This window comes from Tyto alba, unplaced genomic scaffold, assembly GCF_018691265.1.
Source record: "Tyto alba isolate M040663 unplaced genomic scaffold, T.alba_DEE_v4.0 Super-Scaffold_18, whole genome shotgun sequence".
NCBI classification, from domain to species: Eukaryota; Metazoa; Chordata; class Aves; order Strigiformes; family Tytonidae; genus Tyto; species Tyto alba.
This window is the reverse complement of record NW_024881280.1, coordinates 13,253,925-13,325,431: the sequence shown is the minus strand read 5'-3', so window position 1 is coordinate 13,325,431 and position 71,507 is coordinate 13,253,925. Positions and strand designations below refer to the sequence as shown.

The window sequence follows — 71,507 nt, the reverse complement described above, 5'->3', positions numbered from 1 at the left end:
GGGGGAAGGGGGCAGGAGCCCTGGGGACACCTCCTGGGAACTGGGCTGAGATGTCGGCCTAAGCAGCGTGGGGAGAGGACAGTGCTCCCGCTCCATACCGGCAGGGATTATTTTAGCTGACTTTCAGCAACAGGCACCTGGTGCACCTTGAGAAGATGGAGATCTCCACCCGCAACGCCACGGCCCCTGTGGCACCCTCCGGCCCTCAGCTCAGGCATCCCCCGCGCCGAGGGCAGGGCCAGCCCCTGCGTTTCCTCGCAGATCTCGCTCCCACCTCACGCCTCCCCACTGCTGGGATAATAAATACCTCACGCCTGAGCGCAGCGCGCGGCCAGGCTGCTCTCCCGCTCCCCGACGGCACGTCCAGGGGCGGCAGATTGGCAGGTTGCTGGAGGAGGCGAACCTCACGGGCTGGCAGAGGGCCAGGCCGCCATGGCCTCCTGCCACAGCCCCTGCATCTCGCAGGGCCAGCCTGCCAGACACGTCCCCCCATCGCGTGACAGGCCACTGGGTTGTCTCACACACTAGAAAAGATTTGAGAGGTCTGCCTCATCACTGAGGGGCCCGTGCAGGGTCCCCTTTGCTGTCCTCACCCAGCCCAGGGTTTAGAGAGGCTGGCAGAGGAGCTTCCTCCTGGTTTTGGTCCAGAATCGGTGCCCAGAGTACTGCAGATGACTTCAGCTCTTCATGTCCCCTTCTTTCTGTTGGGGATACTCTGTGTTTACTCTCGTTTGTGTTTTGCAACCTGCTGCCAACATCACCGGGGCAGAGACATTCCCACCCCATTCCCTATCGGTGCAGAAAGACATGCAGCGCAGGAGAGCCCAGGACCCACACCGACCCACCCAAGGGGGCATCGGTACAGCCAAGCTCCTCTTAAATTTGGATGCAGAAAGCCAGTGGTTCTACATGCCTGAGGTATGTCCATAGTCTCTGGCTGGTCCAAAAGTCTTTTACCCGAAAGCCAGGTTGTGCATGAGTCCCCACATGTCAAACTGCTACTTCCAGCCCCACTGTCCTGGCACATCTCCAGTCCCAGCTTCCGCAGTGGGAATAAGCACAGAGCCTCTCCTGCCAAGCGGCTCCTGTGCCCAGTCCCGCTCGCAGCCCCACAAACCCAAAAGTTGGCTCTGATGGCCTTGGTGAAGAAGAGAGTGCAGTTTTTTCCTCAAGTGTGGGCTATCTGCCATGAACCACAGATTCAAATTGTGGTGAAGACTAGGACTGCCCATACATCTACATTTTCAGATATGTCCTCTTTTTCCACGCATAAATATCTCCAGTTGGATCTTTGTGGAATTTTTTTTTTTTTTTTTGCTTAAGCTTTATAGAGTTCTCATGGATTTCTGAATATCTGGTTGGCCTTTCAGGTCAAAAACCCCACTGCTATGCTGCAGCACAGCTCAAATTCTCAGACAGGTGCCCAGGAGTCACCGTGGGGTGTCTGGGACAGGCAGCACCCCACCTCAGGCTGTTGTGCACATGCACTGTGCTAAACCAGCCACATGAAGTAAGTCCGATGCATAGACCTACTGCGTATGTACTGGCTGATATATCTAACTATCCATCTAAAATGCAAAGAATAACTCTATGGGGTGCATGTAGCACATCTGATGATACTTTCCTGGAAGCACCAGTTACGTCCAGCATCCACTTACTGTGCATCTCTCTGCAAAATCTTGAACAGAAATATGGGAGCCCTAGAGGAGAATTTGCTGCAAATGTGTTACTCAGGCCCACTCAATCTATTTTTAGTGTCTTCCCATCTGTAGTGACAGGTCACATTACCAGCCTGGTACTTGCATGATCTCTTTGATTCCTCACGATTATCTCCCAGCTGTGTCAAGAGCAGAAGATTCTGACATTGCTCACTGCTGTTGTGGCCACTTCTGCTCATGTGATACACACCATACTAAGGCTACTCATCTAATTTCCCCATGACACCATGGCACAGAACTTGCACCCCACAGATCCAATGGCTTAGATGAAATTATTCCACACATTGCTGCATATCATTTTCATCAGAATCTGGCCTTTATTTTAACTGCATTTAGCACTTGACTATGTTTCATATCTGTTTCATCTTCTACAGACCTTTAAAATATCCTTGTATTTGCACACTGTTGTAATGAGTGCAGCCCAGGAGCTGATCTGATCAGCCGAGCAGAATGTGTGGATGCAAGACGAGGTGTTTGTGACGGCTGAACTGAAGCTGAGACGTGTGCCTCTACTGGATAGCCATCAGAGTCTGAAATTTGCCCTTTTTAGCAAGCTTCATTTGAGCATGTAAAAAATTGCTTGCAAAAACATCTGAAAAAAATCCTTCCAATTTTAAGGGTAACCATGCAGAATGTTAATTTATTAAAGTAAGTCCCACCAGACCATGCACAGGCTCTGAAGAAAAGGCCCAGAGGAACACAGTGGACAGAGAGGAAAGACTGAGAGTTTGTCAGAGCTCTTGTAAGAGTCACTTTCTTGCTCTTTCCTCACCAAGACCCGGTGTGCTCTGTGGTATTTGAAAGACCTTGAGGAAGATTTTGTGGCCTGCCTCTGAGAAATGAAAGCACTAGTGTTAGTGCAGCACCCTTGTCAAGCACGTGAGGCTTTCCCCAGGGCCTTGAGAAGCCCCTTCCCTGGCTCTTTGTTTTGTTTCACTAAAGCTCTGCCTGTACTGAAGGGGTTACTGTCTCGTACAATATAACAGTGGGGCTGACTTGGCTGGAACAGACATTAACTTCCACAGTAAATCTGGCAGGAGCTGGTAATTACAGAAAAAGCAGCCAGGGGTCATGGCCAGCCAATGCTCTGGAGTAACAGAGCAGAAAATCAAAACAGAGGGGGAAGGGAAATCATATTCATCATAGTCTTAGGGCTGAGGTCGGTCTCCTCCAAACTATCAGGAGCCTGTCGTCAATTGTTATGTTTAGAAGGAGCCTCTGGAAGATGAGGTAATAATAATGTTAAACATTAACTTGTTAGTGCTCCCGCTGCACTGGAAATTCACCTCCACCCCAGCACAGCTGGGAAGGGGGAATGAACGTTCCCTGGAAACAGCCAGGAATATGGTTTGCTAATTGCACTCCCGCATTTGTCCCATTTCTGGCAGGTTTCTAGCACTAACACGCGACCCAAAGGTTCCCGCGTCGAGGGTCCTGCGCTCTCCCTCCGAGTCCTACGTTGCTTCAGAGTCCTCCAGCACACGTGTCTCCCCTTGCTGCTGCTCAGGGGTGAGGGAGGGCTGCCTGCCTGCCGCGCTGCCTCCGGGCTGGCAGGGAGAGCACGCCTGCAGCTCCTTGGCAGGGTGGCAACGGCCCACGTATGGGGCAGGAGCAAGCGTCAAATGCGTGCATGGCGTCCCGATAAAGCCTGGGAGTAAAAAAGACTGGGCGGCGCGACTCCTGTCCTATAGCTCCTCACAGCTCTGCACTCCAACATCTCTCCTTACAGCCAGAGATAAATTATGTGGCTGCCCTGTTGCTGTGCCTGTAAGCATGATAACACTACTTGAGAGCCCATCTGTGAAGGAGTGAGGTCATGGCAGGATGGGAAGGGCTGATAAATGCAGGGCAACTAACAGGTAAAATCGTTACTTCGCCACTGGAGAAGCCAGCAGTGCTTCAGTGTTCATTTGGGCTTCAGCCTGGGCTCTCACATGAGCACAAACCACCACACTGTCCTGGTGGGGAACCCCATCCCTTGACACGGTAGCCTGGATTAAACAGACAACATCCCATTGCAGAACCAAAGAGAGGAAAATGGGGCTTTATCCCTGGCCATGATGCAGCTTGGCATGTACCCTCTGATGGCTGCCTGGACTCACCCAGCCCTTCTGTAAAATGAGGGATATAAAAACGGCCTTAAAGATGTGCTGAGGCTTAAATAATCCTCAATTACAGAGCGCTGCTGACATCTCCAGAAGATGAGAGCCACTAAAATAGAAAATTCTACTATCAATGGTAATATAAAAGAACTTGGGGTCTAATGCACAGAAAGCATGGATTAATTGCTGCAGGTTGAGCTGGCCTCTGGAAAAAGTCATTGGCACGTGTTCTCCCACCTGCTCTGTACACAGTGGGCTCACTTGCGTGGCAGCCCCCTTCTGCTTCAAGGGACAAGCCCCTCGCCAGCTGCTGCAGAGGGGGGCCAGAACAAGAGCCCCTTTTCTGCCAGGCTGGCCTCCCAGCTCAGGCTGAGCGATCCTGAATAACGCTGGAGAAATGGTTTGTTTACTCATTAAATGACTAACGAGGTGGCCCCTATCCACCTCTCTGCCTGTCGGGTGCTGCTCAGTGGAGCAGAGACGCAGCAGCGAGCGGCCACTGCTGTTGGAGGCAGTGGGCTACTGACTGGCTCCGAGAAGAGGGCAGGAGCTGTGCGTGAGGGCCCGAGGCCAGCTGCTGCTCAGAGCTGAAATTCGTCTGCTGGCACCAATGCCCGAGTTGTATCCCCATACAATTTTCTCTTGAAGTAGCGCTGGTGTTGCCGTAATCCCATAGGCAGTGCGCAAGGTGGTAAAACAGACACCTGTAAGCAGATAGAACACAGCAAAGTGTAACTTATGGCTTTTTCACATGCACACTGTCTTCTACCTGCCCTGCTGCGTCTCATCTCTGCATTCATAAATAAAAAATGGGAAGAAAAAGGGATGCTGGCCTCAGAGTGGTTTTTATCTGCCGGAAGCCGCTCACTGCCGCACGGCGCACACCGCCTTGGAGGTCACCCTATCTCAGCTTTCGCATTCGCTTTAGCCATCTGACACAAAAGTTATCAGTTTAATTCCTGACTGCATATGGAGGGAGCCCTGGTAGCTGCCTGTCAGTAGATGATGGGTAACCAGTGCATGTCTTCACTTACTGCAGATGTGATTCAGCCGGTGGGGTATAGCTTCTGGTGAGGAACATGGGCGAGAAGTAGCCCTTGCACTGGTGTGCCAGGGTTGGAGCTGGGTGATAACCAGGCTGAGGCCCCAGACCATGATGTATTTCCAGGCTGATCAGCAGGCTGTGATGCACACCTGGGGCTGGGGCTCTGCCTCCTTTCCCTTGTGTTTCTAGCCAAATAAGAACTGGGGACTACAAATATCTTTTTTTTTTCAGGAGATTTCTAGCACAATTTTTGCAAGCCCAAGGTGTTAACATAAGCCTCAGGTTTTCACAAAAACTCTGGAGCACTTCTCTGAATTGCAGCCTGGTTCTGCACAGGTGCATGCCACACCATTCATGGACAACGTGAGCCCATGCAGCTGCAGCCTGGGACCCACGGGTGCTCTGCCACCAGGGCTTCGAGGAGGCCAGTGGCATGGGCAGCCACGCTCTGGGGCAGCCTGAGGGAAGCCAGCACTGTGACTGCCCACACGGCTCTCCAATGTCTAGGCACAGTTCCTCCCACACAGCGTTAGCAGGCATCATTTGCTAGAATTAAATATCTCCAGGGTAAAAGGTCCAGGTTTGGACCTCTCTGAAGTGGGCCAACCCAAGTGCCACTTGAACTTTTGTAAACCATAAAACGTAAGGACACACAAAAATAATAGTCCAGCTATCTTCAGAAGATGTGGGAACAATTCTTACTTTAAATACAAGTGCAATTTTCTCTAACCTCAGTGTCATGATTCAGCATTTCTAAAGTAAATAATTTACAATAACAAAAGCAAGAAACCAAGAGGTTTGTGTGGGATCAAGGTAAAAACGAATTTTGCAACGTGAGAGAGATGAAAGGTAGATTGTCATGAAAACAGGACATCTTGATCCTACCACTAAGGAAAAGCTGAATCCTCCACCACAAAACCTAGTCTGAGTCATTGTTTAATGAACCGAGCATTGCTCGCAAAAACTCAGATCTGAGCTCTTTTTTTCAGATAATAAAAACAGTGCTGATATTTTTATATTGAGTTAATGGTCTTGAAGAAGAGCCACAAAATTGTACTTTGCTGTACAAACTCCTACTGAAGAGGAGAAGTGAATCTGGAGGGTAACAAAAAGATTCTGGATGCACTGTTTACTTAACCCCTCCAAACTTCTTCTTCCCTCCCACACGAGCACCTAAACCCACTTGTGTGCTTGTGGGGAATTACAAGGTCTGTTCTCAGGGTTGCAGGGTTTTACAGTATGATTCAAAGAAAAGCAGAAACCGTCCTGCTCTCTCTTCGTGTTTGCCAGCTCTACCGACACTGAGGAGGAGGATGCCAACATAGCTTAAATCTCAGCAGACCTTTACAGAGCTGGCTCGGCGTTTCTATCCACATTTTACAGCTGGAGAAACACGTTCAAAGGCAGGATCCTGACAGTACCAGTGTGCTTTTACAAAACTGATGCAGCTGCCCCAGAGTTAGCAAGATGAGCCCTGGCATGGGCAGGTCTCCTTTTCTGGCAGCAGAGTCCCAAAGACAGCTGAAAGCCCCTCTGTCTACAGCCACCCCCCAGTAGTGCTAATGCTGCTGCTCCAGTATTAACAAAAAGAATTTTCTATGGAAATTTTGTCTGGGTGGGGCAAAGCCTAAGCGATTTGCCCAGGACCAGCATACAGGTTAGTGTCAGGACCAGGAAAGGTAGCTAAATCTCTAGCTCCCTGCAGTTAAGGATGTGTGTAGACAATTGGGCTGGGAGCTTGTCAACAGCTCTTATGAGGAAAGTGAAACGAGGAGGCCTCTTGGAGAGCATTAGTGCTTTTATTGCAGAGAGATATTACAAAAGATAGTGGAGCATGTTCCAGAATCAGGAGGGAACTCAACCCTAAATCTTTTGATTCTTTTTGCAGCTGGAAACATGTCACAGCAGGATCCATTGCAGGTCCTAGTGCTGGAAAACAATGGAGATAAACGGTACAAGGTTTTTCTCATATAAAAACAGCACTTTTTTTTCCTAACATAAAATTGTTTTCACACCAGGCCTCTCTGTGATACTAGGAGAAGGACCAGGACAGGCTGAGGGATAAGTAGATGTGGCATGTGACATGAAGGTGGAATTCAGCAGTCAATTGAAGAGATGTTGGTCTAAACTATACTTCACTTTACCACTGTATGACCCTTTTTCTTACCCTTTGACTGGGCTTTCTCCTGAATGCTTCCGGCACAGATTTCCATACTTGGACTGCAATATTTGAGATACCTGCAACTGCAAAACTCGGTGAGGAACAGCCTGAGAGCTTGACTCCCTCACCTTGAACCTCCTTGGATGTGGTCAGGGCGTAGCCAGCCACTGATGTGTGAAAGCCAGCATTTGCTTGCTCACTCATTTGCTTTCAACCTCCACCCCCCATAGCCATTGAAATGTTGCTTTTGGCAAGAACTGGGGCACAGGGGAGGGACAATTACCACGAGCACTCATTGTTTGCAGAATGTTTTTTTAATGCCTTAGAAAAAAAAAGAAAAGGGTCAGGTTGAAAGGTCAGCCGACCTCTTTGTTTTCTTTGGAATGAGAGATTCAAACCCTTCAGAAAATGTTTTATTAGCTCTTCTGAATTTCACTTTCCGCAGAGGTTTTCTCTCCAGGCAACGTTTAGAGGCACCAGCAAGGAGTGCCCACGCTCATCAAGCTGAAGGTGATTTAAGGAGAACAAAATCTGCACCTTGGCTAATGGAAAGCAATTCTTTGCTTCAAATTTTGTTATGAAAGAAAAAACTCGCTCGATTGTTGAGGAAGAAGGAGTCTGGGGAGTGAGCAAAGGGCTGTGGAGTCAGTTTTACCTTAATCCTGGTCAGCGTTAACTGGAAGACTCCTTCATTTGACCCAACCATCGGCTACTCACAGCAGGACCGTTTGCAGTCTCATGCATAGACAACAAATGTTTATAGGACAAGTCGGCCCAAGTGGCATTTCAGCATTTTGGGCTGGCTGGTGAGGGCACAGTGGTGTCCTGGAAAGGCAGCGTGGCAGCAGGCTGGCACGGAGCAGAGCAGGGCTCGGACTATGCCTGTGTGACCCCCTTTCTCCCGGTGGAAAAACACAGAAAATGAGATTCCTCTCCTTTGTGAAGGGCTTTCAAACCTGATGACAAAAGGCAGTATTCAGAGCTGGAAACTATTATTGTTTTTCTCTGGGGCATTCAGCCCAGGACAGGTTGGGGATTCAGCAGTAAATGAGGACAAGAAATGCCATTTACTATAGCATATATGTGAAATAAAAGACTTCATTCTGGAAACTTTGCTGACCACCATATACTTGGTACAGTGTGTTTTTGAAGCAATCCAGGTACTTCCATTCATGGTAATGGCACTAAGAAAGACTGATTTCTTCCTCTTGTTCATTTTCAGGGTTGCAGTCATTGAGATGTAAAAGACACAGGCTCCAGAGATGTTCCTGCAGTTAGGGCCATCAAAATGGTGCAGGGGCCCTCAGGGACAGAGTTCAGACCACAGTCTTCTCATCATGTATGAATGAGAAGAGAGTATTTTAGCATACAGCCTCCCGTCTTCAGCAGAAACTGATAAAGCTTGAGTTTTTCATTCATATTTCTCAAAGTGCTTCACAGCAGGAGTAGGTATCACTTCCCCCTCCACCTATGCTCTAGCACACAGGTGCCAAGCTCACCTGATGTTGCTAACATGTTTATAGCTTATTGTGGGGATGTGAATTGCAAACACAGGCATGTCTGTGCATGGCAATGAGCAGACCCATGTCAGAGATCCAAGAAGCAGGTCTAAAGAAACCAGTACTGCACTGGTGAAGTAGCTCGGCTCTTGGAAGCAGGACAGCTGTGTCAGCAGGGTATCCACATTGGAGGTAGCTCAGCTGATAAACCTGCTACCTGAAATTGCTGCAGCACTCACCCAGAGCAGCCACTGGGCTTCCAAGCTCCAAGGTGATGGCTCTTCTGGTTTGAGAGCGAGCTCAGGGGCTTCTGCACCAGAGTCCACAAAGCAATGTAGACACCATTCCTTTGGATGTGAGAACTGGGGGGATAACTTTTACCATCCGTCTGCAGCCCCTTCCTATTATTTACACCTCCTTCATTAATGCATCTGAGAGACAACTATCCAGCTCAGGAAGAGGCTGGCTTGGCCGTGGCTCCCCACGGGTGTCAGCCAACCCCAGTGCAAGCCATTAGGAGGGCTTTCCTTCCTCAGCAGACCTCCTGCCTCTGGATTCAACCCCCAGCTCAGAAGACAAGCCCAGATAAAGCTTTCCTTTACAGAAGCAAATCTTGCTCCCTCACCCAAAAGGGCACTGTCCCGTTGCATGGCCTGCCTGTCCCCTTTGCAGTACCACCAAACCCCATTTCATCCACGGACACCAGAGCCTCTGGGTGGTAGAGAGGACAGGGATGGTGCAGGCTCACCCTCCGTAGTTTCACCAGAAAGGCGTTCTGGTCGACTGCCCTGTTTTGGGCCGGCAATTTGATCCTGCAGAATAAATCTGTGGATTACAAACTGGAGCAGTGTGGGTTTCGGAGATAGGCACCCTACGTGAATACGAGCTACAAAAACAGAGTCCTGACCCTCTCCTCAGGCAGGGTAACCAACGCCCTGGCAGCTCGGCCAGCGCACTGACTCTGTTACCTAATCTCCAGCTGTGGGCTCCGCGCCGTGCCAAGGCTCCTTTGGCTCTGTCTAGTAATAATCGTTTCTGGAGTCCCGCCAGGGCCTCCTGCCAGTTCCAGTCACACTCTGCTAATGCGAGAGGCAGAGTTTATTAATTCATCGCCAAGGCCCATTGTCTGGGACACTGCCTGGCTGTTTATTTACTCCAATATGGTCTGTATTTACTCAGACAGAGCAAGCGAGGGGACTTTGTTTAACTTTGCAAGACCTTCTGCTGGAGGAGACATGTGACCTTATGCAGAACTTCAGATAAATGTTCAGAGCTCGGGAAGGACCTTTTTTTTTTTTTTTTTTTTAAGTGTGGCCTCAAATAACACCGGTAGCCAGTATTGACAAACTGTAGCAAAGTGTAATAAAGGAAAGGAAAACATAATAGAGTTCTCATTTGAAATACATTTGTGAGTGTTTTGAAGATAAAAGGAGAAAAACAAGCGTGCACCCTAGGACTGAGGCCACAAGATAGGGATTTGCAGCAAAGGGAAAGGGCTTTGCTTAAAGAAAGGGACAAGTCAAGACATGTTAACCTGAGGCCACCCTCCCCTTTCCACTGACCTCCAGCAGCATGCAGCTGCAGTTGGAGGTGGGGAGAGGCTTCTGCAGAGGACACGTAATGTCACCTGTGCCAACATGCTGGCTGTGGTATGAAAGGGCACACAGGGTGACCAGCTGTAAAGCCCAGCAAAGCTTTGTCCATCAGGGGAGTATTTTTTTTCCAGGTAATGCTGCAATACTGGCATAGCCCTCAGTGTGCATTTCTGTCGGAGTACAGGTGTCTTCTGCTAATGCACCTGAAGCTGAAGATTAAATATTATGTTTTCATCAGCAATAAATCCTACTTAAGGAACTCCTACCTTCTCGTCCTTGCTGTCACCTTTGCACTGTTCTCAGTTGCACTTTGTTTGTTGTGAAATTGTGCAGTAGACTGAATCTTTGTAAGGATCTCAGTTTAGGAAAGAATTAAAAAAACCCCAAACAAACAAAAAACTTTTTCCCCCCATAACATATGATATTGGCAGTACTTGCTAAAGCACCTTTATGTACGTGCATACTGGGTAAACTCAATCCAGGCTACTGAGCTACTGTATTATTTTAATTCTACTGGTTTATTTAATGTGGTAGAAATTGTGCATGCATGTACATGTGTATACAAACATACGCTACTTACATGCATGTGTGTATTTATAGAAACAATCCCCCTGGGAGTGGGGGTAGGGAAAAATACAGCAATCTGAACAGTGCATGCTCTTGTCTGGCTTGTTTTAAGTCAAATCCTCAATGCTATTGTAACATGGTTTTGTATTTAATTTCCTGTGTTTGTAACTCAAGCCACCTTCCAGTGTTGCTTGTGTGAGTGTTTGTTTGGGTTTCTCTGAGGGCCTTTCTTTTGTTGGAAAGTGTGAGGATTTTAACATAGCTGTTAACACTGCACTAAAAAGCCTGATCTTGTTTTCATTGGGGCAACTGCTAAAACACTTCTGTTGGCAGCAGCAGTGGCTCTGGTTCCTGCGTCCGTCTGGCATCGGCATCTCCGCACACCGGCCCTACCTCTGTCTGGGGACACCGCACAGCCAACCCCGCGGGGGGTTTTGCCCCCACTTTGCACCAATATGAAAGACCAGTGTGCCTTCAGGGCGGCAGCAAGCCCAGGCCGTGGCCGACGGAGCAGGTGGATTTAGTGCCTGCAGCTCCAGAGGTTTTCTGACCTTTGCTGGACATGCCCCCCACCTCTGCAGGGAGGTGAGCCGGACATGCTGCACTGGCCACCCCGTGCCACTGCTTCATGTGGCCAACAAAATGTGCCCATATGTCACGCTAGAGCCTCAAAGCCCGCGGTCTGTGTGCTTTTCTCTTTGGCCCTGGCCAGCGAGGCTCCTCTGAGCATGAACCAGGGTACTGCCGCCTCGCCGCTGCCTCAGGCCGCTCCCCAGCCTGCGCCCGCTCTTCAGGCAGGGACAACCGGCCTCATAGCATCGATGGCGCCGGGGGGGGTGTGTGTGCACGGGGGTGGTGTCTGTGGCTGCCGGCCGACCACCGTGCTGGCTTCGCTTTGGGCGGTGCGCTGGCCCGGTCCCCGTGCCCTGCCACACCACAGGCGGCCGGCCCGGGCTGCGGCATGGCCGCCCCTTCGGCCTGCTGCCAGCCGGCCTGTTTATACTCCGCGCTCCCGCCCAAGGTCTGCTGCTCCTGCCACAGGCCAAAGCTGCCTCTCCAAATATGCAGGGTGGCTGATACCACTTGTTTGTTTAGTGGAGAAGTTTTGCAATGGAGTGTGAAGAGAGGGATATAACTGTCAGGGTACCACGCGTGGGGTAGTGCCAAAAGAGTGGAGGGGAGGTGGTGAGTGGGTCCGTGGCTCTGCGCAGAGCAGCATGTGCTGCTTCCCACCATTTTTCCTTTTCAACAGGAGCCGGCAGCCTCTATGGTGGAAGGGGGAAGGTGCAGCAGAAGTTTGGGACTCTCTGGTCTCCTGACCTGTGCTGTGTGGAGCATGTTACGTTTATTATCCTTTGAGCTGCGCTCTCCCAAAGCACCTAGCAGTGAGAGGAGCAGTTCTTGGAGGGTGGACACCTGGGCTGGGCAGAGCCCAGCGTTTCCCTGCCGTACCCCATCAGCACCGTCGCTCCTCCCGAGGGCTCATACTAACACCTGCTGGCTCAATCAGAAGAACGGCCCAGTGCTATCAGTGAAAGATCCCCTTATATATTTTCTATACCAGCCCATTTCACTCCTGAATAGTGAATTCTCCATGCTTTCAGGGCCTGGGGCTGGTATTCCCCAGCGGTTTATTTGGAGTAGCATACAAATCCTAGAGGATGTGTAATCTTATGTTGACCATTGGGCCTCATTTGTGTATTTTATTAGTTAATTTTTAAACACTGACCTAGAGCTCTGGATCCATTTTAAAATAATCCAAATTATAAATAAACAGGCTGCCTAACATGGGCTTGGAACAATAAATCAGGAGAAAAACAATTAAACACAACAGAAAAAAATTGGTCTTGAGAGAAAACAGACACTGAAAGAAGAAAAGGCACACCAACATATATTCTAGAGGGAGAAGCAGAACTACAAGACTGAAAGAAAAAGAAAGAAAGGTAAGGTAACTTCACATGCTTTAAAAAAATAAAAAGGCTTGCATTCAGGCAATAAATAACACAGCATTAGCATGAACATCTCTGTTAGGCTTAATTACAACAGATTCATCTTAATGAAAAATCAATCCTCTAAGCTGCTCTTAATATTCACCTTCACTGCTTGTACCTGCTAACTGAGCCTGAGTGTAACAAGAAGAGCCTGTACACGTATCACATTAAAGATTACACGCAGCTGAGCTTTACCCTCCCCACTGCGGGGGTGAAGGCAGCCCTGCGGGCGGTGGAAGGCGACCTGGGGAGCAAGGGGAGCTGGGCGGCCGTGGAGGCGAGCAGGGGGCCTGCCACCCTCCCGTGCAAGTAGCCCAGGCTGTTTGTGACAAATAGGGGAGGGAAAAAGCAAGGTTGGATTTTCACATGGCCAGCTGATCTTTATTACCTCTAAGTTTGGTGACACAGGCTACAGTATTTTGTTCTCACTTCAGGAAACATGTTTAGCAGTGCAGTGGGGGATAGCTGTTCATTGCCACTGTGGCCCATTCACTCACAGCCCTGAAATGTCATACCTACACGCAGCCTGTTTATTCTGGTATCATCTCTCTGGCAGCAGCCAACATTTCTTTTTCCAGAAGATGCAAGAAATCTTCTGCAGTAATCTGTCCTGGGGAAAACTGCTTCTCTGTTGCCAATAGAAAGAGTTTGATGTATGTTCTTCATATCACATCTCTTCTTTAATTTAATGTTGAAAGTCAATGTTCTTGCACAGAACCATTGAGCTTCGTTTACTCGCTCTTGGACACAGTGATGTGGCAGTCAGTCCCACTAATTAATTACATACTGCATCTGAAAAAATAAAAGTGGTGCTTAGATGGCCCAGCCAGCAGCAGAGTGGTGAAAATGGACTGCCACCACATCATCGAAGGGAGCAAAGTCACCACCATCCCTCCTGAGCCACACACACTCACCGCAGAACTGTAGACACAATGCCGAACTCCAGGCATTTTGCTAGACCAGTTGGGTCAGAAAACACTGGACACCCCCCAGGTCCCCATCAGGACCAGAATTTTCAAAGAATCCATCAAGTTCCTTGTAAAAGAGCACAGAGGACTCGCTTCTGCTCTTGAGCAAGGCACGCTTGGCGTACATGGCCGCTGCAGTAAGACCAGAATGGGGCCTGGTGGCTGTATTGGTCCATAATCCACTACATTTACGAATCCTGTGATTTAAGTGGGCTACAGCACTTCCTTCAGTTTTCCCTCTTTTCCTCTCATAGGCTGACACATCCAGCTGCACTAAGATCCAAGGATGAGTCCAACTCTTGAGAGATCCCAGGGCAGCTCCAGCACATCCTGACCCAAAGATCCAGGTTTGCATCAGGGAATGGTTTAAATCTTCATGGGGCGTGCACTGGGTATAGCACATAACATGCAGACTTTCCCCAGGCCCCTAAACCAAGTAATCTTTTCCCTTGATAGCACAATATGTAGACCTTGGCGAGAGTAGTGAGAATCACTGCTGTTTCTTTACCTCGGCTCCTCTGAACTGCAGAAGAAGCTCCAAGCTGGGATCGAGAAGAAGGAGGGGGTCCAGGACCCTTTTCCAGCAGTTCATAGCTTGTCCTATGAACCACAGAGCCTTTCTGCACACTGGTCCCACAGCTACATGTGCTCTGAAGCATGTTCCTCTCTCCCTGACTCATTTTTCTAACCCTCTTCCGTGGGCCAGTGGGTTTACCTGACCCTGGCTCACCTCCATACCTTCCCCCAGCAGCACCTCTGAGCCTTCCCCCTGTAGTCAGGGGTTCCCCCAGCTTCCTGCGAAGGAGCAACTTGCTTCTCCCAGCTTTGGCTAAGCCAACTGACATCCCAGGGTGTCTCCAGGTGTAAGAAAAGCCATTTCAGGGGAACACACATTATTGTGCGTTAGATCACACCTGCCAGGGATGTGAGGCAGTCAGGTCCAGCAGAGAGGTTTGCCCATATCCCAGGGACTTAATGAGACAACATTTCCCCCTTCTACCTACCCCACTGCAAGCAGGGGAATTCCCAGTGGGACAAAGACAGGTGCCTCCTGGTCTCCAGTCTCTTTGCACAGGATGGAGGTGGTGTTTCAGGCTGGGGAAGCAGCACCCCAGTAGTGGGTAAGGGATCGCTAGGAGCTAGGCAACTTGCTCTGGATGTTAGGAAGTTAGCTGATGTGCCAAACCATAAATTTAAGTATTCCAGCTGAACTCCTTAAATTAGATGAGATGAACTGTGAGTTAAATACCATTTGCAAAACCCTTTCGGATCCCTCTTGCATTTCTGTGAGCTGCATGATATAGTCGACTTTCCCAAATGTTTAACCAACAGGACTGATAGGAGCAAACATCCAAAGATTTGCTCATGTGATGTCTGCAGTTGTGAGGTTACCAAAGCACTTGGCAGGCTGAAGGGCAAAAGAAAGGGAAAACTGTGTGTACGGTACATTCGTGGTTGCTTCCTTCTGGGAAGCAGTGACCTGCCTGTCCCAGCACAGTGCAGCATCTTGGAGCATAATATCCCAACGCATGAATAGCAGTGATTTGCATCAAGGAGTGCTCTCCATCATATCTACAGGGGTATTTATGTCTGACTAAATATCCCTAAATCCCACCATACAACGCATTTAGCACATTAAATAATTACAAAGGGAGGCTTGAAGCAAATGATCTCAGAGACCAGAGGTCTGCCTACACTGCAACCTAAAGGTATGACCAAAGACTTTGTAGCTGTGCAAGAGCTAGCTTTAATTACCCAGCTTGGGTACTGATAACGTAGCACAGATTAGCTGCTCAAATATTTAGTTTTCTCGGGCCAGTTTTCCATCCTAGGCTGAGTCTCACATCGCTATGGGTAGACTGCTGGTTCTGGCAGACCCTGTCTAAACAAGCTGTACTCCACCATCTTCCTGAAACAGAAAGGCTGACCAGCCTTTCACTTCTAGACCAATGATTGGAAGCTGTTATACCTTGAGAACAAGTACAAAGCAACCCAAAAATCCCACCATGCTACCAAGCTCTTCCCATTACCCTTTTTTTTCCTGAGTATGCTCCATAAGAACCTGGAGTGAAGTTTTGTGGAAGGCAGCCACAGGCACGCTGCCCTTTCCATCTTCGGCCTCATGGATAATTTGATGTCTCTGCATCCAGCGTGACGGATCTGATGCCTCCCATGGGAGCTGCGTGTATGGCCAGCACAGTGTCTGCAGGCTAAGGGGTTGTGGACCCAGCACCATCCTGCTGACTGAATTGCCAAAGCAGCCCCTGCACAAGGACCAGAGCATTGTGGGTGGCAAAGGCAGAGGGTGCAGCTCTGCAGTGGGACAGTTGGTGAGTAAAAAACTGCTGCTTCAGCATTCACAGATCCAACCAGAGTAATAAATAACTACTATAAAGGGTTGAACTGGGGACTCCAAGTACCTGTAACATGATAATGTTTGGAAATGAATGGCCTCTGGAAGCACTGAGTAAACAGGTCAGAAAGTTCACGTATTGGAGGGACTAAAAATTACACATTACAGAACAAGGAGGAGCCAGATACCGCTCCTTGCTGACAACCAACCGAAGGCCAACATGGCAGTACAAGCTTCATGCTAGTAGGGATCGAACACCAGGCCTTTCACAGCAGCCTCTGAGCACCTGCTGTTGCTTTGTTATCTTAGAGGAAAGGATCAGGGCTTATTCTTCTGTATTTCCAGCTACCTTTGCTGAGGATCCAACTGCCTCAGTTTTCGTGCACAGGCAGCGAGAAGCAGTTATTTGCTGGGTCAGCTTTAGATCCCTGGCTTCTCTATGAATCTCTCACTGGGCTACTTCTATTCTCAGAGAGCCTTCTAAATAACATATACAGTTTCAAGCCAAGAGGGAATTATGCTGTCCAGGCAGCTGTGGTTTATTTGTGTCAAGGTGGGGGCACTAATGTGTATTTGGCCATTCAGAATCACAATTCTTTCAACGTCTTCTAAATCTCAGCTTCATCATTTCTACAGAAACAGTGTCTGGTAACTATTCCAACACCTTAACTATTAAATTGCTGGAACTGGTTTCCTCTTTCCCTGCCTCTGTCTATGCATTTTTTTCTCCCAACAGGTTAAGAAAAAAAGCATGCACATAATTTCCTGCCCCAGGATCAATATGAAAAAACTTACCATTTTCATGCAGTGAAGAACTTTGATGTTAAAAAGTTGGGTGCAAAATCATATCTTTGAAAAGTTGATGTTTCTATGCTGCTATCATTTCTCCAACTAATATTTCCTTCTGTTCTCTAAATTTTCTTTCCTTAAAGCTTTCATTTTGTGGCCCTGCCAAGCTGTCTATATTTTCTTAAATTCTCATTTCCTCTGGCACACATTGCTTGCTTATAGTTACAGTAACTAAAAAAAAAAAAAAAAAAAAAAAAAAAGACAGAAAAAAAGATTTTGCACTGAGCCCAATTTCCAGTCTGTAATCTTCTTTTTTAATATTGCTTTACCACCCTCTTTATTCTCATGTTTCTGCTTGCTGCAAACTTACCTGTTAGGTTTAGAAACCATTAATTCATTTTCAGAGCTGTTCAAAAAGAATTAAAGAAGCAGCATCCTGGTCTGATGCCTTTTACATATTTCTGTTTGCTGTGCAAAGGCTTAATTTGTGCTTTGTTGTTGCTGGTTACTCAGGGTCTTGCATCTCTTCCCTCTCACACCTCACTCTGTTTTTCATAGCACTAGTGTTTTTGTGTTACTCTGTCTCTTTACTTCCTTCCCCCCTCCCCAATATAAGTTGGGGGGTAGGTGTGTGTCTCATCAACACTTAGTGGATTTCTGAGAGAACTGATCACCACTTATCACAGTCCTGAATTAGGTATTCAGCACACTGGGTTAGATAGAAAGGTGTTTTGTGACTCAAGAATTTTTGGGGCTACATGAGCATTCCTTGCTTATGCAGGAAGTGGCAGAAAAACAGTATTAGGAAAAAAAACAAAGAAAGTAGCACTCCTTTCTTATGGAGCATTAACACCATGAATGAGGTGAATGACCAAAGATTTAATTTATAATAGTACTAGGAGCAGCAGTTTTCCCCAAAACACTTTCTGAAGTACTCTGAATCTTCACAAACCTATGAAGAAATAAGTAATTTTCAGCCATTATTTACAGAGATGAAGTGACTCATCAAGATGTTATTGCCCAGACTTTCAAAACAACGAGTTCATACTTTGTGCATTGAGTTCTCCATGTGCTTACCATAATTGCAGACTTAATCACAGTAAGGATACACACATGTACATGGGAGGCATAATCAGACACTCCCATTTCCCTGAAAACACTGCGCCCGTGCTGGTGGCCGATCTGGGAAGGACCTCGGCATCCAGCTCCCTCAGGCCTCACAGAATACCTGCACTGCCTTCACTAATGCAATCTACAGCCAGGACTTGTAGAAGACTCTGCTTGTATCAGACTCTTTCAGCGTGCAGAGAAAAATAGTGTCACGATAATGTTATTTTCCTGGGAAAAGTAAGAGGAGGAACATAACAAAACCAGCTGCACCAAACCAAGATTACCTGTGACAGAGCTGAGAGCAGAGAAGGACGCCCTTTAAGGGGAGCAGGGAGATGAGCTATAGAAGGAGAAACAGCAGATCGTAATTTTTACACTTAATCTAAAATCTTAACTCTCCCTCCCCTTTAAACATTAAAAAAATCTGGCATCCAGCACACACTTCTTTCAGACAAGGCAGCTTTCCCTCCCTGACACTGTACTGCGAGGTGAAAGAGCGGGCGGGAAGAGGCTGCAGAGTGCCCCAGTTAAAACGAGACCTCGCTGCCCCTTTGGAACCCAGGTGTGCAAGGGACACCCCTTAGCCCCTGTTATCTTTTAAATGTACATCACAGCCTGTTCTAGCAACTGAAACATCAGAGCTGCTGGCTTTCAGCTGTTGCGTTTTCACTCCTGGTAGGAGGAGTGGTGCTCATAAAGCCTGCTCCAGGCTCCTTTACTTTCTGTCAGAGGGCGGCTTCTGTTAGGAAAGTCTCTCCCCACCAGCCATCTCAAGTGTTTTCAGTGAGCTTTTCTGATCAAGAAATATTAGGAAACAGGTCCAAAAGCCAGAGGTAAATCAAACTGCTCTACTTAAAAGCAAAAGACATCAGTTTTTATCTCCATTTTAATATCTTTTGCTGTGGTGATGAAGGAGCTGATTCTGTTTTCAATTTTACATGTACTTATCATCTTGCTGACTTGAACTGTTGCAGAGAGAAGGAGAGGCTGAGCTCCCAGCTGGGAATTACTTAGCAATAGCATCTTCTTTCAGAGACAAAGCAGAAAATCCCTTTAGGATTGGGTTAGAAAAAGGTGGTGAAGCATAAAGAGAAGGCAAACATACCCAGCAAAGACCCTCAAGGTGAATCCTCTTTGGCCACAAGCCTACAACACAAAGCTGTGCTCTGATGAAATTACTTTATGAGCGTGGTACCTTTAAATGTTTCTGAGTCAAACATCCCTAAGCCATTTTCCTCTAACTTTGTGATTTTTCTGTATATATTCAATGCGCTGCCAAGACAGACCAAAATCCCAGTATGTAAGAGACCTGTGAGGGCACTTACAAGCAGATCTTGGAAGACACCACTGGAAGCTCACTGGGAGCTGAGGTGCACTCTCCTGGGCAGAAATGCTTTGGTGGCTCTTGCAGGAAGAGCTATAGTGACTGTGCAGAGCTCTTCCTGAGAAGACCAGGTTTCTGGTATATTCAGAGATCTTGATGGGGAGTGAAAGCTTTTGATAACTCTATAGGAACTTGGCGTCCGTGCATTTTTCTCTCTCTCTCTGGATAAAGTCTTGGCAGCTACTCTGAGTCTATTTTAAACAAAGCCAGTGATTTCTGGAGAGATGGAAAACACGTGAAGGGCACAATGAAAAACAAGCAGAAAACCTGACTGCAGGACAGGAGGAAACAAGAGTGATGAAGAACACTGCTTCCTCCTCTGGCAGGCAGGCAGGGCGAAGCCCCCCTTCACCGCACACCACCTCGCCACCCATGCTGCGTGTCCCTTGGCCTGAGCACCCAGATGCTGCTGGCAGCAGGAGGTGGCAGTCGTGGCAGAAGAAGGGGAGCAGGGGACACAAACAGTAATCCAAAGGCCAAGTCCATTACAAAAGCTCTGGTACCCAAAACAAAAATAAGTTATCTGCAAAGAATGTAATTATGGTCAAAGCCATACATCTGACCTAGAGGCAAGAAAGAGTTGTTTATAACTGTCAGTACATAGAGAGATGAACCTGTAATTTATGTACGCTAAAACATTATAATTTTTGATCCAGAAGCCTCCTTTCCTGTTGAAAGGCTTGGTAACTAAGCCTTGGCCTCTCAGATCATGTGGGATGTCCATGAAAATCCTTTTACTAAGCCCAGTTTAAAACATTACATGTTTAAAACATTAGTGCAACCAGTAGGACATATCTTGGCTCAGTGACCTGCCCTGGGCTGCGTCCCTCCTGCCCCTGACATGAAGTGCTTCCCAGGGCTGTGCGCCGGGGAACCCCAACAGGCCAAGAACACAAACAAGCAACTAATATGGCCTCACATCTGCATTTAGGTCCTGCCTACATGATCCATATGATCAACCGCCTCCGTTGCTTCCCATACACAGGGAATATTGCTGTTACGTGCTGGGTAGTCTCTGCACTGTAACCTCTCCGGGACAGGGAGGCTATCTTTACTTTGTTTTGGAAGGCACCCAACTTGCTCTCAAGCATTCAACAAGCAGTCAAGAAATGATTCAGATGGAGAAGCAGAAACATAACTTGCCTGGGCTTGACAGCATTTCTTTATCAGTTCCCGGTTCAAATCAAATTAGGCTGGCAATGACCGAAAGTACCGACTGTCTGGAGAGTGTTTGGTAGCCCCCAAATGCTGTTGCTGTTTTGTTATTTTGGTGCAATTCTTTCAGGAGATGTCCACATTAAAAAAGAAAAAAAAACAACTATCACATCTGCTACTGGTTGGTATCCTTAGAAGCCATCCCAAAAGACAGATCAAGGACTGAATAAGCATAAAAACTTTGGAGAGAGGATTAGATGAAGGATAAGATATATTAGGTTTGGCAACACTATAACCTACCACAAATTTAAAAATTGTGAGTCACTCAAAAAAAAAAAAAACCAAACAAAACCTACACTAAAAAACAAGACTAGAAAATGCTTTAAAGAATTTTTTTTTTTTTTTGTCCTACCTTTCCATTTCAAATTCTGTCTGACCATTTCTAGGGTCCCTGTCAGTTTATTAACATTGCCAACACTCCAAAATGTCTTGCAAGTGAGACATCTTTGTTGAAAATTGAACATCAGAAATCTTCCTGCTATTATTGGCTCTGGGAGCAGATTGTGGTCTAGTGGTTACAAGCATCATGGCCAGCTGAAACACACCCATGTTTGGGTCATCTGCAAGACATGAACCATGGATGTCTGGTTGCAAGAGCATGAATTTCCAACCTTAGGGCTAACGAATCAGATGCTAACATAGAAGTAGGAACAAGGTCAAATTGCTTCATGAAGTTCTCTTGCAGAAGGGCAACAACATGGATTGTAGAAGGTCCTAATTTGGGATTTCCTTTTAAAAGGCTACGTAGAAAGTAGCGGAGGCATAGTTCTGTGAATTAGAGAGCTGCGTCCCATTCCAAGCTTTGCTCAGTGTTCTCCAGTCTCCTAGCTGCGAAGTGGACCGTTAACCCTCCAAAGCCTTAATGTAGGGCTCAGCATGCTGAAAGACATCTCAGTCAGCACAGGTACTGTAACTGAAACTGTGGCTGACAAGGCTCTGCATAGGAGGCCTCTGTCCTTTAAATTTTTTTTTTCCCCCTGAAATGTCAGGAGGCAAAAAATGTATCATCATCATGGAAATTCCTGCAATGAGGGACAAAACCACATTCTTTATGACAGCTGACAACACTGGGGTAGGACAAGGAGGTTTGTTCTTGAGCTGTCTCTACTGTGTTTACCTGAAGATAAACAGACGTCTCCGAACTTCCCACTGAGATTCCCACTCATCATTAAGTTTTTAAAAAATGGTATCAAAAAGGTAGGGCACCTTTCCTTATGTGTTTTAAGGGCACAGATTCTAAAATGAGCAAGCGATGACCCATTTTTAAACCCACTTAGGGCATGCTTTTACTCTATATAGAGCACACATTCCTCTACCTCCTCTGATAAACATACAGAAAAGTGTTGAACCTTTCAGTACAGCCAATTAATCACCAGTTGGCAAGATGAAGAAGTGCTCTGGACAAGTACCAACTCAACAAAAAAAGAGACATTTGAAACCATATCTTATCGCAGACAAAGAAGTGCAGTGCACAGAAGTAATATCCCATTATAGAACTGCGTCTATTCTGAGATTAACAAAATGCACTACCCTATTTTGCACAGTAATGCATAAGTAGAAACACAAAGACAAAGGGAAGCTAGCCTCCTAACTTTGAACTCTGCAATACCCACCTTTTAGGTGCCTAGCTTCTCCATCAGCTCCACCACACTGAACCAGGAACCTGAGCTGCCCCTCAGGCAATGTAAGAAGCAGCAGATGTCTAAGAGCAGAGGCCACCCAGGCCAGTGTCCTCAGTGGGAAGCCAGCTGGGAGGGCCACTGAGGCACAAAGAAAATGAGAAGAGTTCTGTCCAGGCTTTGAATACCTCACAAGGAAGGCTCCCTCAATCTGGTTCAAAGACTGAACCCACAAACTCAACTGATTGTAAACAGGAACACAGATTTTACATTCATGCCATGCTTTTGCTAGCCCTAAGATGGTCGTATTCCCTCTCTTTCCCTGATCTCTGACCCTCCAAATATCTAAGCATTATGGCTTCAACAGGAGGAGTTGAGAGCAGCCCATTCTGACCAGTCACATGCAGGGCACTCCTCTGGGAGCAGAGAGCACCAGGCTCAGATCCTGTCTGGCAGCAGATGACGACTCTGGATGGGTGCTCCAATGTGAGTTGTTGGCTGACAGCAGAGGAAGAATCATTCTACACTGCGTTTTTTGTGAACCCTGCTTTGGTGGTCCGCCCTGAAACAGGCTGCCCCAACAGACAGCTCAAGAGGCAGAAAAGCACCAGCTTAGCAGATCATACAGGATTTTGGCATCAGATTGGTCCTGAGACGTTCAGTGCTTCAGGCAGAATTTTAGGCTTTTGGGAACTTGGAAGAGGAAAGCCCCTCCAAGGTTGCGCAGCAGCTGGATGAGACTGTGGGTGTGGACTTCAGTACCAAAAGGGACAGGTGAGCACCTATGCCCCTTGATGGATCTAATTTTGCGCCCTACGTTACAAGAGAGCTTAACACCTGGTAGTAATAATTCTCTTGCCCATCTTCCTCCTTTTTCTCTAATAGGCACTGGTAAAATGCCAAATTCGTTGACTGACTCCAAGCACCTTTAACTAAAGCTCACAACACAGTGGGATATTAGCAATTGCAAGCCACATCCACCATGCCAAGGAGAGTTCTGCTGCAGCTGTGGGCTGTGGTAGCCCTCTCCAGCAAGGGAAATTCCCCCAGGCCAACTTTGTGGGCAGTTGGTGCAAAGCCAGGTGTTCTGTTTTGGTTCTGCTTTTCCAAAGGACAACTGAATTGCTGCAGTAGGAGTGAGGATGGTTTTGTTTCTGTGGGGTGAGGCTACTTGAAGGTAAAGCACCTACTTCAGGTGGAGGCATAAGGACCACATAATGTCAGCTCCAAATGAGAGCTTACATCATTAAACATTTCTTTTTCTCATAAACCCCTGATTGATTAAGTATTTGTTCATGTTTGGGCACAACTCAAAGCACTGTTTGGTTTCCCCCTGTTATCTACTCCCAAGAACCATGACTCACGATCATACAGAGAAGGAAATGAAGGGAAATGCTTTACTACATCCGACTTTGCAGCAACAAATGTCATGTTGCTGTTGCTAGTGTAACCCCAGGTAGATATATTGCCACGCAGGGACACAGCCATGACTGCCAGACTGGCAGTACTTGGGTGGTAGAGCCAGGTTGCTGCTCCCAGGTGAAGTGCCTCCAGGACATACGTACCAATCCATCCTGCTGCAGCCTCGGCCCTGAATCCCACCAGCTGCCAGAGCCAGCAGGCAGAGGTGATGGGCACCTCCAAAAGCCTGAAAGTTATCCTGGGTTAATACATCTTGTTTTCCACTTTCAGACCCTTGCTGAACTGAGGTGATCCCAGGCAGAACAAGGACAAGGGCAGCACTGAAAGGGCTGGGTGGCAACACTGACCGAGCCTTGCTGTGCCGCACCATGCCAGCCTCAGGGATATGGGCTTGCACCGAGCAGGAAGGCAGAGCTGTAAGTACATTGAAGTCAGCAGGAGCTTTTGCCAAGGAGTTCAGTGGGCTCTGGGGTGCATTAGTTATAGAAATGACTTTGGTAAGGTTTCCTTGCAAAGTGACACAAGGACATACAACTAGGGTATTGGAATATAATTAAGAGAGAAAGAAGTTAGGATGGATATTGGGGAAAACCTTTTGTCAGTGAGATTTATTAGTAGGTACAGCAGTCTCTCAAGGGAAACAGTAGAAAGGCATTCACTTGGGATATTTAAAATTAGAATAATGAAAGTGCCAGGAAGTATTCTACAGGGACCATGCTCGCACTGACAGGCAAAATGAGCTCTGCGACCCTGTCCTGTCGGAGGAGGGCTGTGTGCGAGCGCCGAGGAGGCCGAGTGAGCTGGCTGCTGGCTGCAGAGCCCCAGGCTTCCCTGCACGAAGGGGAGCGGTGCGGGGACCCCCGGCAAGCTGCTGCCCTGGCGCTGGAAACGGTGGGCAGAGCTGCAGGCAGACCTGTTGGAAGACACTATAATCCTTTTTATAATAACAGCATCTCGCCACCTTCTTGCTAAATGATGAACAGGGAGCCCAGCAGGTGAGCATGGGCAGGGTGGGGGTCAGACCCAGCCAGGAGATCAGCAGCCCCTCATGGGGGACTGCACCTTGCTCCCAGCACACTCTTCAGCCCGTTGTGCTTGCAGAGAAGTAAACCTGGCTCCAGCTTGACAGCCTGTTTCAGCCACCTGCAAAAGAAGCTGTCCCACATCATGAGCTAACAGTGTTCCTGCCTCTTTCCCTTGTATTCCCAAACCCATCGCTGCTCACCCTGTTTCCTATGGGCCAGTGGTGTCCTTAGGAAGAGCCATCCTCTCAACCAAGCCCCTGCTTAGCAGTTGTGGCAGTAAGGTTGGTAGCAAAGGCATCCAAAAATGGGAATTTCTTGGCAGTGTGGGCATCCCTGCTGTTCTGCACTCAGTGCTGGCAGAGCGGAGAGTTGTGGTCCAGGCCGATCACCATGACCAGCCCTGAGACATGAACGTAAGCCTCACTCCCCTACCTGTGCCGTCTCGGGTTGACTTGGCATGTCCCACCACCGCAGTGGACTGCTACAAAGAATCACCTACAGTAACTAAAAAAGGTGGTGAATTAAAGTGGTTGAAGCATGCCATTTCTTTACAGATGCCATTAACTCTTCCCAGCTATTTGTTTCTGTTGAAAATTTTGCAAAAACTGGTAGTCTTATAAGAAGTCAAGCCTTATTGTCCTCTTATTAAGAGCTAACTGTCTCCATGAAAACATAGTTTCATGACTGTTGCTGTCGTGATTTGAGCAGCAGACGTAAACAGGGTCATCTCCAGCCATAGTGGGTGGATGTTTAGTTTATAGCGCTGAGGTTAAGAGTGAAAGCGTGTGACTAAGAGCAGAAAACAGAGGAGCCTTTGTATACATCAAGAGCCCTGAGGCAAAACACAGAGAAGGAGAATGCTGACACAGACTTTAATGGAGAAAGAAAAGAGTCCATTATGAATGTTACAGAGAACATAATTCATTTAAGAGAAATCGAGATTTAAAGGACTTATAGAGGGGAATATGAATACTGACGTCAGTGCGTCATGCCTGGTGGTTTGTTGTCGGACTCTGTACGTGTGTCAGGGTACCATGCATCATGTCAGGTGGAAGACAACTCGCTGCCAGAAATTATCATCCACTCTTTGTTAGATTTCTGTTGGAAACAGGTTTCTTTCAGTTCAAGCCTTTCAACAGGAACCAGTGATATGCACAATGAAGCAGCTGCACGATGAAGCCCTTGCATTTTAACACCAACATCCCAAAACTGTCAGAAATTGCTTTTGGGACACTTTTTTGTTCCCAAACTCCATCTCTCCATAAACAGAAAGGGGTGGGGGGGTGGGAAGGAGGAAGTGGGCCTGGATTATTTCTGAATTACTCAGGTATGAGAGCACAAGCAGAAAGCTGGTTAGTAGAGGTCCTTCCAAGCTTGCATATACATTGCAGACACTAAGGACAGGCACATTTACTGCACCGTAAAATAATGTTATGAGTGCTTGAAAAATATTCCCCAACCCATATACTATAGTGGCTTCTAAACTTCAGCAGCCAGAGCCATGAAATAGAGTGCTTTGTGCAGTAGCTTGCGCAACCAAAGAACATTCTCGTCCTCAGAGTGCTTTATTATTTTTAACGAGACAGGCTGAGCACTTCTTGATAAACATTTTTTCCTTGAAGCAGTAATCCTACTTAAACTTTTTACCTTGTCCCTACAGCATACCGCTAGGAAGTTAATAACAGAACTCATTTTCCCTTAAAGTGCTGGTCATGTTAGTACAGAAAGTGAGGGACATGTTGTGATTGCCATGAAAGGGGCCATGGCTGGAAATAAATTGAAAATGTTCTGTTAGTATGCAGGCCTAGTATTTTAAAAAGAAAGCTTTTCTGAAGTACATTTTCTAGGATATCTAGTTTCTTTCAAACTATTAAAAAAAAAAAGTGTATTAATGTCTGTTGTAATAGGAATGTTCCAGCCAGTAGTGTTTGGTCCTGATGCCTAACCCTGACAATGTTCCCATGCACCCTGAGTCTACTTTGCCACGGCTGGGTGACAGACAGCCAGTCATGACAGAGCCAAACCAAAAAGCCAAGGAGATCTCAGAGGAAGGGAGGCCGCCCATATGTCTGTGCACTTGCCTTTGCTTTGAGCAAGGTGCAATGCGTCCTGCCGCTTTGGCAAATGCTTCTGGGGTAGCGTTACAAACTGCTAATTTTAAAAGCAGTTAATTGCTTTGATACAAGAATTATTAAAGCCTTTAAGAGCAAGAGTTTAATTAATGGTGAGAATTTAACTACACGAGAATGAGAAAATTCAGAGCCAACCCTTCCATCTAAGTCAATCTCACTTCTGTCCCCTTGTATCAGTGTGTTACAACAGGCTCTTTCACGGTCACATGAGGCTGGCCAGGGGACACACTTCTCACTAGATCTAATACAATGAAAAGAAAAACTGTCTTTTTCCCCCTGTGGTCTTAGATGCACATGTGGCTTTTCATACCACACACATCATGTGTTCTTGGAATGAAAGACCCTTTTGTAACACGCACACACCAGCCGAGGCAACTTAACATCGGGTAGGATTGTTAACTGGGTTCCCCAAAGCCTCCCATGAACACTGTACCAGCAGCATCGCACTGGAAGAGGAATGTGGTTGAAGGAATTTGACCAGCTATATTATAAACAATTCACAATACACACCACCATTTCTGCTCCACTCAGGTTAACTACTGTTATTTAATGGAGGTAGTTTTTCCCTATAGGAACAGAGTAAAAATTAAGGACAGGCCTGATGATTACCAAAATGTGTCTTGCTGTCACTTGGGATGGCCAAGACATTCTCATGTCTGTGTTTGAGGGAGTCATTACCACTTTACAAGCCCTCTCAAAGCCACAGCCACCTTCCTCTGCTGCCTTTACGTCAGAAGACCAGTGAGAACCGTACTGCCCTAGTAGGACTACCATGCAATGAGTCTTTATTCTCAAAGCCTGAGTGCCTTTGAATGTACGTGTGTAGGCAGTAGGTAAGCAGCCATCAACCAAAGGTCACATTTTGCAAATTTGGAGGATGCATCCCACACATGTCTTAAGAGATCTTCCTGATTTGAAGCAGCAAGTTAACCCTGCAGCTCCAAGTAGCAGCAGTTCTCTATCCAAGCATGGGAATATACCTCCTTGAAAGACTATTTCATAAATTAAATTATGGCCAAGGAGAACAGTCCAATCTGGAAAGAAAATCTTGTCTTTGTTCCAGGGCCTGGTATTAGGGTGCACATAAAAGGATCTACAAGACATTTTAAAAGTTGAACAACCCAAATTGTATCACTGATTTGGTTAACTCCAGAACAGGACAGCTGTGTAAATGCCCTCCATCCCTTAAAAAATAAAGCAAAGAACACAGGCAAGGAATTTAACAATTTTATTAAAAATTGTACCAGTTATTAGAAAAAAAATCCAAGTATTAAAGTATTAAAAAGCACCAAAGAAAGAAAGCACAAAGCAAATATACTGCACAGATACAAAAAAAAAAAAAAACAAAAAAAGGAGCTCTGCCCAGTCACTATTGGTACAGGCAGGAGTCCTGGAGGCACACAACCAAGATAAACAAAATGCTACATTCTCACTGGGTCTCAGTCCATGGCAAAGAAGGTGTGTGCACTTCAGGACTAATCCAGACAGAAATCTCACAGGAGAGCATCGGGTTTACTTCTGCAGCAGGACAGTATCATATTCTGGTGAGTATCAGAACTCATGGGGAAACCCTCCATTGAGGGAAAGTTTAAGTACATTGCAAATTCTAGCTCACCTTACCCTTTTTGTTTTTCCAGATGAGGACTCCTGAAGTTTTAAAAAAAAGAAAAAAAAAAAAAAAAAAAAGGTACCCCACTAAAGTAAAAGTGTCATGCAGGAAGGGGAAGGAGAAAATGTGAATCCACATTTCACAGTACTCTCATCAGTGAATTTTACCTAGAAATGTGGGAGACTGTACTACATACCATTGAAGAGAACAGAAGAAGAGATACAGGATTAGTTTTACCAAAAAAACCCAACAGTCTAGATAGATACCCAAGCTGAAATTTAGTGGCAGGATTTTCAAATGCACCCAGTGGAAAAAGACATACAAATCCCTTGGGCTGTTTTGAAATTTCCCTTTTGCAAGCCTAACTTCTGACATTTATTTAAGGAGATACTGACAATGTCATCTTTCCATCACACCGGTCTCTTCCCCTTTTGTCATCAAATTTTCCTTTCAGAATAGTCTGATCAAAACCGGAGCTGGGGAATCTGTGACGATGCTCTCCTGGAGCTGTGTCCACAAATGGGGGAGACTCCTTTAGATTTAAGAATAACTTTATACATGCAAAATTTCCATAATAGATTTTAAAAACAGTTTAAGAATCTACCCTTCCCACCCCTCCGTTCCCCAAAGGCAGCAAAGAGTCTGAAGACAGAACTGAAACATGGCTTTAAAAAACAGCCGACAGACATTAGGTTTCGCTTCCCAGAAACCAACTTCCAGCATGGGATTCGCAGGAAGAGACCCTCCTTTCTGTGGCTAAGGGGGAAGGTGAGGCACGTGGAAGAAAGAAGGGGTAAGGGATGTCAGACTGCATTCAGTTTAAGAACACACACACACACGCACACACACGCACACAATTACATTCCAGTGCATTTGATGTGTTTGGTCTTTTCTGCTTTTCCTGGTGAAGAAGAACTGAGCTGTGTAACACCTGCGTGAACACATGCAAACCAAAGAAACAGAGACCAGTGAAGTCTTTAGGAACTGTAAAAGATTGTCCTAGGATCTTTTATCAATTCCTTGAGGTATTTCTTTTTGCTAAAACAATCAAAGGCAACAGGTAGGCATTTTTGCAAATGATCACAAATGCCAGTTTGAAAGACAGACTCTTTTGAAGGACACTATTATACCTTTGTTGTCAAATTATGCTAATACTCAATAGTGCTTGGTCCATGTGCAGAGCTCCCATGAATACGAACAGGCATTCCATGGTCCTTTTACTTATAATCCTGCAGTAAATATTGCTGGTAAAACAAGGCAAGACCTCCACATATCCACATTCTCGTTTTATCCTAGCACATATGCTGAATGCTCTCCCTGTTCTTCCCTTTAAAAATACCCTCAATAGCACACCATTCAGCATGTTACGGTCTCACCATTCCTACAGCTTCAGCAGAGATATGGGTCAGGACCAGCAGTGGAAGGGTGGAATTCACTGTAGAATTGAAGGGGTCACATTGCAACAACTGCCTCAACTAATTTTGCTTTTTCTTAAAGAACCCAACCCTTCTCCCTAGTCTACTAATGGGCAGAATCTGCAGTTTCCCAGAAGAGTGCCAAGCCCCACATTGAATGAAGTTCAACCTTGGGTACAGCTCCAGTGACTGCTGTGGAGCAACTCCAGGACTGTAGTAACCTCACATGCACACATCACCTGCACCTTTAATCCAGGCCTGAGGGGACAAAGTAAACGGCCAGTAGAAAGAAAGATGTCTTTGCAATCACCCTTTCTACATCAAGGACAGGACTTGCCTCTTTTCCCTTGTTGGTACACATCTCCAAAGCAAAGGCTGATAAGGAAGTTTCTTTCAGGACTCCTCTAACAAGAGTTGAGCCAACAAACATTTAGTAACAACCAGCTATTTAAACTGAGATATGTGATCAGTAATGCAGGGATTCAGTGCTACCAGGGATTATCAGCACCTTGGGAGGAGGCTGCAGTCTCACACACAGATCCAACAGCAACCCCTTCCATGCAAATTCATCCTCTCCCCTGCCTTTGTTGTATCCTATTTATGGCAGTTTGCAGCTATCCCTGGGCAGCCACTTTGCAATTACTGGCTCAGCTTTCAAGAATTGCAGGAAACAAAAGTAAAACTAACTATTCCCTACTAGCACCAGTCTTGCTGGATCCAGGGATGGGCAAGTTACAAGATACTCAAAAGGATGGGAAGGCGGGAAGGGATAGGAAGAAGCCCATCCCTCAGTGAAAGAGAGATGAGGTCTGAAAGTGTTTTGGAGATCTGGGGAAGGCAAGCAAGATACTTCAAGGCTGCTGGTACCTTCAGCAGCAGCTCAAGTTCTTCTGAAGAACTGCTCATAAAAATAGGAATTTAGTTTAGGAGAAAGATCCAACTGTTCTTTCTAAATTGCTAGACTGTAGTTTTACAACACAGAGAGAAACAGTGTCCTATTCCTTTTACCAAGACAAACAAATATCTAAAAAGCCAAGCATACTCCTTCACTAACAGGACTTAAAGCATGTTCCTTGGATCTGTTTCCCCAATCAATGTATGTCCATGTCCATAGCTACTCTGCGGGGAAGATCTCCTCGGTGCGTGTTCAAGGGGCCTTATTAACATGGAATGGGTGGCAAATACATGGGTGCTGTGCATCTGTGTATCTGTTGATAAATATGTGAAATCTCACCACTATTTCCTCAAGTAGGTGAGACTGTAAGTATGAAGTAGCTGCTTCTCCCTAAGTGAATAACCAGCCTGCCCCTCCAAACCTACATGAAGCAAAATAAGACTTTTGGGTTGACAGAACATATTTCCTTTCTCCAAGATATGCAGATATGGAATATAATTAAAATATATTATCAGTGGTTGTAAATCTCTGGCACCAGTAACCAACACGCATATTGTAGGAAGTCAGCCTTTGTCTAGCATTAGCTCTATGTCTCCATTGAAGTATTGTTGTTCAAGGAGATTTTAACTTGAGACCCTGGCATGACCAATTTTGATAAGTCTGTTGTTACAGCGGGAAATATGGACTGGCAAAGATGTGTCTTTCCCTGAGCCAAATGACTCTACTGAGGCAGGCAGCCTAACTGAGGAACAATTTCAGATACTTGTTTCTCCATGTTAAGGTGAGTCTTACCCTAGAGAAACTGGTTGGGTCGCAACACCAGAAAGCACCAGTACCAGACCTATCTTTCCAGGTTACGCATCCAGAGAACAGGCCTTATTGGCCTGTTTGGTGGTCAAGTCAAGGCAGAGGGGAAGGGGAAAGCTCACGATGGTCTTCAAGCATCAGATGCACTTGCTGAATTTTTCATAGTTTGCAGGGCTGTTATGATGTAGCTTCGACTGTTCCTGATAAAGGGGTCCTAGCAACCAGTGGGAAAATGCAAGCTTCACATCCTAGAGCATGCCATGCAGGCAGGCAGCATTGCTGCATTGCTTCCTGAGCCTCAGCGCTACCACTCCTGCCTCTTTTAGAGATTTGGATTTAAGAGTCTTCTCCTTAACATCCAGCGTCTCAGGGGTCCCCAGTTCAGTCTGTGCTTGCTCTACACCTCAGGCTTTCCCCCCCCATTTAAGTCCTTGCTCTCCCATGACCAGCGTTTACTCCAAGCAGACTGTGCAAAGCAAGCTATGGAAAGCCTCATCTCTGTCAACATGGGCAGAGAGTGGCTTCCCATACTGCTGCAGCATAGTCAGCCACAGGCATCACTTGTATCCCTCTGGGTAACTCTGTAGTGCACATGCTTAAAGAAACAACACAAAACCAAAAACAATTCCCCCTCCTAAAAAAAACCTCCCACCCTCCCTCTCCATAAAACCCACCCCCCCAAAATATTACTTGAGATTCATTTATATGAATTATTAACCATCACGGACAAACATATTACTCTAGCTCTAGCTAGAAAAATAACATAAGAGGATAAAAAAAAAAGCTTTTCTCACATAAACTCGCCTTACGTTGAAAGAGAGTGACTGTGAGTATATGAAAGTGAAAAAGGCTTGGGGACCTCTTTCAGGGAGCTAAAGTACATTTTGCCACAGTAGAGCAGGATGCAAATCAAGAGAATGGGGCTAGGAGAGAGGGATAAAGTCCAAATTTAGCTGTGTTCAGCAAATTGTTACCAGACACTACAGTGCAATGATGAGATTATATGAATACCAGAGAAAGGCTGAATTAGAGAAGGATATGCAGAGATGGGTGGAGGATAAAGCATATGTGCAAGTAAACTACTCTTCCCGTACAGTAATGCTTATTTTTCAGAATGGATCAAGAGCAGAAGAATTCCTCAACACCTGAAGTCGACATTTGTAACAGGACTGAAGAGTAATTCTCTGGACAGCTCTTCCTCATGTTGGTTGTATCACTTGAGACCTACAAGAAGGTGCAGTGGCAACAGGGAAACGGTCTGAAGAAAATAAAGTCTGCATTGATTTTCTGTTTGAGTTTTACCCTAGTTGTTACTGGGTTTATGAACTAACGATATTTAAGGCTACAGAGAAGTAGCCATCGATATTTAAGGCTACTTCCTTTCAGTAGGGTAATTTCCCTGTGCTGGTTCAATAGTGTCAGTCATATGGACAAACTTCTGAGTGCATACAAACTGGGAACTGTTAGAAGATCTCCCTTGAAGTAATATCACTGCTGCCAGTCAATATATGCTTACATCAGCCTCCAAACATTACGTACTAGAGTAGTGGACAGACTGCTAGAGTAATGGAGAGACTGCTTGTACAGTGTACATGTCAGACTAGTTGCTAATTTCCCTGTCAAATCCTGAAGCAAAACTATCAGATGCCTGGAAGCCAAGCCTTCCTGACCAACCACATTATAGTAAGAGGAAAGAAAACCAAAACAAAATAAACACCCATCATAAAACTAATAAAAACATATACATTAGCATTGTAGAAGAATGACACTTGTGTCATATTCCATGGTTTTGGCTTCATGCTGGCTCACGGGCACTGTGAACACTGAGCTGGAAGCAAACAGTGTCAGAAACTAATAGCCACCAGCAACCCCAGGAAGGTGTAAGACTGTTCTACTGAAATTATTTTGTCTATTGATGGCAATGACGAAGGACAACTTCATGTGAGAGAGCTGCAACTGGTGCCCAATGGAAAGACTGAAGAGATCAAATTTCTTTGTGATTTTCTCTCACACCACATGCAAGGAATAAACAGTAACCCACGCAGCAAACAAGTAACCTGCTGGATATAAGCTACTTAAATGTTTTCAATGCCAAGAAGAACTTTCTTCATGGAGGAATCGAGCATCTCTGCTCTGGAAGATACCCAAAATACGTTTAGAGTCTTCAGTCCCAGACATCATTTTTAACTAGCAGCCAAAATGACACTCCTGCACTCTACCACTGACTGACACACAGGGCAGAGGAAGCCGTTAGTCTAATACCTGCCTCCCTTGCACAGAGGTCACCGGCGCGGGGAACCAGCAGCAAGCTTTACCAAACACACCCACATTCTGTCTTTCCTTTAACAGTGTTGGACAAGAGCTCCCTGCCTCACGAGGCAGGCAGCAGCAAAGAAGAGTCCATAAAAACCCCCAAACTTGAAGACGAGTATCAGAAATTCAGAGTCCTCACATCCGGCCGGCGGTGTGCAATGTCTCGCCCCCGAACCAGTGTTTGTTCAGTGCTCCCTGCAGACTGGATGCGGCCTGAAACAGGCGGGCGAAGCTCACCTCTGCCCAGTGTGGTTCCTGTTCGCCTCCGCATTTAAGGCCAAGTTGTGTAGGAAGAGAAAAAGCTGCCACCACACTTGATTTCTGTTCTGCTGATGCTGTAGAGGAGAACAGTTGAAGCAGGGTTATTTATATTTCTAAAATTGCAACATACCACTTCTCTTTTCCAATAACAACTCAGTTACACTTTTCAAGAGCAGACACTTTAATCCCATCAGCATAACAAGGGGGTGCAGCAAGGGATGAGGGGAGAGAGGGAAATGATAAGTTCTCCAGAAATAATTGTAGCTCTAACATTACAAAAAGAAAAGAGCAGACCCTTTATGCATTGTGCACAAGAGGATTAAACTTTTTTTTTGCTTGTAGGATTTTGCAGAGTTTAGCCAAGTGCTGTTTTTAATCAGATTGGCTTCTGAGCCTTTCAAAAGCCCCAGCTGCATGAACAAACAACCTTTTTTTTTTTTTAAAAAAAAAAAAAAAGCCCCCCTTCACCCCAAAAGTAAAAAAAAAAGAAAAAAATATAACTGGTGATCCATCTGTAAGTGATTTGACACCGTGAAGGTCAAAGGGTTAATCTTCAATTTAAACCACACTGCTGAGACAGCAAAACTCTGATTTCATCTAGTACAAGAAAACACATTCGTGCACACACACACTCCCCCACCCTCCCCCCACCACATTTTCCTTCCCAGCATCTCCAAGATAATACTGCCCTTTTTATAGCCACTTTTGACAGTAAGCCATAAATAATCAGCCTTGGAGCCCTTTCCTACTGACTGGAGCCAATTAAACCTTAAGCAAGAACATACTTGAAAACACACAAAAAACCAAAACCAAGAGGTTATTTCAGGTCCCATTGTCAAGGAAGAAACATGGGAGTTGAGTTTCAGGGGGACACCAGACTATATAATGCAGCTTTGGGGCAGGGACACTGTTCCTTCTTTTGTTATATGTAATCACCCCTGCAAAAGTGGCTCCGATTATACCCCCACCTTCCTGCACTTTAATGGCATCTCATACAAACAGGTGGGTTTCTCTTTACATTGCCCAGCCTGGGATACTATTTCACCTCAATAACCAAACCTCTATTAGAAGTCAGTCTTTGTTTTCTCATCCAGAATTCCATATTTGCTAAGCAGGACTGATCATTTCTGGAAAACAAAACAAACCAGCCCCAATCCCCCCCTATCCCCCCCCCCAAATCCCCAGCAGACAAGGAAACAGAAGACTGGCTTCCAACAACTTTGCCTCAGTACACAGGAGTTCATAAAAGAGCACTGAAGCACATTATATGAACAAGATGTTTCAACTCAGATTAGCCCAACAGGGCAGAACAACACGGTTGCAAGGCATTCTTTATGTAATCACAAATAAGAGAGAGTTGCAACTGGGGTTGGTGTATTGGAGATGTGTCAATAGACAGCTCTTCAAAGCCCTCCAAGATAACCATTAAATTATGTTTGTATTTCAGTGTGAGTAGATCTGTGCCATTTGAATCACGAGTACACACAAAACAGGCCTCAGCAAACCTGTGTTCATCTCACACCTTAGCAGTGGGTCATTCTTCTTACCCTCGAGCCTTAGCAGTTGTCTCCTGGATTTAGAAGAGTTCACACAGATCCCATCACACATTTCAACAACACTGTGTTTGGAGCATAACCAACAGAGATTCTAGAGCCTGGTATCATTTATTTCAAAGCAACCAGCCCTGGGTTCAGTCTGTACTGAGCATCCAGGAATTGCTAGGTTTACAGATGAAAACAATCTTTTATAAACTAACCCCTAGGGCTGGGTTACAAAACCCTAATTTGGTCTCAAAAAGCAAGATGCTTTTTGATTTGTCGCTTGACTCTTGGTTTGACCAGGCTTGTCCTTCCTCATCAAACTCCAGAGATTCTTCTCACCTTCCTCCACAAAGCCACACTCCCAAACCTGCTCAAACATGCACTTGGAACCACAATGTCCCGATGACATCTAGACACCATGTTTTCATCAACCTATTACAGCTTTAGCGGTCTGCTTCTTAAACAGAGATCTTTGGGTAGCATGTCAATGAGGTGGCATGCAAGCACAAAGCCTTCTTCTGAAGTTTCCACAAGTAAGGCACTATGCCAGGAGAGCATGGTGGACAAACATATTATAAAGGTTCTGAAGACAATCTGCTTTGGCAGATTATTTTATTCTATTGCCAGGCAAGAGGGTAAAGAAGTGTCTTATAGGGACTTAGTTTGGGAAATGTAAAAGGATGCATAAAAACTGGTATCAAAATCTTAAACTTGACATATACCTCAACTTCACTGTTGGACCGTCTTTACTGGAAACTCTCATGGAATTTTATAAAGTGAGTTACCTTGGGAGCAAGTGTGCTGATTTAACATGTGAAGTTTCAACTATGCCACACTGTCAGGAGGACAAACACATAAGAATCCCCATATTAATGTTCTGCTTCATGTAGAAGGCCACTTTGAGCTTCTCACACACCATAACAGGTTTCTAAATATTCTGTCTCCTCCTTAAGTTTTACATATCACCTCAAAGAAAAGAATTACTTGTTCTTTGCAGTGATAGGTAAAGGAGGCCACGTTCAGGGAAAAACAGTGGAAGGACTGAGTTCATCCTCCTACCTTTTTTTTTTGAAGGGGTATTGGGTTTTCTTTTTATTTGGTAAATAGGAGTTTTAGAGCTCTACTTTAAGAAGGGTTACAGACATGAAAAAGAACCAGTGAGATGTGGTATCACAACTACTGAGAAAAACTAATTTTTTTTTTTAATATATTTTATTTGTGTGTATTTCACTGCCTCTTGAAGCCACTTTTTAGGTACAGCATTTTTTTCCTTCTCCAGTTAAAACATTTCCCACTATTTGCCTAAGACACTCAAGGAGATTTCCATGCAAGAGCAGAACAGGAATTATTTTACCCTTGTTTTCACCGGCTTATAAGAAGCATAAGATCTCAAGTCACTTTCTGAAGGACATTGACACCATTAATTTTGTTTTGAAGTGAAAAAATAGAGCACTAGGCCGAGGGCAGCTTTCCAGGTTTTATTCCTAGACTGAGGGCTTGTATTTCCCTGGGTCTGTATTCAGCCAGCATTTCCTTCCACGGTGGTGTAGTCCCACGCACACTTTCACTGGCTTGCGCACTGAAGCAGCCCGCTCGCGCTGTCCTCTCCTCACACTAGTGCAGGAGGGTGACCTGAAGCAGGACAATGATCAAAGCTAGAGCTAATCTGATAAAGAAGTTGCCTTTACTCTGTTGATTGGGTCCTCCTAATCCATCTGATCCATGGCATCATGTAGTCAAGCTGATGCTTGTGCCAGCACAACAGAAACGTGACCTGAGAAGAGGAGCAAGCTGGGATCGCTTGCTTCAGCAGCAAGCCGAGCTAACGGCGTTTACAGAGTTATGGCTTCACTTCTGGGCTGATCTGCTTTCTGTGGTACTAATTCAGCATGGAACAAGAGCCACAGAATGGAAATGTCAGATATTCTTTGCAGTAGAGATAAACAATTTATGGTAAAATCTGTCCCAGCCTGAAAAATGTCCTTTTCACAAGTTACAGTAGCTTCTCCCTAGATACGCCTCTGCCAAGACCAAAATACTAAAATATTTCAAGACTGAGGGATTTCTGGTGTGGTATAATTTAGCTGCCAGGAAGGACAGAAAACCCAGGAGATCATGAATTTGGCATCTAATTTTTTCAGATGTGATACGTTTCAGGTCAATTATTACAGTTTTCTAAGACTCATAACTATTGTGGCACAGGTTTATAATTTTCCTAAGCTTCACTATGCTGATTTGTCTCTCATCAAAACAATTCAATCCTCAGAGCCACTACTGCACAAAAGCATCAGGGATGAACACTCCATGCAGTAGCAACCCAGTGAACATTTCCCAGGATGGAAAGAAGCCCCATTTGCCCTCTATACTAACTGTAACTGAAGAAGACTAGACTTGTGAATACAGTAAGTCCACACAAAGCTGGAAACACATAAAACCATTTCCTATTGCAGCTGCTGCTTTTAAAAGGGGATATCCTTAAGAGACTGTCTGTCTGAGGCATTAGCATGAATGTTTCAATGAGTCATAAGGAAAGGCCATTTTACAGGAAAAGTGTCCTCTGCAGCAACAGTACATTAGTGAAGCCTATTCCACAAACTGTACTCAACCAACAGCCAGAATACTGGTAAACAAACACCAAAAAAAAAAAAAAAAAGCAAGACTTTTACTGGAAGCAAATGAAAGAGGAACATGATTGACCTGACATTTATTTCTTCCCCATAATTAATTCCAAATACATGTTTCACAGTGTAAGCATACAGATATACATCTGTTAAATAGCACCCCAGATGTCAAAAGCTCCTACCAAGCACTTGCACAGGGTGATCAAGGGAAGATCAGGACAAGTAATGCACCTCAAAGGAAATGTTTGCCCTCTGACACAGCTCCTCAAATCCTTGAGCATAAATGTTTAACCAATGAATAGGATTCACTCTTCCACCTGATACACAGGTGCCATTAATATCCCTCCTTAAAAGAATAAAGAATATGTTCATCATATACATGTTGTATTTGGGTCTGGTACATTCTTATCAAATATACAGATGGGTAGACCTGTCTACCATCTCAATCTCATGGGCAACTTCTGATTTTGCTTCATGTCTTCCAGATGGTTAAGGGTCAGATTCTGATCCCACCCTAACTAGAAGGATTAAAATATGGCCATAAATGGTACTATTAGAGCACAAGAAGAATAATGGCATATGTATACATAAAAACATCTTTCTTCCTTTAATGACTAATACAAGTATTAGCAGTGAGTTGTTGGGAATTTATTTATTCACTGAAAACAAAAATACTTGCACACCGGGAGCAGTTGCTGACTCATCGCTGAAGGCTGTTTTGGCTGCCAGGTGGCTGGAGGCATATTGTGCTACCACAAAATATGCTTTAGCTTAGAAAGACTAGAAAGTCACAGTCCCCAAGGCAACAGAGGTTACAGAAGGTGTCCCCCACTGGAAAGAGAAATGCAGGCCAATGGAAGTCAAATGCAAATCTTTCCAGCTGTGATTCCTAATGATCAAATAATAATGCATGTGTAAAAGCAGCAGGGAAAAAAACCAAGACAGTAACAGAGAAAAAATGAAAGAGGAGCTTAGTGGCATGATTTCTCATGGTGACACAGAGAGGAGGATGAAGATCTTCCTTGGGGATCTGCACCCTTCTGGCTTGCAAGCCCTTTGACTCTCTTACATTGGACTAAACTCGTTGTACAGGGAGGCATCAAGTATTGCTTCCTCCATCAGGCTTTGTGTTTATGGAGAGAGGATATATAGCAGCGGTCGCAGCAGGAAGGATGCGGGGTGCAGGAGACCCCCAAAGCCCATTTACGGGGTGCCCAGCCCAAGCAAGCTGGATGGCACCGACCCCTGCCGAGGTGCTGGCCCGAGCCGACAACGGCGACGTCCGTTGCCCCAAACCTGCTGTCGGCACAGCTGTGCAGGTGAGCCCTTTCTCAACTTTCTTGTAGTTCAAAAACAAACATGCAGCCACTCACGCCTTCCTCTCCAGAGCAGGCAGGAAGGGGAAGCAGACAGACGCCATGGCAACAGCCAGCTGACGGCAACCTGGGAAGGGCAACCACCGGCCAGTGCGTTCCCAGGCCCCCAGCCTTCCCCTCCTGCACCCCCGGGGGGCACACTGCCTTATTTTCCACAAATACAGTAAATAAGGGTCTTGCATTTCCACAGAGACGCACCTGATAGCACTCTCTACCTGTGGCACGGGGTCCAGGGGGGATTTGCCCCCCTGGCTGTGGGGGGACACCAGTGTGCGGGAAGAGATGCCCAGCCCTTGCCCCTGTGCCCAGAAGACACCCACCCCCTCCCACGGCTGCAGGCGGCAAGCACAGGCATTATTCACTCAGGCTCCGCGTGTGAACTGCCAGAGCCATTTCACAGCTTACCCTGTTTATCACCTAACCTGCACTGGCCGTGGGACGGACTGACCTTTATTTCGCGTCAACTCCCTCACCACCAGAAGGAAGGAGGTGCTCCCAAAACCACTCGGCACATGGGAGACACCCCCCTAGTCCTTAAAGCATACCTCGGGGTTTTGGTTAAAATTACACTTTAAAAAAAGGTTTTTACAGGAAAATATCCCGGCGGAGGGGTGAGGCGGTGCGCAGGCGGGGGGGGGGGGGGGGCGTGCAGGGCCCTGGCCCTGAGGGGAGCCTGGAGGCTGGCGGGCGGGCAGGCAGGTGCAGCGCTGGAGCCTGCGGGCAGAGCGGCCTCTCGTCAGCAGTTCTGATGACTCAGAGGCTAAATTTAGCGAGCGATATAAACACAGCAGCCACAGCGCAAACACTGCCCGGCAGAGCCACTCTCACGCAGGGCCCTCTCGGGCTGCTTCTCCTCGCCGGGGTGGCTGCAGGCCCCCATCGCCAGGGCCGTCGGGCCTTACATCAGGAAAAATCTAATCAGGGTTAGTAGAAGTTGCCTCACTGCTTTTATTTTTAGATCACTGTTCTTTCTGCTGTGGTACAGTCCTCAGAAAGATTCCTTTGCCATTGGCGAGGAGAAACAAACAAACAAACAAAAAAACAACAAAAAAAACCCCAAACAAAACAAAAAAACAACACCCCAAACAGAGACTATAAAAGGCTAGCGGGACATTCCTCCTCAATGGCTTGAAACAAAGGAGGACTCTGCAGTTGGGCACTTACTTTCCTGCTTTTCCATCATAAAATTTAATTGAGTAAAATACAACCATGCACGCTCCTCACCATAAACAATCAGTCCAAACATCTCATCATGCCCCTCAGAGATGGCAATATCTTAATAAGATCAACCAACCTAAGAGGAGGACCGGAGGCAGAACAACTGGGTTCCAATCAGCGATCCCTGCATGATCTCAGACAAGTTATAACCTGCATTTCCTAGTCTCCCACACTCACAAAGAAGTGGGATATTACTGTAATTATTTCTTAATTGAAAAATAATTTCTCAGCTGTCACACTGCTGCAAGCAGAAAGCACGTTACCACTGTTACAGCTGGCACGGTGCTGTGAGAGCCGAGGACATCAGAATAGCCGGTGGAGACTACTGGAGTTGTATAGGAGAAGCAGCAGCAGCACTGAACACTATTTAAATCACACAGAGATACTGCAGGTAACGTTATAAATACTGCAAAACAATTTACTTGTACTGTCCCAAAGAATATTTCATGCTCTTTAATGTGGGCAATCTTGGTATTTTGAGGTTGTGGCCCCATAGCCTTCAGACATGGCAGTCCTGTGTCTGGCAGAGTGAAGGATTCATAGCATGCTGTTGCACAGAGCTTGCACTGCTCTCCTGCCACTGGGCTCCTTTATCCTCTGCCCACTTCCTCTATCAGAGCTAGGCAGGAAGTTTTGCGTTTTAACATTATCCCCTATTTTAAGCAGGAACAAAACCATAATATATTTAAATCTTTTGTCAGCTGAAAGCATAGAGAAGAAGGATAGATTAGGCTGATGCAAAAGTTTTGTGTTTTTTATTAAACTGATATGCAATGGTTGTCTGTGACTGTTGCATCAAGAGTTTGCATAGCCCAGCCTCCAACAGCAGCCTTCTGTGGCTGCCTGAGGAAAAGCAGAGGGCAAGTACATGCAATAGCTCCCCCTAATACTCTTTCAGCATCTAACTAGTTTGAGCTTAGGACTTCCTGAGTCAGACCTGGTTTCTGTTTATTTAATGTCTCCTTCAATGACCATAAACTTGTCCCAATTCACCTTGAACCCAGATAAAGTGCTGGGATGCACAACATACGTTGACAAAGAGTTCCACTGAGCTACCTATTGCATGAAAAACTATCTCATTTACTCTAGGCTGGCTCCTACTAACTTGACTTGATTTTACCTAGTTCTTGTACCAGAAGAAATCAGTCTATCACTCTCCTTCATGTCACTTTTGATTTCTGCTTAGTATTGCTACCACCTTGCTTTGTGTCTTTTTCAGGCTTAGCAGTTCTAGCCTTTTTCTTTCATATGGAAGTTTCATCATCCTTCTTGCCTTTCTCCGAACTTTTTCAGTTCTGCTGCAACATGTTTGGAAGAAGGAAACCAAAACTGCATGTCACATTCAAGATATAGGAGAAACATGGATTTATACAGTGGCATAACTATGTTCTTGTTCTCAGTTTCTTTTCTTAACATACCAAAGAATGTAATTGCAGATCAGATGTGAAAGGGTCCAGCAAGTTTCTGTTAACCTAAATGTCAACTAATCAGCTCCACTGGCAGCAAGATTTCAGAACACGTGGTAGGCAAGGGGCAACAGGTTGCCGTGTCATTTGTATGCATAGGGGAAGGTACATTTCCAAGCCCACTTCTTCCTTGTCATTTGTTAAAATAGAAAACAAAAAAATCTTAACATTACGCAAAAAATCTGTCTCCACTTCCTCATATCAAGTTTCTGACTCCAATCACTGTGAGAATTGCTTTTTCCCCTTTAGCACTCTCCTTTCCTCAAGGAAAGAAACCCCAATTCCGTAGCCCTGCAAAAATTTTGCTTCACATCTCAATCTTCTCAACCTCACACCCGCCCTACCCCCTGCCCTCTAAACCAGGCTCACTCACTTCAGGAGTTCTCCATCTGATACTCTACCTCGCCATGCTTCTGCACCCTCAGCTGGAAATTCAAGTCCCGCACCGCTGGGCAACCCACAGACAGCAGAGCTAGAAGAGAAGACCCACAGCTTTGCACAGCAGCAGCAGGGACCAGCAAGCAGTAGCCAGCAGAGAAGATCCTGAAACCTACTGACTTATCCGGGAAACCAATGAAAGCACTTACCCCAAGCCTCAAAGAGACTGCAGTTACAAGTAAAGTATGGAGCTGCCGGTGCTACAGGCTCAGCTGCAGGACAGTTTGAGAGTCTGCATTACATTATCGAGAAGCTTTTCTGAACATTTTTCCTAAAATGTGAAGTCATCACAAAGGACAGTTTCCTGCAAACAATTCCAGTTTAAAAAAGCAACTGTTAAAAAATTCCCTGAGTGTCCTCAATAAACAATGGAGAAAAGCCTGAAGGAGTTTGGGATACATGATGCACAGGTAGCGCTGTGCGCCCACATTCTCACGCTGATAAGTTTCTGACAAGAGACACAGGCTCCCTGTTGCATAAGCAGAAGTGTCTCAGAGAAGGCCTTGATAACTCTCGTGAGAGACAGAGGGGAAAAAACATGCAAAACGTAACAAGTTTCACTTTCAAAGGAAAACAACATTTCCTCCTGGACATTTTTAGTGTTAATAACTTGAAGCAAACAGGTACATGCCTAGCCATCTATCCACACCCAGTGTGGATGCAGGCATTTGTGGTCCACAGGCTGCTCGAGCCCGTTGCAGTGATGGCAAGACAGTTCCTTGCTGAACCAATTAGGGAATTTAGAGAAACAGAGTTTTCTATAGCTAGATCCATGGAGGCTTTTTGAGCATGGTCAGCATATCTAAATCAACTGCAGGATTCCTGATGTGTTGGAAAGGGGCTTTGTTGTTGTTTGTAATACACTTATTTACTCAAGAAAGCTCAGCTCTGATTCAGCATCTGGTTCTCATTGAGGCTCAGCTTTTTTTAAACTGAGCTTTCCAGATGGGTTGACTGAAGCACAAGGGGGTCAAGAGACTTGTCTGAGGTCATACAGCAAGTCAGTGGCTCTGCTTGGATCCGAGCCCAGAACTGTTCAAGGCTACCACTCCTTGGCTCTTAAAGAGACAATTTTATTCCCTGTGAAGTGATCTTATCACCATGAAGAAGAAATGTGATAAAAGCAGTCCCCTCAAAGCTGCAGCCTGCTTAGAAAGAGTTATTTTATTCAGAAGAAGCCACAGCATTCCAGTGTCTCAATGGAGCAAGTCAAACCAAAGGGGTGTGATACTGATATGCAGTGTCATCCACCCCACTCTTGTATAACCCTGTGCTCCCATGGGGTGGCTTTATGCTGCTGCCACCACCGCCATTCCTGGATGTCTACTCACATCCCACCTAGCAGCATGTCATGTCATGAAATACACTGTCAGTTCAGCACAGGTTGAAGCCCCTTCTCACGGTGAAGAAACTCGAGTGCACTCAGGACCTGGAGCAGAGCCCAAGCACTTGTTGCCACAGCCTGGACACGTGGGGCGCAGGCAGTGCATCCCAGTTGACTGACCAAAAGATCCCCTAAGCTCAGCTCTGTTCTCTATAACCTCCAGGTGCACTCCATAAGCTCAGCCCTAGGCTGGGCTATAGCAAGCAGGTCACAGATCCCATGGCAAAGGCACACTTGCTCCAAAGCAAGGAGGAGATGGCAGGTACTGAGCTCTCCTGCAGAAAGCCTGGCTTGGCTCTACCTTTGTTTTCCAGGGGCAGGGTGAGAAAAGCACAACAGAGGGAACGTTGCCAGACAGGTAAGAGGTACTAAAAAGCTAGAGAAAACACAGATGGGTCTTGCATGTCATTCTGCAGAGCCCTCTGCAAACTGGATCAACCTGTAGCACGTTCTGCTACTTAGGAACGCAGTGTTGCTCAAGTCCTTCCTATAATAAATTCAGTATCTTAAGGAAATGAAAGACGCAGAGTGCTAGGGTATGTTGTGTTATTGCTCTAGCACTGTTCTAAGGATGAAAAAGCCAGGTTTTAAACTACTGTATTCTGTTTAATATATTAATAGGAAATGAAACCCTGAAAATGGTGTACGTGCCAAAAGCAAGCATAGGTGCGGCCAACTTTCTTATTCTTACAAGATGCATACCCAAAAATCTTTTGTATAGCCAAGAACCACAGAATAAATACCACATAGCTCCGGGAGCCCAGAGAAGAGATAACAGTGACTCTCCAGGGTTCCCACTGTGGGATGAGGTTAGACCGTGCGTGCAGCTGAGTCCAATGACAACTCAGTGACGTCAACCTCAGCAGCTATTGCCTGCTCAGTTCCTCTCTCAGCCAGGGATGTACATTAACCAGTGGCACCAGCGGCCTTTGGGTCAACACAACCTTGCTGCTGCAGCAGCTGAGTGGGAGCCATACCTGAACTGCTGGAGAGTCTCGCAGAACTCAAGAGCCATGAAAGGGCAACTCTTGAGCTAGTTGGATACAGGCCTCCAATGCTGAAAGCCTTTCCTAACTCCCACTGAAAGTGCACATACATTTTCTTTTCACAGGTTCACAGATAAGATGTTTTGTACGCTCTGAAAAGAGGCATAGCTTGTTGAAAACGAGGCTTGCTCGCTCTCTCCAGACTTCACAAGACCACACTGGTGTGACTAACTTTGTGGTATTCTAAATCTGATTCAAGACACCACTCTGGAAAGTTGGTTTTGACCAAATGTTTGAGACAAGCTGGAATGGGGCATCCAAATCAGGGATTAGTTTCACAGCAAGATAAACGACAGCCCAGTTTCCATGCCTCAGAGACTGGCCCTTCCAAACCACAACAGTGATTGCAAACCAGTTCCCGTGTCTCCAGGGGCAGACTGCTTGCTTCTTCAGCAACAGGCTGGGAAGAGTCATTGCACACAGGACGGAGGGGCTTCTGCGTAGATCTGTGCCAGAAGCCAAAGGAAATCCTCCATGCAGTGCTGGGAGGGAAGGGATTGGGCATGACAACAAAACACTCCATGGGGAACGGTGCCTCGGACACTAGTATGTGGCTCAGTACTCAGTTTTCCTGACAAACAAGGAAGCCTCCCTTCACAGATCCAAATGCCAAGGCCTATCCCAGGGTCAGGCTGTGGAGAACCACTGGCTGAACTACTCCGTCCTCGGGTTAAGTTTTCGGGTTGTTTTGTTTTTGTTTTTTTTTTTTTTTGTTGTTGTTGTTTTGTTTTGTTTGGTTTTTTTTTTTTCCCCTATTTTGTTTTCAAATGTAAATGGCTGAACGGCTCCCCCCTCCCCTTTACAACTTGTTGCTCTTCCAGTTCAAACAAAGACAGCGGAGCTCCTCCTCCGCTTGCTCGGCCGCGGGGCAGCGCAGCCGCCCGCCTTTGTTTACCGGCTCTCCCGCAGGCGGGGCGGGCGGCGGGGCGGCCCCGGGCCCGGGCAGCGCCGAGCCGGGCCCGGACACCGACACGGACACGGACACGGAGCCAAGCCCAGGCCCAGGGCGGGTTTGGCGGGGCCGGCTCCGGCGGGCATTCCTGGATGCGTTTCCAAGGCACAGACATCAGATAGGTACGCTTCTCTCCCCTTCCCCCCCCCCCCCCCCCCCCCCCCCCCAATTCCCCGAGAAGAACGGGGTCAAGTTACAACCAGTTCCACCACTTCACTCCGGGGCTCCTCCACCGAGCCGGTTAACCTTCCCTTTCCTGTGAGGCTCTGGCTAGAGAGAGCCGGGTCTTCTGCTGTCGCTGGCGACGAGGTAACACCGGGGAAAACCCCTTTCAACCATACACAGCACATTCAAAATCTCGTGATAGCTTGTTATTCCTGCAATTTGCTAAATGACATTCATAGCCCCATCTACATTTCTACAGGCTAATCTTCCTGTTACAGCTTCTTTAGTCCTTATGCTATTCGGAGATGAAGAGTCACAGCATTCCCTCATCTCTGACGACACCGAGAGGACCAAACCTTTGCCTAGCCACAAGCCACATTCTCTGAGCAGGACAAAGATCCTCACTTACCTTCGGGAAGAATTGCAACAGATCCTACAGTTAACAGAGCACCAGCTCACTTGGAAGTGAGATAAGCTTTCTGTCTCTCTCTGAAGTCAGCAAGTGTCAGCTTCTACCAATGCAAGTGGATACACACTTTCCTTGCTGGGCTTGCATAGAAGTGGCAAAGTGCTGCCTACTGCCAAACCTCTGCTGCCTCTGACAAACTCTGCCTGGGCTGGGATTTCCATTTCATCTCTACTCAACAGGGGAAGGAGGGCAAGGAAGAAAGAATCAGGGGTCTTATTGGTGCTGGTTTTATTTTGTTTCTTTGAAGAGCAGGGTTTCCTTTTTTTTTTTTTTTTTTGAAAAAAGAAAAAAAAAAAAAGAAAACAAAATCAAGATTCTGTATTGTGGTTTTCAGACCTGATGGCATCTCACAGCTGCCTTTTGTTGTGAGAAAGTTAAGTCACAAGTCTGAGACACTAGCTAGGACTGTCTGACAGAGTAGTTGCTAGCAAGTCAAGCGTGATCTAAATATATTCTACAACATTTCAGAGAACTACTACCCCTAGACAACAGAGTGTCAGAACAGACTCCAGGCTTGTTGTTGTCTCAAAGGTGAGGAGCTGATAGAAGCCACAGATGGCCACCTGGGCCACAAAAGAGAAGACACAGGTGGTAAGGAGAGTGGAGAAGGGGAGTAAAAGCTGTAATAAAGAACAATGAGGAGATCCTTGGGGAAATCCTTAGTGACCCCATTGCTGATGAACTGGAAGAGCTGGACTAGCAGCAGCTAATGCAGAACAGCTACCTTCCCAGGCAGTAAATGTAATCCCAACACATTCTCTTCCCTCCACCTGCCAATCTTTAGGAAGAGCCAACAATCTAGTGTAAGCAAAATCCACCAGGATACTCCCGCCATTTTATCGCTGCTGGCAGCCTGCCGCCTTGGACAAGAGCCCGCTTAGCTGATGCCTGGAGCCAGTCTTCTAGAGCACCGCTCTTAGATAGCTAAGCCCGCACCTTCCCCTCCAGAGACGCCCTACCCTCTGTATGTGGAGCCGGTGGAACTGGTCGGCAATGCACTGCAACTTCCGTGCAATCTGCACCTCGGCACGTGCTTCCCGCTGACCTTCCTGAGGCTCCTCTTGGAGGTGCGGATCCAACGCAAAGCCAACTGGAGGGACGTGTAAACGGTAACCAGCATTGCCTGCAAAACAGAGATCAGAAGAGTCATTCTTCCAGTGCAAAGAATAGCTCTCCTACTCCGTACACTTTACGGAGGAAGATGCTGCATGTAATCCTAAATTTTTGACTCATGTTAAAGCCCAGTTCTTGAAGCCCAGCAAGAACCTTGTGCCATAAGCATGCAGTAAAGCAGTTGCTCAGCTTTTAAGTGGATTTATATCGATTAAGCAGAGCATTGTGCTGCTTCCCATAATCAAATGACTGGCAGGATCTTACACTTGGTTCATTTTGCTTGGTTATAGTTCAGCCAAGTGTTGATTTTTTTTTTTTTTAAGTTATAATTTTGCAGTTTTACGAGATCTCTGCCTCAAGTTGTCTCCCATTAAAGGTTGCTGTGTCTTTTCTGTCAGACAGTTCTCAGTTCTCCGGCATTTAGTGGGATTGATTTGAATTAAAGCTGAGCCAGATACACAAAGCTGAGTGGTGTCCCATCAGTTATTATTAGAATACTGGATGGACATGCTACTTATTCAACAACTTTAACTCCAGTAAAGAGCCTAAAAGCTGTCCCACTAAGTATGTTTTTGCATTTCCCTTTCTCCACTGAAAACTTCTAGGAGTTTTCATATGTGGAAGAGACAGCACTAGAAGTTTAAAAATGTAGGCAAATCATAGGATACAAGGTATGGTGAACACTTAAACATCTAGCAGTAAAATAACCTGACAGAATAAAGCCAAAAAGAAAAAGAGTGGCAGTATCAAGGCCAGTTGAAGCAATGAGCAAGTGCTTGGCTCCTACAGTGGACGAGCATGGGTAAGAAAATTCAAGCTGTCTTTCCTGAGGGAGTAGGACCAAAGCAAAATAATTTCAGTCCTTCAATAAAACACCCTAATGAAAGCAACCTTGCTTGATTGGGGAAGTGCTAAAGGGACAGTTTCCTTGCTGCAAAGCTGGTGACACTGGAGTGCTCTTACCATAGAAGAGTCTCCGGGGCTCTTCAGTGACTCCACAAGGCAACATAACATCCTGACTGGAAGAGGACGGGCTGAGTGTTTGAGTTGCCTTGTCCTGCTGCTCAGGATGCCTGATACCGGGACCACAGCAGTGTGTGAGGGGGAATAGTTGAAACCTCCCCAGAAGGCAGCTGTAGGACTGGTTCTGTGTGAAAATGCCAGTTGCAGTCATCTCACCAGGCTGACCTGCAAGTCCAAAGTCATCAGAGTGAAACACGTCATCGTCCAGCCCATCCAGGCTAGAATAGTCCTCTTCCAGGTAGCTGGGGCGATCCATTGCTCCTGCAATAAAGGGACATTTGAGGAAACAGCTAAGACACAACAAGAACATTGTCCAGGAGAGAATGCTTTCTGCTCCAACACAGTTAAAGACAGTTCTTTCTTCCATGCCTGCCTGCCTCCCTCCTAGTGCTGCCCATCTGCGCAGGCAGCAGAAGCGAGTGACTCGGTAGTGAAGGTCAGGGCTTTGTGGAAGGTTCTAGAGTACTGGGTCAGAGAGAGACAAAGTTCACACATGTCTAAGAGTCCACCCATGGCTCCAATTCCACAACTGGTCACAAAGAGACCATCAACCCCCCAACCTCAGCACATAGAAACTGAAAAGACGTTGTTTTAAAAAGCAACCCCAATCCTTCAAATTGCCCTGTGCCAGTCAGCTTCTTTGGGGTCTGCTTCGCTTTGACTTGCTGTATTTGAACTTTATGGTGTTTCCCCATTCACTTTTTCCCATCTATTACTTACTGATGAAGAAAAGCTTTTATAACCACAAGGCTGCAAGGCCAGATTTTTAAGAAACCCCAATGGTTGCAAAACTCAAGAGCTGGCAAAGCCATTTCTATGAAGTTCTCCACAACTTTTCCCTATAAGGGCCAACTTTCCTTTCCACTTCTCCCTTCTTCCCTCAGCTCAACTTAAGACATGTCCCAAACTTGACAATGCAGTCACTCCATTACCCCTCTTACCCTCAATCCTACATGCACTGTCAGTGCATTAGTTCACCCTTCTACTAAATAAAAAACATTGCTGGCGTCAGTGCTTGAAGCAGGACTTCTGCAGCTGCCACAGGAAACACTCCTGAGCTCTGCTGCATCACAAAGTTGGACAAAGGTGATGAGAATAAAAAAATCCAGTAAACCCTAAATCACTATTTCAGAGCTCTTTGCAAACACATAGTAATTAGAAGCAGATTTACCAAGAAAGACACAAGTCCCTTTACTGTTACCTGTGCATCTAACCCAATTGGAAGACAGTCTCCTAAGAGATCCATCTCTAGGATTTCCACCCAGTTCCAAACAAGGCAGTGAAATTCAACTCTTCATGTCTCTTCCTTTGCTCTGGTTTGCGAAGCATTTAACAGAACGGAAGACTAGCAAGAGGAATTTCAGGCCTGAAGGAGACATTAATAATAATTTTGTAAGGATATGTTCAGCACTCCCCTTGGTGGTCCCATCTCCCCCCAGGTGAGCAGCACTCACAACCCCAGCGCACTAGAGGAGACAAAGGGAAGGAGCAGTGCAAGAGCTATTTGTGCAGGGCTCTAACTCGGGGGCATTATGGTTATTTAAGTTGTTGCACCTCAGCGGTTCGCTCAGCCCAGCCACAACTCCCAAAGAAGAGTTTGCAGAGCAGTACAGGTACCAGCCCACGGCTGGGCCAGCTCCACGAGGTGACAGCAGTGCTAGTGTGGCATAGCACTGGTGACATCCTCCTCCGTGGCTTACGGTGGCACACTGGAAGGAGTTACAGGTCACCGAAAGGAGTTAAGGTCCCGAGACGCCAGCGTAGATGATGTCCTGCCAGCCCTGCTGCTGGATCGCCATCACCTGACAGAAAGGCAGGGCGATAACCTATTTTGGTTTTGCAGCAAGATCTGCCAGATCTCCCCCGTCAGAGCCCCGCTGGCACACGGGCATTCAGCGCAAGAACGCGCAGCAAAGGCACAAAGCCAGCCGGCAGTCCAAACCCTCCGCAGCAAGAAGTTTCGCTCGACCTCCCGCAATACGGTCCGACCTCTTTGCAGAGCTCATCGGAAGCGCCGAGGAGGGCACGCCGAAGCAGCGTGAAGGGTAACTCAACCTACAACTCACTGAGGTTCCTCCCACCGCCTCCAGACTCGCTGGTGCCGGGAGCCGCCGAGCCTCGCCCGGGAGCGACACCGGCCCGCCCGGGCTCCGGCCGCGGGGTCCCCGCGGCTCGCGCGGGTCCCCAGCGCCGTGTCCGACCCACGGCGCTCCCACGGGAGAGCCGCCAGCCCCCCGAGCCGAGGCGGCCTCCCGCCCTGACAGGCGGAGGGCCGGCGCCGGAGGGAGGGCTCAGCACACACGTGCGTGCCAGCTTCCCAAAACAAAGCTGGCCGGCCTCGCCTCGGCACCGCCAGCTGCTTTTAACTCCTCCCCTCCCGGGCTCCAGCCCCGCAGATTTATCTCCTGCCCGGAGGTTTAAACGCGGCTCCTCCGGGCAGCGCCGGGGGACGAGACGCCCGAGCCCGGCAGGGCAGCGCTGGCTACCGGTAACTAGCCCTTGCCCGCACCAGAGGATCGCTGCCTTCTCGGTGCCCACACCGGGCTCGTTCGCGGCCCGCCCTCTCCCCCCCACCCCGACTCCGCGGGACCCCGGGCGGGAGCCGCTTGGCACCGCCCGCCGGGCCGAGGCTGCCCCGGAGAAAACCCCTTTCCCCGTCACGGTCGACGCCCGGCCTCGGCGCCGCGCTGCCCGAAGACCTGGCTCAGAGAAGGCGCCGTCCGCCGGTGGCGAAAAGGCTTCCCGGGCACTCACCGAGAAGCGGGACGATCGTCCCGCGGGGCCGGGGCGTCCCGGGCGCCGCCGCCGCCGCCTCAGCGCCACACTGCCGCCGCCGCCGCCGGGCGCCCCGCGAACAGCTGACGGCGGCCCCGCCCCCGCCGCGCCCCGCCCCCGCCCGCCGGCCAATGGGCGGGGGAGGGGCGGGGAGCGGCGCGCGGGACAGCCGCCGCGCGGGAGGGGCGCGCGGCCCGGCTGAGGGCGGCGGGCTCCCCTCGCCTCAGCGGCCCCAACCCGGCCCCGCCCGGTGCCACCCCCCTGGGTGTCACCCCCTGGGTGTCACCCCCCTGGGTGTCACCCCCACGGCTCCCCCCGAGTGCTGTGGGGGAACCCTCGGGTAGTCGCTTCGGTGCTCTCCTCCTCGGTGCCGGCTGTGGGGAGGAGGCGGAGGTCCAGCCCGAGGCCGGGCTACGTAACGACGAGAGCAGCCTTCACTTGAAAACTGCTTTTCCATCCTTAGTCTTTGCGGGAAAATTAATTGCTCCGTCCCGTTTCAGGTGGGAGCGGGAAGGAAATAAGCGTCTTTGTCCGTCAGCCTTCAGTGGGACTCGCTGCTGCAGGGACCAGGGCCGCTGCAGCCTCAGCAATCATCCCTGACCAAGAGCAGAGCTACCGACACGGCTGTGCTAGGTTTAAAACTGACAGGAGTTTGACTCGAGCTAGTTATTTTCCATCAAAACTCTTATTTCTTGGCTTTAAATGGCTTAGGAAGTTCTCGTTGACTTTTAAAGTCTGACCATTGCGGTATGAGGGTCAAGGAGTGCTTTGCAGCGTGTCGTGCTCCTTCCTGTATGTGAGTAATACACAGGACTAAAGAACTAAACTCGTGGATAAATTCTCAATAGTGCTTTCTGTGAAGCCCCCTCACTGAGAAGATTAAGAAAAAACAAAAAAAAACAAGCCTCACACTCCGAATGACAGCTCAGTGCTCTTTACCCTTCCTCTACTGTTGATTTATCAGCTCCTCCTGAAATCAATAGCGAAATCTCACCACGTTCCAAGAGGCAGGACCCAGCTTCTCAGCACAGAGCAGCACCCTGACAGGCTGTTTTTAAAAACTACGTAACAAGATCACTTGGAAGGGAGATTTTAAAACCCAGCTGGCAGTGAGTAATGTTAATTGCTGTCAAGTCTGCTACACAGTTATTGAGGTTTGTAACTTAAACTCAGGGGAGGGGTTAGATTGGAAACCGATGACTAGCAAGGTAAGGCAAATTACTGTGGGGTTCCTGGTATCACATTCTCCTGGTCAGGCTCTGTGAGCCTCTCCAGTTAAATGCTTCAGAGTCACTGTGATTTTGGTTGAGGTATTTACAGTTGCCATTAATAGATCAACAGGCTAATAACATGCATCCTCTCCAAGAACGCATTTCTTTATGATTCTTGTCCAAGGGTTCATTTCTACTCTTTTATTTGCCAGAAGGCTTGAGCCTTTGCTTTATTATGAGAAGATCAGCTCACATTTGACCAAGTGAGAAAGAAAAAAGACTAATTGCTTTAATTTTCAGTAAGGGCCAGGGCCAGGATCCTAAATAAATTAAACCTCATTGTCCACTTTTGATAGTTGCAAGTAGGAGGGGGGAAAAAATGTTATTTAAAAAAAAAAAAAAAAAAAAGCAAACCACCAAACAAACAAACAAACAAAAAAAACGACAAAAGGCATTCTATATCTTCAAGATGTTCAAATTTTATCACACTGATGGTCAGGCCCTGGCAAAATGCCAGCTGCTGGAGGGCTACTTCTAATTTGAACGTGCATTGCTATAAATAAAAAATGAATGTGCTATGATTCCAACCACTTATGTCTTCCAGACTGAGTAATAACTGCCTGCTGGTTAGGCTCATTAACAGTAAAAACAGTACCTGATCGGCTTTGTTTTCATCTCATTGAGCTGCAGTTGGGGCCACACTTTATATCCCCAGAGGCTGCATTTTGGGAACTCCTACTGTGTAGAAAATGTATGGAAACTGAAATCTATGTATATAATCAGGCTGGATGGTAAGAGAGCTCAGGAAGGGTATTTGTGCTTTTCAGTGATTAAAAAAAAAGATATGGCAGCATTTCTAAGAGAGGGGACTCAGAGGGATTCCTTGAGGAAATTAGACATTGTTAAGAAATGGCTCCGAGTAAATAGACCGAAACCAAGACAGAGACAGCGAGTCTGAAATGGAAAATTGTGAACTGGGGGCAAGTTATACCACCAACCTCACTGCACTCTGCCGAGAGAGTCTCTACAATAGCACAGAGACAAGCTTCTTACCTGGGAACAGGAGCCCCAGGGACGGGTACTCTGCCAGAGAGTTTTTGCTCATTAGTGTACATGGTGGCATTTTGATTCAAGAGATTAATCTTAAATCACGTGCTGTAGTGTCCCTGTGACATCTGTGGAGGGAAATACCATGCCATCCGATAACCCTTCTGTCAGCCTGCTCTACTGCTCAAGAGACTAGTGAATAAAATTGCTTCTTTTATTTAGTTAGCCTCCCCCTACATATATTCTATATGTCTTCAGAACTATTTCTTCTTATTTTACTGACAAAATGCTATTGTCAGCATTGTGCTGTAATTGTAGAGTACATTGTGATCTTAGGCATGGGTCTTGCGAGCTGCTCTGCCTGGGTGGGCTCCGAAACCCACACAGGGCCAACTTGACTTTGGTGGGGGTAGTCTTGTCTCATGAGCTCAGTTTTCATTTCTATTTTTCTATTTTTCTAGCTCTCATGGTCAGAATAGGGAAATTAAGGGCAGCCTCATGGATCATAAAGCAAAGGATGAACAAGAAAAACCTTCAGGGTTGAATCTGTTTATTTTGTTATCTTAAGAACATTTGGTCAATGGGATGATTTTTCAAGGGGCTCAATCTGAGTGCTGAAGAGTGGAAAACGGTCTTCTGCCCTGGCTCATATCATACCCCACATTTGTTCACATCTCTGGGTTTCTTCCATTGTCTGTCTTTTCCTCCTGATGCTGTAATCCTATTCCCTCTCTTCTGCTTTTTCCTATTTCATTCTTATGAGTTTGCTTCTCCTTCCTTTGTCATCTTTCACTCTTGTGTTCTGGACCAACTCCTGCAGCATAAAGTCCCTCAGATGTTTGACTCTGCTACTGGGATTTTGTAAGGGGACTATACTAGATATTAAATTAAAATCTGTGTGTAATGTTTACAGAGTTGCAAACCTCATTCTGTAAAGGCCTGAATCACTCCTTGCCAAAGGCAAAGGAAGACTGACTTAAGAGGGCTAAGATCTGACTCTAAAATAACAAGAACATTTTTGAGCATGACTGGTAATGGACACTGAGGCTACTCAGGACTCGCCAGATATACTCAGTTCCAGGCAGAATTGGGTCTTTCCTCTATATCACTGCATGAAAAGTTACAGTGCTGTTAAATGTCACATCAGGCTTGACACCACACTCTTCCCTGCCTGCAAGGGCTCCCTGCCTGGATGGGATTGATTCCGGAGCTCTGTTATCACAGAGGGACAGGACAGCTGAGGCTGGAAGGGACCTGGGAGGTTCCCTGGTCCAACCGCCCTGCTCAAGCCAGGGCCACCTTCCGCTGGCTGCTCACTGCCGAGTCCAGGTGGCTTTCGAATATCTCCAACAAGGAGACTCCACAACTTTCCTGGGCAACCTGTGCCAGTGCAACTCAACTTGGGTGGAAAATTCTTTTGAAATAACAAGTTCAAAATATCAAAGTGATACACTTTTTAAAAATTCCCCAGTCTATTTTTCCATTGTTTTTTAGACTACAATAATCAACCCTGTCTTGGGGCACATAAACAGATTCTAAATTCCTTGATTTTTCATTATTCTCAGTGCTACTCACGGGACATAAAATAGAGAAGTCCTTGCAGAATCAAGTCCTAACAAGGTACATTGCATGTGGTCCCCGTAGAATACAGATGTATTACTGTTCCTATCTTACCAAAGAGGAACATTGCATTCATGTATCATGCATTTTGGCAAAGAACTGCCAAAGTCTGCACGTTGGGCTACATGGACCTTTGGCTGGAACCAGCAGAGAGTATTGCATTTATTTTGGTAAATAGTCAGCGTTACTTCTTGAGGTTTGGCCTCAAAAGCATGGAATGGAAAATGGTGGAAAAATAGAGTTCGACTATCCTGAGTGAGAAGATAAAGCAGAGAAACTTGACCCCTAGCACTGAGTGTTTATGTTTTCTACTGCAATACAGGACCGTTCAGGGTATTCAGCACAGTGGAAGACTAAGTCCTAGGTACAATACAATTTAAGCTGAAGATAGAAAGTAAAAGTGGAAATAAAACCAGAATTGCCTAATTCTGCCAATAGTTCAAAAGGAAGATCTTGTGCTAGAATCTGCTGAGTGCTTCACATCATTATCTATTTATTAAAAAGCTATAAAAAGATAAATATTAAAAATATAGAATGGAAAAATATAAAAATCACTTAATTTATTTGCTCCATTTGCAGGTTTTCCCATCAGTTTCATAAAGGCCTTACGGGATGTTGAATATCAGTCAGCTCAGAATACCTTTGAGCAGAGTCTCTGGTTGGGGACACCTCTGTTTGTAAATTCAGGCCCTCCATTTTCATATGTAAATCCATGTCCTCTGTTTCACCACCCATGCAATATTCTTAGAGTACTTTTTGATGTTTGTCTTTATTGTCTTCAGCTAATGATATTAATAAACTCTCCTTGTGTTAGAAGGTTTTTTTAAAAACCACAAAAGTTAAAGATTGCTATGAAGGCCAAAAAAATCCACTTTTTGTAGAAAAATCTCCTTTTGCTTCCTTGACTTTTTGTTGTCACTGTATTCATTGTAAATACAATTTTTTTTTGTATACTTATGAGGACTAACATGAAACTGAGGACCTTATTCTTTTCCTTGAGTTCAGTGGTAAATCATCTCCAAATTCCAATAAAACTAGAATGGATAGACTTCTACAGTTTGGATAGGAAAAAACAAACAACTTCCTGACTAATCTCAAAACCTGGAAAACAAGTTTGAAAATCATTTGGCAGAACAGGACGCCTTACAATTTTCTTGAAGGAATGTTTGCAACTTTCGATTCACCAGTTCATCACAGTACCTCTAATGCTTGTGAAAACCCATTTCCCACAGCAGCCTGGGGATTTGCACCAGGCAGTTTTGGGAAGAGGGTTTTCTTGGGGTTTGACTTGTGAATGTGCAGCTCGGCACTCCAAGGAGGCAGCACCTAAGAGGAAACGTGGCATTTTCTGTGTGATATGTAACAAGCATTGTAGCTCACCTCTTCTCCTCTGTGCAGTCGGATGCAGCCATCTTGGTACCAAGATCAGAGGAAAGCTTTGTCTGGAGAGGGTCCCTCGGTTTGGCTCCTTTTAAACTCTCCCCTTTTTAACAGCTGCTGTTTCCAAGAACTGAGTTGAAAGGCTGAGACAGATTTTCATTTTTAATAACTGAGCTTCAGGTTCCCCGGGGAAAAAATGTCCTCCACTGGAGACAAGAAGGTCCTGTGTCACCCAAATTCTTTACTTATTAAAGAGATAGATGAGATCCTCTTACAAAACTACAGTAAAGTCTCTCCTTAAATCTGGAGAGGTGTTTGCTGTTTCTTTCTTACAATCTTTGTTTCATTTTTATGGCCCCTTCATGAAAATCCAGCACGTCACCCATTGCCAGGACTGACAGGGCAGGAGGAGCTGCAGAGGGCAGGGACATCAGGAGGTGATGCCTTCATTCTGGCTCCGCCAAAGGCACAATACTACTTGGTTTGTGCTTCAGGTTCTACAGGTGCTTGGTACGGACAATACTGTGGTAGAAAACTGTGGTAGAAGGCTCCTTCAAAAGGTGCCAGCAGGTGACAAGTAGTATTTCTGTCCATTCTGTTCAAGGGAGGTTGTCTTCCTTCAAACTCCCATCCTTCCTCCCTGCCCGGTGCTGAGGGTGTGCAGAGGCAGAGCAGATTGACACATGTGGAAAACTCATAACAGAACTTGACACTCTCTGGACCAATTTTCGTTATTTGCTTCCAATTTTTTAAATGATCTATTTTTGTGAGACGAAAAGAAAAAATGGAGGGTTGCACACTGAAAATGGAGCAGTCTGGAACAAAAAACTCAGTGAAGCGCAAGAGTTGTCTCGTCTTTAAAGGGAGACATAAACGTAATGGCTTCAGAAAATTCCATGGAAAAAGCAATCTGCAATTGAATAAATAGGACACTTTGTTTCAAAGGACCGCTTTATTGGAAAGTATCAAACCTCGAATGGCTGTCTTTTCAAATGTCCGTGTGTACCTTGGGTACAGAAGTTCCTCCTGAGCATTGCCACAGATTTTTAAATCTTACCCAGAACTTCTGGTTAGAGGAAAACTTAAGGGGAAACCAAAGCGGGGAGGTTGAAAGCTGATGGGGTACCCACGAGCTTGGGGCAATTAAAGCTAACTTTAATTGCAGTTAGGCTAACTGCTGGCTTCAGAGGAATGGCAGGAGGAGAGGGTGGGGAAGGGAGGAGAAGCCGGGGGGAGCAGAGCCAGGCAGCGGCTGAGAGCTGTGGGTCCCAGCTCTTGGCGGCTGTAACACAGGGGGCCTGGGGAGCTGTGGGGCGATGGCCAGGCCGCCCTGCCCTCTCCGCGTTTATGGCTCGGGGTTGGTTTGTTCCCCCTGGGGAAGCACCCTGCCTTCCCCACTGGTGCTGCACAGCCCCCCGCCCGACCCGACTCACCGCTCCCCTTCGCAGGGGACCAACCAGAAGGACTATTTCTGGTTAAATCAACTTTCATATTCTTTTCCCCCTTTCCTTCTCTTTTGTTACAGTTTTCTGCTACTTTTTCTTTCTTACATTGCTGCTTCTGTTTGCTACTGCTGTTTTCCCACTTGCCTTTTCTTCCTTCAATCTCCTTTGCTGCTTCACCAGTCCCTTTGCTTTCTACCACCTGGTCTCATTTTTCAGTTGTCTTTCTCTTACTCCCTCCTGCCAAGAAAGGGGACCAGTGACTCCAGCCCCCAGCACTGCTGTGGAGTGTTACTAGCTGTAGTTGGTGCTTTCTGCTGTCAAAGCTCTTTAAAAATAGTATTGTTATGGTAACTGAGACAGGCAGGCAAGCTAGTGTCTGGCCTACTTCATTGTCGGGGAAACTGAGATAGCTACCTCATCTCCCTGCCTAATGATTTTTGGTATCCAGTCCAAGATGCTAGCTGGCTTCCCAAAATCACAGGGCATGGATGGCAATTATGTTATTTTTGCTTTCCTCCAATGCCTATTATTTCAGCATCTCACACTAGCTGATAGGTCTGCCCAAGGACATCTGGCAGCTCAGTGGCAGCACCGGTGGGAGACTCGTTTACTGGGGGCTGGCTGTGAGGCGAGGTTCAAAAGCAAGCGGCACTGGGATGGCCCCTCTTCCAGTCACAAGCCACAGCACCTTTACAGAGCTGGCTTGGTAGCCTGCAGATCCAAACTGCTGAGTCACACTATTGTGTTTTGTAAAGCATTGGACTATTTTCGAAGGGAAATCACAATGGAGGGATATGGTAGCTCCCGCACAGGGCCCCCCGGGACCGCTGGGTCTCTGCAGAGCGCTGCGCTCGCCTTTGTGTGGCGTGGGGCTTGAGGAAGCCCACACAGCCCCACGCCAGAAGAATGAGCAGCTTGCTTCAATATTTCCTTTCAATTCACTGCAGCCACTTAGGAAAGGGGTGGATTACAATATAGGAGAAAGGTTACATCTCGTGCCTTTTTGTGTATCGCCGTGCTGCAATAGCAATTTTTGAAAGGGTATTTGCCTCCACATGTACACACAGGCTTTCTGCCATAGCTGGGTGTTGGGTGATTCTCTCATAGCTCCTGATCCCCATCCCCAAACTTCTACTGAAATCAGCAGATTTCTGTATGCAAGCTCAAATCCTTATTGATTGATCGTGTTTTACAGCAGATAGCACTTTGGAAGTTTTTTCTGAAGAATTACAAGTAAATTCAATGGTTAAGTGAAAGTAAAATTAGATCTGGCATGAGCAGAAGGCAGAACAAAGAAGTGAAAGATGGCTCGAAATGAATCTGTAGGGGATCTTAGGCAAATCACCTTGCCTGGCTCAGGACTCAAGAGTTTTTATTGCTAAAATAAAGACAGAATTTTAAGCATAATCTTTGTATACTCTTTGAGATCTGAAGAGAAAGCATATTAAAGAAGTGAAAAAGGTTATTATGTATTATAGGAAAGGTAACATTTCTTATTTAGAAATCGAGCTCTAGATTATATGTGTGTTTATCCCAGTTTTGTGCCCACGAAACACTGCTAGCTTAAGGGAATTTAATATTAAGCTATGCTTACTGAATAACAGAGGTCATGGGCTTAGTTTTTATCAATAAATTCCATGCCTTAATAATGTCTACTATCTCAGTTTATCCATTTCACAAAATACTGTCTCTCTTCAACCTGTAAAGTCTTTATGCAAATAGAAGCATTGCCTAAATTCCAGCAGGATGCGAGAGTTTCTAAGCTTAAACAGTCTAACACCAGCTGTTGCAGCCCACCTCTATCTTCTTTTAGTAATTTTCTTTTGAAGTCTGGTGTTTTCTTCAGGGTGTCCCAGATTTAGGAGTATCCTATAAAGGATTCTGCATGAATTTAATATATTAAAATGCCAAAACAAACGTAATCCATCCATGCTGATCTACTTGCATAGTGAATTTCTACTAGCGTGAAAGATTACAAAAGATAAATTTGAAGCCCTTGTATTTGACTATTCATGAAAAGTAGATAACTAGAAGATAACGAGAAATTAGATAACTACTAGAAGTTAGATAACTACTAGATAAGGCAGATAACTGTGTTTTTCTGAGTGCTTACAGAAGAAGTCTGACTAGGTGACCTACAGGAATAAAAATAATACAGTCTTTGACATCAAGCACACCTATCCATACGTTAAACAGAATACTCCTCAGAATGGAAAAGAAGGAATTTGAGGAAAAAACCAATACTGGAAAACTTCAGCTAAAAATCACTTGAAGCTATTGTCAGATAACATTGTATACAAAGAGCAAAGGCTAATTTTCCTCGCATTAATTTGTTACGAATGACTCTCCACTGTTCAGCACTCACAGGGCCGAGGGAAGCCTGTCACCAGCACTGCGCAGTGAGAAGGAGTTTTGATGCCCGAGGAGCAAGCGCCCACCAGCATGAATCAGGGGGCTGGAAAGACCCCTGAGGGAAGCTAAACACAGACATCCCGCCTCATGTGCTGAAGGTGGATTGGCATGTGCCTGGTAGAAGTCTTCTAACTATGAGGAGTATGCTTACACGAGGGATAAACAGGATTTGTAAAAACAAACATAACTACAGGCAGGCACATTAAGCCAAATTCATTCCTAGTAAACCCTGACTGGCTTACGCTGCAGGGGTGAGTTTGGCTCAGTGTGTGACCTTATCTAAGGTTGGAGCCGTGACATCTAATATGTGCAGATATTAACACTGTACGTACTTGGAGCCTTTCATTTATAAATGGATCAACAGATAAATTCAGTCTGGCATAGAGAAGTCAGGATTCCCTGAATTTGTGTGCGTGTGTACGTGCCGCGTGGCACAAACTATACTTTCTGTTTGTGCCTATATATAGAAAGTAAATCTACGCGGCGGGGCAGTGGGGGCAGGGGAGGCTTTGGCCCTGATCCATTACACCTGGCCTTTCTCGTGCACCATGAAAATTTCATGTTGTTTCCCTCCAGTGTCTCCTGCGGTCTTTGTTCCTCTCAGGCCAGTGCTGACCAGCAGCCTCCCGGCCAGGCAGGCAGCGAGCCCCGGCTGCCGGCAGGCTCCCTTTTGCTGCTCTTGCAACTTCTAATGAGCCGTCAATCAACGGCCTTGTTTCTTCGAAGCTTATCTCATGACTGCTGAGAGGGGCCAGGACTAGGGATAATGTGCAAGCTGAAAGAAAAGACACCAAAAGCATATTTAAAGTGCTTTTTTAGTTTTACAACTGAGATTTCTCTCCAAAGTATTGTCACGTTCAAACTCTCACCATAAAAAAAGTCACTGGGGATTACAGCGTGTAAACAACTGGTTTGTTTGTACTGGTTACTTTAGTATGAAGGAAGAGCAGTAATCTCTATGCCTTATCAAAGTCATGAGATAAACAGGACAAATTACCTTGCATCAGACTGGCTGGCAGGTCACCTTTTTTGGCAGAAAGAAAGGAAGCTTATTTCTAGAGATGAGTCAAAAGTGGAACCATGTTGCTAATCCACAAAAGCTTTGAAGGATTGATTACAAAACATAAAATGGTCTAGTTCTCCTTTAGGTCCATCTTTATTGTGTTCATAACTCAGTTTCATTACAGCCTCATAGGGAAGAGCGGAAAAGGCTGAAAGGAGCTACGGTGTGCTCTGAGGCAGCTGAACCCAGAGCCGCTGTATGAGGCCCGTGGTCCCTGCCTTGGTTCAGACCAAGCCGTGGAGATGAGGTTTGCAAGGCAGAGTCCTGCTGGTGGAGCCAGGCTGCTCTTTTCTCCAAGGAGAGCAGACAGACTGTTTGAAGGCATCACTAAAACACCCCATTGGAACCGAGGTGGCACCACAGACCGCAGGTATGAAGAGCTATTTGCACTGAAGTGCAAAGACCTGAAGGGATCTTCCCATGAATCATTCAATTTGATAAATTCTGAAGCCAGTCTCCTCTTTGTGTCCTGCTCGGCAATACATTTTTAACCTTTTTCATTGCTATCCCTGAGAGACATGACTGAGAACTAAGTTGAAGGCCCACCAATTAATGTTAACCAAGCAGCTTTGTTTTATACCTAGATGAAGATACTCATGCAGCTTTAATTTCATAATTAATTGAGAAAAAACACTCATATTTCAGAACAGCTGAAGAAGACAAGTGAGATATTTTTACAAGCTGTTGTGGCAGAATCGGGTTGTAGGGATTTTTTGGGGGGAGGAAGGGAAATATTTTACTTAATATCTTAGTTTCCTGAAATGGTTTTAACATAATAAACAATTTCTACTTCTGAATCCAGGATAACCCTAATTCTCTATTACTTTGACCCTGTAGAACAAATCTTAGAAACCGCACTGCTGTATTCCATCTCCCCTGCAACATAGCTATCTCCCCAGCACCTCTGTGCTGTGAAGAAATGCCCCACTTTTTATGATGGCAAGAAGCTGAGGTCCAGGGAAGCCAAGTGACTTGCCCAAGGCCACACGGGAAGTCCGAGGCAGGCAGGCGAGGGACGGTGTAGGCAGCTGGCACCGCTCATCCTTCACCGCCCTTTACACCTTTGCAAAGTCAGCTACCATTCCAATCCGACAACATTTTCTACCCACTTCAGATTTTTTGTGCACTGGGTTTAAACGCCAGATAGTCTTATAAACAGCTGAACAACACTGTCAATTCAAACAATTTGTTGTGAGCCTCAAGATATCTAGTGGTTTCTGGCACACCCAGCTCACGGACCAAAATATTCTTTCTAACCATGGTGATGGAGGAGAAAAACTTGAAAGCAAGAGTCTCAACACTGAACTGCAAGAAGTCAGGTCGAATGAAACCTACACACTTCTTAAAAATATGTGTTTTTAAGGCAAGCTCTTGCCTTTTGTGGCTTGGTTCGTGATTGCCAGGTATTTGGTGTTGCTAATAGTGATATTCCCTCATACAACCACAACAGAAACAAACTTGGCAAAGCTGGTGCTGTGATTCAACTGGAACACCGAGAGATGGCCAGAGAGGAGGTGTGAGGAAGCAGTGAGGTTATGTGATCAGGTAGGTGTGCAGTACATGAATACAGTGTGTTACAAATGAATCTGTACTAATTATGTAGAACCTAAAGAAGGCTGACTGGACACACAGACTTTGAAGGGCTGGAAATTTAGGAAAAGTTGCTCTAAGTGTTCAGTTTTTCTTACATGTGCATTTGTTCAAAGTGCAACCTAGTTACAGGTGTTCTGGAAGGGACATGAATACGGGCTTTGCACAGCCTGACTGACTACAAGGCACAATGGCTTTTGCACACTCTGCATTACTGCCCAGGCTCTTGCTACAGCATGTTTAATGTACGGACGTTGCAGGAGCTGTGAAGCAGATGTGCAGTACCAGGATTCAAGGATGCTGCTTTGTTTCTTGACATTTCCCTGGTGTGGGAGCTAACTGCCGGCCATGACACACGAGGCATGTGGCTCTCTCCTCTTCCAGCCTTGCTTTTGAATGAAAGTGGTTACGGCTGCTGTGTTTTGTGCCTTGCTCTAATAGTTAGGTTGGTTACAACAACAAGCACATGGCTGATGAGCCAGTTACTTGTGTCCAAAGAGACGATTACTCTCAGGAACTAACCCAGGGGCTGTGGGTTCCCATTGTACACAGATACCTAACTCAAGGCACAGGTAAATACTTGAGTGCTAGGGAAGGGTGAGGCTCCAACCATGCCCCAGCCTTTCTGATTTCCTTCAGTATTCCCCTGCTCATCACCCTGGCTGCTGTAAATCTCATTCCCAATACCAGCTGTTCCAGGGTGTTGGTCACCTAGTTGGGGCTCATGAACTCAAAAGCAAGTGCCTATAAAGCAGCTGTGGAGGTGTTTGGCAAAATCTTACTGTGTCTTGGCCTTGGTATATAAAAATGCACCTTTTTTTCAGCTAATGTATAGTACTTGTTCTCAGACAGTACAAACAATACCTTACTTCACAGAAAAAAGCCTGCCAATGCTATTAGCACTGGTATAGCTGATGCCAGTCCACCCTTTTTTGTCCTACAAAGCTCTGTAGAATTTGAACACAGTTAAAAGCTGTATGATCTACTGTCTTGCTGACCCTGTCTGACCTAGTAGTCTAGTGTAAAGCAAACTGCACGCTCCCCGACACATGCTAGCTGTGGATAGGACAATGCAGCCTTTCCAGGTGATTCTGGCTAAATCTCTCTGCAACCTTCTCCCCACAACCTGTCTTGCAGGTCATGTGGATGCAACAGTGGCAGGTCCTGACTCTTAATAATTGATTATGTACAGGCACCATAGGGGTCATTCAGCTGCTGGGCCTTGTGTGCAGTCCTAGCAGCTGTTCTCCATTTCCAGCAAAGCAAAGGAATTCTCTGTGGGCAAAGCATGGCCCTTGGGCTGCCAGTCAGAGCACCCCTTTTATAGGTGAAATCCGAGACTTTCTGGGACTACAATGGAAAATCCCTTTCTAAATGTCATCTCTAATTAGTCTATCACATAATTCTTAGTAGTCCAGAAAGACTCTCTGTCTGACCATTTGTACGTTATGAAACCTCAGATGCAGCCTGCCAGCTGTGCTGCACAGAGCTGGCTGCGGCTCGCTGGGTTCCAGCAGAGTGATGCCAGTCATTGATCTTCTCTGAGGTGTGTGAGCACCAGCGCAAAGTACCTTTGACAGATCACAAGCAACAAACAGCATCCCTAAGACCAGGCTTTGAACAGTTCAGTTTGGATTCTCAGGGTCAAAGAGAGCAAATCGTTCAGCACAAAAAGCAGATTTACAGGTACAGGGTTCTTGTGCTTTTAAAACAGAAAACACTGTATTTTAAACCTACAGAAAGTAAGTGCTTCAAAGCTCGGGTGCGGGCCCCAAGGTGCCCAATGCTTGAAGGACAGAGACCTGGAGATTTGCTCTTCTTTAATTGCCAAACCAATTAAAATGGTGCAAATCTCTCCTAATGTGCTTCACCAAAACTGTCTTTGGGGTTGCTGCTGATACCTTACGGGAGATTTCCTTTTTAAAAGGGTAGGATCAAGAACCCCCCTTAGAGTAAATACGTGTCAGCTCCTGAGATCTTTCTCTGTGGTTAGAGGAGAGCATGTCTTATTTAAAAGAAAAGTGAGAGAGAGAAGAGGCTGTCTGAGTGGCAGGTAGTGCGCTGCAGCCCCGTGTGAATAATTGAAGTGGAATCTGGAATGTACACCGCCGCGCTGGGGACTTCTGGAGACCACATCTCGTCGGAAGAACTGACTCTTACTGGAGAGATAATGGAGAAGTTGCTGGCCCAAACCTCTGTAGTCTCGGCTCAAGGTGGAACAGATACACCAGGGTCAGAAGGGGCACCCCTTGTAGCACAAAGTATATGGGATTGGAAAACTGGGCACTGTTCCAGGGCCTAAACACAAGCTTGCAAAGAGATCATTCAGTGATACCAAGGGCAGCCAGAAGCTTTCTCCTGAGGAAAGGATGCTAGGGTTTCTGAAACAGTGATGCCACAGGACATGAGAGACTCCAGAAATCTCCTCTTACTCACTTCAGCATTAAACATCCCTGAGCAGAATGGGCTGACGTGATATTAGAAATACTTTCATTCTTTGGCACTGCAGCTCTAAACAGTACAGACATCAATACAGCCTCAGCAGTGTCACAGTCTGGAGACATGGCTACACCAGCTGACAATTTCTTCAAGTAACTAATGATGTTGCTCCTGTGCTGGCTCAGCATAGGGGGATGTTCTTTGCTCTACTGCATGCATTGCCTTCATAGTGTCCTAATCTCCAAGGAGGAGAGACTCATCTCATGAAGGAACTCCAAGAGAAGTTTGTGGTGTGCAAGGTGCCCTTCTTGTTTAAGAAGACAGTGGAAGCCCTTGTAATCACCCTCTCCTGCAAACGCTGTCCTTCTCCAGGCATGCTCAGTAGCCTAGGTTCTGAGCTGGACATGGGGAAGTTTGCATCTCACACTCAGAGCACAGCCTTACTTGCTAAATTTCAGGCACCGTGGTTGAAGTGTACTGATCTCAGTACCAAAGCACGAAACTCTTGTCACATTTCTCATCATGAGAAGAACCTCTGATCCAGAGGGAGTAGAAGACCTGGAGGAAAGTAGTCCCAGGAAATCCATGGTAACTGCATTTACATGGATCCCATGGTCCAAATCCTTTACAAGTTTTGCTAGAGGGAGTGCAAATGGTCTCTCATAATACAAGGGGAACAGGACAGAGGAGGAGGATGACCTGGGATGTCTCTGGATAAAAGTGCTTGGAATTCTCTAATATTGTGTCTTCATGTGGGAAGATTTGTTTCTCCATCTTTTCTCCATATCTCTCCCAAAAATGCTTCCAAGCATTTCAGCAAAAAATAATTCCCATGATAGCTTCTGTGAAAGTTTTTCTGGAAGCTAGTTACGCTTTTCTAACTATTGATCAAAATTAGATGGCAAGTATTACCTCTAAGATAAAGATTTAACTCCCAGTAGAACAGCACTCTTCTGAACTTATTTAATGCTAACAGGTTACTGACTACTTGTGTTCTATGGAATTCATTCACTGAGACAAAATACATATCAAAGCTTTTCCAAGGCATAGGATTAGTTTACAAAACATTGTCAAGTTCAATCTGTGAGCAGAAGTATACTTTGCAAACTTCCTAGCTCTCTAATTAAACAATGGGAATTAGAATCATCATTATTGTTGATTTTAAAAGGGATAGCATTTTTGCTAATGATTTTTTAATGTTTCATATGTACAAATTTGCATTTTGCTACATACTCCTCTTTAAACCTACTTTTCCAACAGTCTCTTCAGGCAGACAAAAAGAGCCAGAAATATTATACCGATATAGACGCAGACTGCGCCTCTTGGGAATAGAGAAGAGTTTAATGGGATGGGAGAAAGCGTCTGTATAGCTACAATGGTAGGGGGAGAGAATGGTTTATTTAGTTGCTTCTCAATGACCTGTCTTTCTTAGGTGTTTCTAGGGTGCCCATCACATTAGTATCTGAGCTCCATCTCAACTGTCTGGAAGGTAGTAACAGAAAACTGCTATTTGATCTCACTCCTTCTTTATCTAATCTCATCTATCAAGAGTAGCTCAGCAGCTCAGTATCTGAGCACCTCAGAGAAATTACATGAAGTCAACAACCTTCTTTGGCATCTCCTTTTTGTGTTGGAAAAAAGCAGTGCTTACAAACAAGGAAGTCCAGATCAGTACTGTGTGATTCAGCTATGCATACCCACAGGGAACGTGCAAAGGATGAATAGGGGGAGCAGAGCTGTTGTGGATAAAAGAAGCTCCACTTTCTGTGGAAGTCTTCCAACAGCCACATCATAACCACTCATTAATTATAACCCAGCTGATACAGAACTCAGCGTGTTCAACGTTCAGCACAAATGTCTTAAGATGTTTAACAGATGGTGAAAAGTGAACTACAGGTAAAATGTTGGTCCCAGACTGCTCAGACAGCAGCAGAGCCAGAGCTGCACTCCTTGGGCCTGGATCCAGGACAATAAATCCTCTGTGCTGGACCTGAGGTAGCCTGGCAAGGAAGGTTTTGTGCCTCAGACGACGCCCTCAACCCACTGATTTACTATGGAGGACAAACTGCTTGTCATTTCCTCTTATCCCCTGCCCTCCAAGTATGCGTTAGTAAAACCTCTACTGACTATGTTTTACCTGGGTGCAGCACATCCCCACTCCACAATACCCACTGGACCCACTCCCTGCTCACGCGCCAGGGATTGGGAAGGTGGATGAAGTGCAAGCTTCAAATCTGTCTATGGGCAGAAAAAGAGCAAAGATCCCAGGGCTTTGGACTGCTAGGACCTAGGCTGACAGGGATGGTTTTTAGCAGTGGTGCTGGCTCGAGCAGCCCTCACATCCTCTCCCCGTCCCACCCTGTGCCACCCCCTCCTCGGTTTGCCATTGTAGCTGTTTGTGGGGTTGGATGGTGGCCCGGATTGACCAAGTGGCCCTGGTTCACTCCAAGGCACATCTGAAAGAGCAGCTCAGGGATAAGAACAGGCAATTTGGGCTGTTTAAGCCAGCAGTTCTACCAGAAGAAACATTTGTCAACTTTTGCCATGGTTCACTGATTAAATATCAGCCCATAAACTGATGAGGCTGCTTGTCTCAGCTGCTGTTGCTGAAGCTTCTGCTACGTGGCCTGTTGACAATAAGTAATTTGCTACGTAAATTCTCGTAATTTCTGTGCTTCAAATTCATTTTAAGGTCTGCTGTGATAAATGTGGGCCTCTCGAGGAATAACAGAACCCTTGATTTATGCTCTTACAATTACCTCTGTTAAGCAGTCACAGCACTTAAAAAAAAAAGATCTTAGAGTGGCCAAAGGCTATTTTGTGCACCTCCAGGTCCACAGTTCAAATGCCACATAAAGTTTAATTGCTTTCCTGATCTAGGCTGATCAGTCCTGCTCTCTGCAGCGTGGCCCTTACTGCCTCGCTTGCCGTTGGTACCAGCTGAGAGGGGCTGGAGCCTGTGCCACTTTATCTCTAGTCAGGCTGAGCAAACGGTGACTGCAATTAATAAGGGATCATGTGCTCAACTTCTATAAATAAATGAAAGGGACAGAATCATCCCTAGGAGCCTCGTCACCTTTTAGGCACTCATGCATACCATAAGTGCACTGGGCCAGCACAACAGCTCAGAACAAAATGAGCAATTAATTAAACAAATGTACAGTAACAGAGGTAACGGAGTAGCTATCTCCACAGTGGGAAAGCTTCCCAGAGCCATCTCACCTGTCTAAAGCCTGGGCTAAGCCAGCAAGGTGGAAAGGAAATTAATAAAGAAGAGCTAAGTGAGTTTTAAAAAGATCAGAAGTTGTGACTGAAAACCAGGAATACCTAGTCCTGTCCTCAGGGTATAGACACATTAAATCATCAAAGGCTGTGAAACTTCCAGTCTAGAGCCACACTCCTGCCCAGAGTGAGCATGGAGTAACCTGAGACTGTCCGTGGGAGGAGGAAAGGCAGCCACCTCACGTTCTGTTGGGCTGTGCTGGGTGATTGCTCATCAGGTAAGCACCATGCGGCGGGTGCTGGTGCCCTTCGGATCATGGCCATGTTCATCATGTTGTAGGCTGGTGTGTCCCTATCCTCATTTCCACCAGCAAGCTGGTGGAAATATTGGTTGGGGATTTACACTGTAGTCATGGTTAGTTTTCTGCTAAAAAAGGGATAGTTATGTTGATGAGCTTTATTCTGTACCTCAGGTGCAGTATCTCCTGACAAACAAGGCTTACAGCAAAGCATGGTGGCTCTGAGCAAAATTTGGACCAGGCGATGGAAATGTCCTAGAGAAATATTAGAAGGTCCCACTATATATATGACTGTAAGAGATTCTTCTGTCTTTAAAGCAAAGACATCCAGGTGTCATTCACTGAGAATCAGTGCTAGTAGCTTCAGGAAAGCACTTCATGTCTCAGAGCCCAAAATGAAGTGGGAGAAAACATCTCCTGAGTCTTCCAGCCTGAGACAAATAATAGCATTAATTTGGGAAAAAATGTTCCAGTACTGGTGTCAACAATGTCTAAGTGACTCCAGCCCTCTTAGTCTGGCAGAAGAAAAGACTCATCTTTGAAGCTACATGGCTACAGATGATACAACTGAGTAGTCCAGAACTGCTGAGTGCATGTCCAGCATGTGTTCATTAAAACTTATTGATAACTGTTTTTTGAAACACCCCGGAAAACACTGATTTTAAACAAATGTGTTACAAACAAGCACTGGCCAGCAGTTCCAGCACAAGAGCATTACCTGAAGTGCTAAAATGATCTGTGGATTTAACTTATTTCCAGCACATCAACGTGAGCACCAGACACACGTGTGTTTTTGTGGATATCTAACCTCAAATGGAGATGCAAAACCAAGGAAATGTGGGATGAAACAAATAGTTCCTAAAAATGTCTGGTGGGAAGAATTAAATACCTGTTCAAATAGTCAGATTTACACTCTTCAGATGGCAATAGGTGGATTAATGGCCAGTCGTCTGGGAAATGCTAATTAGCATAACTGGGAACAGATAATCTGAGAGCCAGAATAAAACCAAGAGTTTTAGTCTGCACTCATGTAAGTGTAATTCCACATTGATGCTCTTGACTTCATTGGAATATATAATGATTCACAATGCTGTGACTTGGTGGACTATCAGTCCCTAGGCATGATATTAATAAAGGAGGTTTTTCTTTGATCCAGTAATAATGCAAATTTTTGTTCTAGAGCTGCAGAAACTGATGGGACTGTATCTCCCACAGTGGGATGTAACCAGTGATGCAAGTGATATATATTTCCCTCTCCAATACAGGAGATAAACCAAACAGATTAGAAATACACACACACTACAATGGTGGCACTTCAAAATATTAATACTGTGTTTTCAGATTTACATGAATATTATAGTTTCCTTGGAAAAAAAATCTCTGTGTTATCCCCTTTTCCTATTTTTCCATCAGTGAACTAAAACCTGATTTTGACTAGCTCTTTTCGTTATGGCAGTAATTAAGAATTTTAAACTGTTTGCATGTTCTTCATACCTTCAGCCAGTGCCTACACTCCATCAGGTACAGCATGTTTGGTTGGCTGAGTGTGGCATGTCTAATTGTGCCAGCTTGTCACGGCAGGGAGGCCACTGCCTAGGAACATCGGGATGTGTGATACCACTCTCAGCTGCTTCTCAAAGTGATAGAAGAAACTAAGCTCACCCTAACAAAGTAACATGTGAAACAGAGGAAGCATTCTGATACTGTGATCTTCTTCGTACTTAACAGCATTTTGACTAATCCCAGGGAATTCACAGCAAACAATATTGCTACTGCCCTTTATCTCAGGCTTATAAAGGGAACATGTGGCTCTGATTTACCTTTTCCCCACACAAATTACTGCATGGGGGGAGTAGCAAGGGAAATAGGAGGCTAGACATAAAAATTACCAACCAGTCTTTGCTATGTCTGAAGAAGCCCTCTAAGGGAAAAATTAGAAGAATGGCAGAAAAATTGAGCAAGAAGGTTGCAATGTTATGTTAGGTACATGCAAAAGCAAGAAAATGTTAGGGCAGGTCCTTGGCTGCTGTAAGCAGCTGTAGCTTCATTAAATAAATGGGGCCAAGTTGATTTACACTATAGGGGATCTGTTATGGTGTTCAGTGCCATTATAATTTCTAATGAGCGGTTTTCACTGCTATTAATTCAGCTGGTATTAATAATTTAGCTTTTGGACTGGCCAAAATAAGCTATTTTA

General features: G+C 46.0%; 1 protein-coding gene and 1 long non-coding RNA gene across 4 annotated transcripts; one reads left to right on the top strand and one right to left on the bottom strand.

The window, feature by feature from the left end:
- Positions 1 to 27,986: 27,986 nt before the first annotated feature.
- Positions 27,987 to 51,645, bottom strand: BMF (Bcl2 modifying factor). Of its 2 annotated transcripts, none has more exons than XM_032984725.2 (5): positions 51,562 to 51,645; positions 48,748 to 49,068; positions 47,631 to 47,794; positions 33,972 to 34,069; positions 27,987 to 28,342 (listed from the first exon to the last, which is right to left on the bottom strand). In XM_032984725.2, exons 2-5 carry the CDS (start codon positions 49,061 to 49,063, stop codon positions 28,312 to 28,314), a joined length of 609 nt encoding a protein of 202 aa, XP_032840616.1. In that variant the 5' UTR covers positions 49,064 to 49,068; positions 51,562 to 51,645; the 3' UTR covers positions 27,987 to 28,311. The 2 variants fall into 2 exon arrangements, with proteins under 2 accessions (XP_032840616.1, XP_032840617.1); XM_032984726.2 differs by lacking the exon at positions 27,987 to 28,342 and adding an exon at positions 50,009 to 50,173 and having other exon boundaries at positions 32,127 to 34,069; positions 51,562 to 51,628.
- On the top strand, positions 43,349 to 46,945 carry LOC122153310. Of its 2 annotated transcripts, none has more exons than XR_006165178.1 (2): positions 43,349 to 46,159; positions 46,481 to 46,945. It is a non-coding gene; the product is annotated as an uncharacterized LOC122153310 (long non-coding RNA). The 2 variants fall into 2 exon arrangements; XR_006165177.1 differs by having other exon boundaries at positions 46,462 to 46,945.
- Positions 51,646 to 71,507: the final 19,862 nt, after the last annotated feature.

Coding starts and splice junctions, on each gene's coding strand:
- BMF (XM_032984725.2), bottom strand. CDS start 49,063: ATGGATCGCCCCAGCTACCTGGAAGAGGACTATTCTAGCCTGGATGGG. Junction 34,070..47,630: donor ACCGGCTCCACATACAGAGG/GTAGGGCGTCTC, acceptor TCTCCTCTACAG/CATCAGCAGAACAGAAATCA. Junction 28,343..33,971: donor AGGAACCACACTGGGCAGAG/GTGAGCTTCGCC, acceptor TTAAAACTTCAG/GAGTCCTCATCTGGAAAAAC.